This window comes from Haliotis cracherodii, unplaced genomic scaffold (assembly GCF_022045235.1).
Source record: "Haliotis cracherodii isolate W230 unplaced genomic scaffold, xgHalCrac1.p SCAF_1, whole genome shotgun sequence".
Classification (NCBI taxonomy): domain Eukaryota; kingdom Metazoa; phylum Mollusca; class Gastropoda; order Lepetellida; family Haliotidae; genus Haliotis; species Haliotis cracherodii.
In genome coordinates this window covers 85,567,045-85,639,133 of record NW_027266264.1, presented here as the reverse complement: position 1 = coordinate 85,639,133, position 72,089 = coordinate 85,567,045, and the positions used below count along the sequence as shown (strand labels likewise).

The following is a 72,089-nucleotide window of genomic DNA, read 5'->3' as shown; positions in this document are numbered from 1 at the left end:
ACGAATAGCTTCTGTAATGATGCATGCATGTGTCACACAGAGTAAGCTGCAAGGATCAGGCGAACAGAGTCTTTAGTCTCTCCTCTGTATATCTCCCAACATTTGTCGGTCTTCTGCAGCTGTATATCTTCCTACATTTGTCGGTCTTCTGCAGCTGTATGTCTCCCAACATTTGTCGGTCTTCTGCAGCTGTATATCTCCCTACATTTGTCGGTCTTCTGCAGCTGTATGTCTCCCAACATTTGTCGGTCTTCTGCAGCTGTATATCTCCCTACATTTGTCGGTCTTCTGCAGCTGTATATCTCCCTATATTTGTCGGTCTTCTGCAGCTGTATATCTCCCAACATTTGTCGGTCTTCTGCAGCTGTATATCTCCCTATACTTGTCGGTCTTCTGCAGCTGTATATCTCCCTATATTTGTCGGTCTTCTGCAGCTGTATATCTCCCTATATTTGTCGGTCTTCTGCAGCTGTATATCTCCCAACATTTGTCGGTCTTCTGCAGCTGTATATCTCCCTATACTTGTCGGTCTTCTGCAGCTGTATATCTCCCTATATTTGTCGGTCTTCTGCAGCTGTATATCTCCCAACATTTGTCGGTCTTCTGCAGCTGTATGTCTCCCAACATTTGTCGGTCTTCTGCAGCTGTATGTCTCCCAACATTTGTCGGTCTTCTGCAGCTGTATATCTCCCTACATTTGTCGGTCTTCTGCAGCTGGGTTCTTGTCATTGGCGGGAATAGAGTTCATCAGTTTGCCAAATCACATCTTTGATTGCGCTATTATTTTGATTATACTAAGGTTACGGCTATCTATTGGAAACAACAGTCAGTTCCAAACGCATCATGTTTTTGTCAGAATTCTTTCAACGATTAAAACTATCATACATTCAGGATTGACATGGGACGTTAACTCGTAGCACAAAACCATATGGTTACTCATTGTACAACGCAGTGTAGTAATGCTTAAGCTGGGAACATGCTTACTCACTTCAGGTCGCGTAATGTTTCCGGGAAAGGACACAACCGTTGTTGTACAACAATGTTCTTCAAGCAACTGGCACTGTATTGTAGCTTCGTTGCCTGACGTCATGACGTCAGAATGACTTCAGTGGAATGTCGCTGATACGGTGCTTAATGCCCACGCATTGCATTGGGTATACTATTAATATTCCTTGGGACAATCAACTTCCAAAATATACTGCATTCTATTTGGTAAAGTATAAGCTTCTGTATTCGCAACGGTATTTCATTCTCTCCATTGAGACAAACATCATCCATATCAACAGCTGTCATCCCCACCCCGCTCCCTCTACCCCCACATACAGAAATACAAACACACTTGCCCACCCACAGGCATCCCTTGGCCGCTCTCACAACCAATTACAGGGCTCAAAAACACCACCCTCACCCTCACCCCCTACATACTTTCCGGTACCAGCCCCCTGCTGGTTATTACTATTCCAGGTTTATACACCACGAGGATTTGGTCAATGCGAGGCTGCTCGTGTCTGCAGTAGACCTCTATCTTATTACTGAACAGAAGTCTAAGTAGATCTCCCGTGAACATTTCTTCTCTGAAGTGACCAACATCACTGTGTTCTTGTGCTTCGCTGTCAGAACCGTGATCATGCACATGTCAAGAGCATGGAGGATAAAAGAGAGCAATTACAAGCATTGCCGAAGCCCAGCCACAGATCGCATAATTGAAGTAAAATATAAAAGAGCACAAGTGACGTCATGAACAAACAGCTGTTACATACTGCACGCATTAAAAACGCACCACAGGCTAAAAGTGAAATGACGTAAAGCCAAATGATATGTGGTGTAAGATTTCCTACAATCTCACTCGGATAACTTAGCTAAACATTAGTAATGACAAATATCATTGGAAAGTAGACAATTTTATTGTATCGTGAAGGAAACAAAAAGGGGTCAAAAGGCAAAGTCAATATTTGGTGACCGCCTCTGGTTGCAATACATGCCACACATCGCCTCCTCATGGACACGATCAGACTCTGGATAAAACCCTGTGGTATCTTAAGCCACGTTGCAGGGCAAGTCGAGTCCTCTTTTATGATGTCGATTTGAGTAGTCCCACTCGTGTTCGATGGACGATAGATCGGGAAATAATGCAGGCCATGGCACAACAGGTGCTCTGTACCGTGAAGTCCATAGAAGCATGTGTTGGGTGTGCTCTGGCCTTGTCCTGTTGCAGTATATGCATAATGACCGAAAAAGGGAAAGATGTCTCATAATGGACCTCTCTGTCGGAATTTTCAGTCTGTCGTCACAGGTTGTTGTCCTGGAAGTTGTTCTTTGGTGCGTTTTGGTGACGACTCTTGAAGGACGTCTACTCTTAAAACCTTTCATCGTGTCTTCAAATCCAAACCATGACGGATTTCTATGTTCTTTTAGAATATTGCGATATGTTGATTAATTCATGTTGGTGAGTTTTCAAATTGGGTCAGTATTCATAGCTCCGACACAGGAAGCAATGGATTGATTATCTCTGGTTTTACGTAAAATCTATATTACTCGAGGGTAAAGTCAAATAGCATCAATCGACATTTATATTAAACCTCCTCTTATGTTCAAAGGTGTCACTTTACAGTTTGAGTTTAGAACATAATTAGTTTTATTATTGACTTTCTCCGAGGTATTACAAGGTGCTGTATGCATGCACGTCTCGGTTAAAATATGGCACAAGACTGTGTGGGAGAGTAAAGCTTGGGCTAGTGGAACTTCTAAAGCTTTAAATCCTGGGATTGGGGACGGAATACATCAATTACAATCTTTTTTTTGAAATGAGGTTTCTCTGTGATAATGTGTTCTGTGAGTATTACACTGTCGCCACTTGGAAATCACCGGATTATATGAGTCGTTTCCTGGAAACTGTTGATGGGGCTGTAGTAACAGCAGATCGTAGTAGTAATTGTTTGGTACGTGGCACCAGCAGAAGTACGATCAGAACCATGACGCACCAACTGCACCAACTGGTCATGGTTGACACTACTAACTTCAGTTACATCAGAGATGGTCAGACAAAGGGAGACACACAGAGTCAAACAGACACACACAGAGACAGACAGACAGACAGACAGACACACACACACACACACACACACACACACACACACACACACACACACACACACACACACACACACACACACTCTGACCGAGAGTCATCTTGGTGGTGAGACACAAATACGATCGGAACCATGATGAAGCAATTGCAACTACTGGTCATAGGTGACATTACTAACTACAGTAACAGCAGTGGCGGCAGAGGATCTGTTTCGGCAGTAGATTAGGCAGTAATGTCAGGTCACATTACTGACTCCGTAGCATCTTTCTCAGCAGTAGTTAATAAGTAATCGTAGGTCACATTACTGACTCCGTAGCATCTTTCTCAGCAGTAGTTAATAAGTAATCGTAGGTCACATTACTGACTCAAGGAGCAGCTATCTCGGCAGTCGATTAAGAAGTAATCGTAGGTCACATTACTTACTTAAGTAGCAGCTATCTCGGCAGTCGATTTAGAAGTAATCGTAGGTCACATTACTGACTCAAGGAGCAGCTATCTCGGCAGTAGATTAAGAAGTAATCGTAGGTCACATTACTAACTCAGGTTGCAGCTATCTCAGCAGAAGATTAAGAAGTAACCTTAGGTCACATTACTGACTCAAGTAGAAGCTATCTCGGCAGTAGATTAATAAGTAATCTTAGGTCACATTACTGACTCACGTAGAAGCTATCTCGGCAGTAGATTAAGAGGTAATCGTAGGTCACGTTACCAACTCACACAGAAGCCATCTCGGCAGTCGATTAAGAAGTAATCGTAGGTCACATTACTAACTCAGGTTGCAGCTATCTCGGCAGTAGATTGAGATGTGATCTTAGGTCACATTACTAATTCAAGGAGCAGCTATCTCGACAGTCGATTGAGAAGTAATCTTAGGTCACATTACTAACTCAAGTAGCATCTATCTCGGCAGTAGATTAACAAGTCATCGTAGGTCACATTACTTATTAAGTAGCAGCTAACTCAGGAGTAGATTAAGCAGTAATCGAAGGTAACGTTACGTACTCAAGTAGGAACTTTTCCGGAAGTAGATTAAGAAGTAATCTTAAGTCACATAACTAACTCAAGGAGCAGCTATCTCGGCAGTAGATTAATCAGTAATCTTAGGTCACATTACTGACTCAAGTAGAAGCTATCTCGGCAGTCGATTAAGAGGTAATCGTAGGTCACATTATTGACTCAAGTAGAGGCTGTCTCAGCAGTAGATTAAGAAGTAATCGTAGGTCACATTACTAACTCAAGTAGCAGCTGTCTCGGCAGTAGAGTAAGAAGTAATATTAGGTCACATTACTAACTCAAGTAGCATCTATCTTGGCAGTCGGTTAAGAAGTTGTCGTAGGTCACATTACTTACTTAAGTAGCAGCTATCTCGGCAGTAGATGAAGCAGTAATCTTAGGTCACATTACTGACTCACGTAGAAGCTATCTCGGCAGTAGATGAAGCAGTAATCGTAGGCCACATTACTAACTCAAGGAGCAGCTATCTCGGCAGTAGATTAAGAAGTAATCTTAGGTCACATTACTAACTCAAATAGCAGCTATCTTGGCGGTAGATTAAGAAGTAATCTTAAGTCACATTACTAACTGAAGGAGCAGCTATCTCGGCAGTAGATTAAGAAGTAACCGTAGGTCACATTACTTATTATGTAGCAGCTATCTCGGCAGTAGATTAAGCAGTAATCGTAGGTCACATTACTTACTTAAGTAGCAGCTGTCTCGGCAGTAGATTAAGCAGTAATCTTAGGTCACATTACTAACTCAGGTTGCAGCTATCTCGCCAAGCAGTAATCGTAGGTACAAACTCAGATATCATATCAAATACCCGACCTCACCATCACACTAATATCTTCAGATTCATCAACGCAGAAAAAGACGGGTGTACAGCAAGAGCGAGAATCCATTTTGCCAGGAGCAACTGATGAAGGAAAATAAAACCGATGCATCCAGCAGGCCATCTACTTGGGTAGACTCTGTCACGTTCAAGGAAGAAATAATAATTGTTGCTATTATTGTGTTTGTTTGTATGTCACTATTTTCAGCAACAGGTTATCAAGAAAGTATCAATCATCTTTTCATCTCTTGTGTTGACGTCTTTTTGGGGACTCAATCAGACTAACCCCTTATCAAGGTAAGCACTTTTGAGGTCATTAAGTTTATCAAATGTACGTCTTGAGATACGTCACTGACCTGAACAAAACCATATTTAGGTCTCCAATCACCCCAATTACCACAAATATTTCAGACAACATAAAGTATGCCTGTGAAGAGTGATGAAAATATCCTTACCCGTTAAATTCTGCGTACTTATAACACTAGCGGTCATATCATTATGCGATGTATGAATAGATATCGGTGGACTGTTCCAGTGACTTTAGCAGCTGCTGTGTTCAATCTGACCGGCATCAACATCTGATCATCCTTATCAAGTATTTGAAACACTATAAAAGTAAAAAGTGTCAAATTAAAGTGTGGACGAGTGGGTGAGTAATGTTTTACGCCGTGTTTAGCAATATTCCAGCAATATCACGCGAGGAGGGGGCATCAGGATTGGGCCTCACGCGTTGTACCCATGTGGGGAATCGAACCCGGGTCTTAGGCGTGACGAGCGAACACTTTAACCACTAGGCTACCCCACCGCCCCCTAAGTGCGTATGAAAATACCGCATGGTACACAGCGAAAATATGACGGCTGACGAGGACACATGAGGAGTATAGAACACAGGTCTCGGGTAACTGACAACCGTCAGCCCCCTGTCAATATAGAGGCAACCAGAAGGGTTTAAATTAATTTTCGCCATAACAGTAACTAAACATTATATTTAATTTCAAGATATTATGCACATGCGTCTGTACCTATATGTGCATTTGCATTTGAGCAACCTCCCTTGCGTGAGCATGGGAGGGTGAATAGAATGCATATATTTGGCAGTATCTGAAGGTCGGATGTCGAAGCTATGAGGTTGTTGACAGCTATATATACAGCTTATACAAGCTATTGACACCGGTAATATGTTGATATTCGCATTCTGGGCGACTATGATATCAACACAAGCCCATGACATGGACTTGTAAGAAAACAGTGCCCGTGAGGCGCTGGAGCTCTTTGTGTAGATTGAGTGTAGGCGTGTGGCGAGGGGCCGCGACATGATATAGACGTTCTGCAGACCATGTGACCAGAGAACAGCGTTCTGATAATAAACACCAGGATTCCAATGATACGCGAAGCCTTAATTTATGACTAAAGCAAATAATCAATAAGGGCATTTTGGACATTGTGCATTCGGTTATTCTTAGCACAAACATTATCTCTGGATTATCAACAGGATTCGATGGATCTGCTGAGATAGGTCATAACATGTATGCAGTTCCGCGCAAGTCTGGGTGTAAGGTTTTTACTGTTAAGAGAGAGAGAGAGAGAGAGAGAGAGAGAGAGAGAGAGAGAGAGAGAGAGAGAGAGAGAGAGGGGGGAGAGACACACACAGAGAGAGCACTACATCAATTACAACCTTTTTTAGAATGAGGTTTCTCTGTGTTAATGTGCTCTGTGTGTATTACACTGTCGTCTCTAGGAAATCACCAGCTCATATGACTCGCTTGCTTGAAACTGTGGACGAGGCTGTAGTAGCAGCAGATCGTAGTTGTAATTGTTTGGTACGGGGCACCAGCAGAAGTACGATCAGAACCATGACGCACAAACTGGTCATGGTTGACACTACTAACTTCAGTTACATCAGAGATGGTCAGACAAAGAGAGACAGACAGAGTCAAACAGACACACACAGAGACAGACAGACAGACGAACACACACACACACACACACACACACACACACACACACACACACACACACACACACACACACACACACACACACACACACACACACACACACACACACACACTGACCGAGAGTCATCTTGGTGGTGAGACAGAAATACCTGTAGTGTCCTGTATGTCCCACTACGTTACTCTGTCTGATGCAGCACTCATGTAGCAGATTACCCTCGTGTGGGGAACCATCAGAGTTAATATCCACAACGGGTTATGATAACAATGGTATCTTGCAGAATAATTGTTCCTCAAGCGTCCCTTTCATCTCCGTCACTTCTCTCCATTGAACGCCACCACCATGTATGTTTTGCAGCTTAAAACCAAACCGTTCATATGAACCCTGTTTTTATAATAATAAACCTGTCCATTTCTGTCACGTTTTCTTCCATCCGATCATTTTTTATGCTTATAAATATCAAATATTTATAGAACACACAAGTGCCCTCAATCACATTTCGAATACACTTTCTATTAATATAGGTACACTTGTAGAAATGCCTGACCTATAAAGACGTTACACAAGTGACTTAATTAAACTCTATTCCATCTGAATCAATAGCGGTTAGTTGATTGGGACCATACGATCCGCAGCAGTAGTGAAACTACTGCCCACATAGAAATGTTTATTTGCAATATTTGTTATTATTTCTCACTGGATGCAACTGGATTTTTAAACATGCACAGAGTTGGTTATAGAAGTAGAGTTCCAACGGTTTTTCTCTTGGTTTGTCGTGGATTTCCACGAATTTGTAGCGTCTTAATCTGCTTTCCTACACTGTTAAATTGACACGCCGTTATATTACTGACATACTGTTCTGTAGCGTTAAACCGACCTTACTCACCAACTCACAACTCAGCTTACCTCTTGAGTGATTGACAGAGGAGGCTTCAGGAAGGTACCCAAGCTGGGTATCTGACGAGGGTCTTCGGCTTGCCTCACTGCCATTCACCCTGCCATTTCCCTCATTTTATTCAATACTGTGCAAGCAGTATCTTGCACATAAAACATTGCGTCCCAGCAAAAATCCTAAAAATCAAATATATTGCAGTATTTGTTGAGGTATTTTGTTCCTAATCCATGAAACGTATCCTTTCATTCCAAGACATTGAGCTTTGGAACATGATAAAGATATCGTTTACCTTTCATATCATTATTTTTGTATTTCATTCAATAACCGCGATCTAATCCTTGGGTCATATATACGGCACGTTAATTCATTTCCACACTGCCATTCACTTGCGTAGTCCGTACACTCTCGATTCCATTAGCTAGGTCTCCGTAGGTCAAGCTCTGTGCACGTTGTTTAAGCTAAGAGCTCGTTGAAGGCGGAAGGTTTATCCCGCGTCAAAAAGCAACCAGTCACCTGGAAGACGAAGGCTGGAACAGCTTCGCCTTGTGTTGAGGAAGCAGTGAAGAAACACCTGAGTTGTGAGGAGTGGATGGCATTCACGGTGCTCAGTCGGGCGACATCCCCTGTCAATCTACATACGACTCAATAGTCACAACGGTCAACATGATTCCACGATAGGAAATATCTCCAGTCCACCTTTAGAACACAGCTCGCTGATCATTATGAAATAGTTCAAGCGAACATGTGATATGTGACGGGAATGGATTCATGGGTTATACGTGTGGGGCTATTTGAAGAGCGTTTCGTCATATGAATATGAGCTTTATTAATGTTCTGAAGAAAATGAAAGCGAAATATACCATTTCCGTAAACATACGAAATCTCTGCTAAAGGCAGGGTCCATTGTACTCTTGCGACTTTTTCAATGGTAGTGTTTGTGAACTATTATCAAATTGTGATGATACCAGATTTCGCAAAAGAGGTGAGCGTCTCCTGTCCAAAAAAGCACCCCTCACGAACACATGCAAAGGCAAGTCAATAATTTTTGAAAAATTCTGAAAAAAAAGAAAACAAGGGAACATATGGTACAAGTCTAAATAGGGAATTGCATCAGACATCATTTGTGTCCCTGAAGCGTCAAATGTAGAGAAAAACAACTTGTGTTGAAGTGCATTATCAATATGTTTCGGTAAAAAGGGGAAAATAAGGCTCATACATGTATTTGTAAGTTTCGGATCCATGTTCAGACCACATGGGGTGTATGATATGATTCCTTTGTATGATAGATCTTGGCCACGAACATAATGTATAGGCAGGTTAACTCTGATAAGATAACTACCCTGAGCGTTATTAACGGTAACCAAGGGCTGGAATGTGAAGGAGGAAACATCAACCGTTATAGACATATTTGAACTGTTTACCTACCGTGGGGACTTCGGGGCAGGTGCAAAGTATCCAATGAGTGTCGTAATAGCCGAATGATAATGATCATATGTATCCTAACTTTTTGTGTGTCATCGTACGTACCCCGACGAGGTGAATCGTTGCTCATGCTATCAACCACTGGTTTTCCTGACCTGGGATATAGAATTCATTGTGTAGCTGGTATATTGCTGACTGTGGCGTGAAACAGCATTTACTTACTCACTTTGACATTTTACACAAAGGGGTCACGGGTGGCCCAGTCGTCTAAGGCGCCGTCATTCGCTGTGCAGAGTTACATCCCTTGGGCACGCCAGAAACCTATGATTGTATTTGTTTGTTTGTTTGTTTTTGTACGCCGCACCCAACAGTATTCGGGCTATATCGGGTTTTGACCAAACAATACAGTGATTGACATCATGAGCATCGACTTAAGCAATTGGGACAAGCACCAACCAACCAGTGAGCCTGACCACCCCGTTAGTCGCAACAAGCATAGTCGCCTGTTACGACAAGCATGGGTTGCTGAAGACCTTTTCTAAACCCCGATCGTGGGTTCAATCATATTTCAAGGTTTGTCAGCACCATACCCGTGCTCGTGGGTTTCAAAAAGTGGTAAACGTCTTAGACCTGCACAAATGGATAATACAAATGGATAGAATTCGGGCTTTCATCCCACATTTTTCATCCCACAAATGGATAGAATTATCATCAAACCACCCGCATGTGATAAAAAATGAGCGTGCCACTGTAACTTGATAATGCCCTCATATTGCCTGACGACGGGCCATCATTACGCCCTTTGTTAGGTGACGTCATAGGATAGGGATAGGTGACGTCATGTTCAATAGTGACGTCATCTGGCTTGTTCTATGGCGTTTCCATATTTCTAAAAGTGGGTCAGTGACATCGTCAATGTTTCAAAACCGATATTGTTGTTTCTTATTTGTCGGGCAGTTAATCGAAGACTTCGGGCTTCTACAAATGATAATGCCCTGAAAAATAGCGCTACCCTTATATTAAGCGGACACTTCTTGATGTCACTGATTATCAAAATTACCGTCCTGTGTGACGCCATGACTGACGCACAACGACAACGGTATTTATCGGAATTTCTAACTATTTCCGTTGGTTTCAATGAAAATTATAACACCAAATAACAGTACATAGATTATAGAGTGTCAGAATGTTTCTGATTACTTACATGTCACATTTATGTATATACGATCCCTGAATCAACGAAAGTCCCCTCGTAAAATCCCGCGTACTGATGACAGTGAAGACGCCATTTTGTAAAAGTCGGTCACCGGTAGTGATGTCATACGTCGACATTGTTGAACATATTAGGTAATTTCTTTGAGGTGAAGGTCCTTGAATGAGAGTGCACACGATCATTGTACCATGTTGTTTACAGTTTCAGTTATGATGTAAATTTTGCATATCTTTTATACATTTTTTCACACAAATAATTTCCCTTTGGATATTTGTCGGTGTTCAAAATGATATCAGACGTAAATTTAGGCAACAACATGTATGAACGAACCTTTGATAATCTCCTGTTTGTTTCAACATTGTTTACATAAGAATTAATAAATTTATCGTGTCAAATACGATATTTCTTTCCTTTGGGCAAGTGTTACAAGATGAAGTGTAAATGTAACTGCAGCATGTACGTATTTCTTGGGATGTGTAATAGTCAATATCATAAGTTCATATAACCAATATCCATGAATAGCCGTTTAATTCTATTTTATAACTAAGACTGAATATATTACTTTAACAAAATGGATAATATTTTTCGTTAAAATGTATGCACACATCTCTGAAAGAATTGTCTTGGTCTTGGAATCGATTATTATGACGTATGATACACAGAACAGTGATATCTAACGATTCGCCAGATGTGCGTTAGTCACAAATAATTTACGAATCATTCCTCTCGTTTTGCATTATATAATCAATGGGTTCATTTTGTTTTTCAATATTGCTCTCACAGGATATTAAATTGTTCACTTTATTTCTCCAGGAATTGTAAAAAGTATAAAAACAAAACCCATGTCAGGTACCCCGGCCGTTGGTTCAACCTTATACGATTATCCTGATAATTCTATACCAATAGAGCTTTCTTCGCATCTTTTATTGTATAATTCTGAGACGAGATCAAGAGAAATAATAACATAATTATGAACAAATATATGTCCAATATTGAATATGATTTTGTTTGTTTTGAAATATTCTTTTGGGTATTTCATTACGTAAATTGATGCCAAACAGGTGCGTGTCTTGTCAAATTAAGATACACGATAAACTATCTAATTGTTTACATATTCAAGACATTACTTACTTGGTGAAAGCAGTCATTTTATGTTGTTTCGAAAAAGCGCCAAATTCCATTTTACACATCGAGATTTTCCATGCCATGAACGAAACTTATGGGAGATATATATTAATGAAAATACCAGTGTCCTCTTTCTCCGACGTTATCAAAGACATAAAACCAGCCATGACGTCAAAAGGAATGGTGTTATTTTGGGGGTAGTTCATTACATTTGATGATAAGGCTTGTGCTCCATTAATAATGGTGCAACATTAGTCACATTACACTTACACAATCAGGAGAATATTGAAACGTATACAGTTTCAATATGGATTTTTATGTTGGAATAGTTTGGTTCCTCGTGAACAAAACACCACGAAAATATATTGCCCTTACCCACAGCTAATTCTCACCAATTGACCTGAGTTACAATAAACTAGTGCTAAGCATAGCGGAGTTATGCCCCCTTTTCTTTGTACGTGTGTAACCTCTCTGTCGCCTTTTGACGTCATAGAGAAAAATCAGTTTTCGTCATTTAGGCATGCTATTTTTGGCATTGAATGTATGTCGTTATACATACGCATATAACTCCATTTGATATGTGGTTATGTCATTCAGATATTAGGCAGTATTTTGTTCGCTGATAGTTTCCGTAAATGAAAAAAAAACATCGTCGCACAGTACTTTTATCAGTGTACTGTTTTTCAACGCAGAATAAATTCTCGGACAACACTTACAAGTGTCTTTTTTAAAACCTGTTTAATATTTTCAGTTACATTTACACCATCAAATAGTTTGGTTGGTTTGTTGTTTAACGCCGCACACAACAATATTCCAGCTATATGACGGCGGTCTGTAAATAATCGAGTCTGGACAAGACATTCCAGTGATTGTTCATCAAACAGGAAATTCAATATTCTCCACCTCTGCGTAATTTTATAGCCAAAGGTTGATCCAGTGAATTCTCGCACAACCTTCACTTTTCCGATCTTAGGAAATAAGAAAATAAAACCCGGCATCCAGAAGGTTAAACCAAACTCTCTCACTCATCTTTTAGACACGCCATGGTAAACAAAGAAACTCTTCCCTCAATTTTCAAATTGCAGTGCAAGAATGAAAAAAACCCAGATATTTCATCATACATGTAAAGAGAACACAAAACATGAAATTAGTTTCAATTTGCTAGTTAATAAATTGAATCTTTGTAGAACTACAGGATCCATCTTAAGCCCCAACACAAATCAGTACTCGAAATTGTCAACAGGAGGGTGGGGATGTTTATGTGTTTCTACAATGTCTCACTGAGATAAATAACAACTCACTTATAGTCACACTGCCTATGAGTATGTTAAGTGTGACTGGGGACTTGTCGCTATGCGACCAATGTTGAATTATTGTTTATCATCTGTTATTGTCTCGGATGCGTCTGGACAACCACTTGGGAAGCTATACACTACAGAAAGTTAACCTTATCAACAGCTACCGCGGAGGTGAGGGCTCAGAATAGTATTAATTGAATATTAACTCAACGGTGTCTTTTTCAAAGCTATGTACTCATAAGTAAACTCATATCTGCAAACGTTGATGTTATTGCTAACATTAATGAAGAATACGAAAACATCCACAAATGTGAAAAGTGAACAATACTTTTGATTTGAAGTTATTTTGATTTTTTTTCGTATGTAATATTCATATAGTGCGATAAATCGGATATGTTCAAATGTTTAATATGTCAGAAACGAGCTTTTAAGGACTGTTATTCTGATATCATTAACACTCAAAGTTTACATTAATAACTGATGACACATAACTTTACAAATCCCGACACATCAGTGATGACATAGCATGCAAATGGGTAAGATATAGGGAGACTTCAAATTTAACTTAAGCTCATAAAGGCACTGGTCAGACAGCTGCAGTGGTCAGGCAGTGATCAGACAGTGGTCAATGAAAACAAGGAAATACCTATTTCATGTGAGGTGACTTCATGGACCGGATTCAGAGATCAGTATTTCATTTTAGCTGATGAATTGTGCAAAAAGATACACAGCCAATGAATTCCTATGAACACGTTCATGTTGACAAAGCGAAGCCTCCTAAACACAAAATATATTGTTCACGAAGCTGTGACAGTTTTATCCCAGAATCCTTATTGACAGTGGATCTCATGTCGATACTTCTCTGTGGGTACTCTGCATTGACTCGATGTTCCCGTGATCTCGATTCAGTGAGGTTTTACCAACAAAGATTACGTTCATCCAAGCTGTAAATACGTAGTTGATGTGGGAAATATGAAACGTCACCATCAATCTCGCTTTTCTGCCGAGACAAATTTCACGAGGCGTATAAGAGCTCAAGAAAACAGTGGTAAACACGTAGTGTGATATTGTGGATTAACCCATAGAGACATGCATGTGGTAAGACAGTCTAGGGGTTACGAGGAACGCACAGCTTGATTCCGACATGTCTACAATGTGGGAAGTCCATTTTCCGGCATACTTTACCATAATATAACTGGAAGTATGCTGAATGCGACATTTGCGCGTGTCATTTCCCAGTATCGTTGACATACGTTCAGTGGAGATCCACGTGTGCATGTTTCCGTCGCGTCCTATTCACATATCACCAGAAGAAATCAGAGAGGAGTTTTGTCTCCTACCTGGGAAGTGGCACCAGTAGAGAAATGGTAGATGTCCTCAAGAAAGAAGATCACGACATGTTTGTTGATTGACATTTGTAAAATTGAGAAATAAAGGTATTGCATCCTTGAGATGGCGTCAACCAGTCAAGTTCTGCAACAACTGTGGAACTATCAACTGAAGGCCAATGAGATAATGTAAAGATACCTAAAGCCAGAGCCTGATTCATTGGGAGATGAGCTGGCTTTAGGTTTGATAGTGATCTCGAGAATCCTCCATGTCAGTTTCACAAGGCAAAGGTGACAGACTATATTTAGAACGCTACTGTGGGGTAGTTGTCTGATAAACATTGTATGGATAGTTACATACACTATTTTTTGTTCAAACCAGAATTGCTTAATGTATATCTTTAGCGCGTGATGAATACACGGCGATTGCAGACATCACAAATTCATACATTGTATACATTTGGAACGAACCACTGTTATATAATAAGATCAAGTAAGTGTATTTGAGCATACGCCGTCATAAGCAATATCTAAGCTAGATCACGACGGGGCCACGGAAAATGGGCTTCAAACGTTGCACCCCTGTAGGGATTCGAACTCGGGTTTTGGTTCTCGTGACGAACCATAGCTTGACACATTAGCCTACCCCTTCTCCCCTGCGCCTGAAAAGACATCGGGTAAACTACATAAAAATGTGCATTAGAATTAAAACAGACATGAAAAAAGAGAAAAACAACAAGCAGACAAGAAATAAATAGTGTCTATTACATGATGTGGCGTGTTCACTCTGTATTCTCTTAACACACTTACAATGAACCAACATAGTGAACTTATTGCTCTCAGGCTAAATGAGATTACGAAATCCTAGACCGAACAGTGAAGGATGCATCAAATTAACCTAAACAAAAGATGCATTATCTGTGTCTTTTCCGGAGAGAAAACCTTGAACCGAGAACAGAGGACCTTAATTATAAGAAAATGATCAGCGTAATAAAGAAACACACTCCTTAGCAAAGACAACGTACTTTTAAATGTTCGTTCTATGCTACCATAATTAATGTGAAGAAAAACTTCGGTTCCGTTATTTCTGATCGACTGTTCGACCAAATGTTCAAAATATTGGCACTAAATGGCGTGTCCTGCTGATGGTCATCAGGAACAAACAAAAAACACTTAAATTTTATGCAAATTGGTTGAGTGGCGGGTGCCACTGACAGGGTAGGTAAGCTTACCCTTTTAGTGAAAACACGATATCAGTGAGATCCAGTGATCCATTCATATATATCACTCAAATGAAGTTAAAGAACCCCCAATTATGTCATATTAAAGTTAATCAGTCATGGCATGATTCTTACATATTACTATAGTTAATCTATCATCGCATACTATGGTAATGCTCTTTAACTTCTTTGAGTCGTTTCAGCACCATTTTGGCTTTTTTCGCCCAATGGAATCTGTATCGGTGGATTATCTATGGCGTCGACGTTTTTTATGTATACATATTCCAGTATCCAGCGAGTCAGGTTATAGCAAGAGAAAAAAGAAACAGTGATGCAAGTCATAGCCATTTTACAATCTGAGTAAACCCACGAGCACGGGTATGGTGATGCGAAACCAGGAATCATTATCGACGAAAATTTGAGATTTGAATTCCACGATCAACGGATCATTGCAAATAATAGACACGACTATATACAGCGACAGGTCTAAAACTCCCGGTCACCGTGACACAGTTGTCCATGATTCATCATCATCAGATGACATGGGAGTGACCATCTAACGCAATACATATTCAAAGCAAATATTAGCTATTAACAACACAGGGATGCATATCAAATTTCCATCTCTTTTCCTGCGCAATTCGACCTTGATCCCCCACACCCCTGCCAGCTGCGAGAACTGGAAATGAACAGAGTCATTTACCCTGGCGTTTCAGATGCCCATATATGGGTAATTAGACCAACAAGAAAGATACTGGTCATAGTAAATTCCTTCTGTTCATGATATTGTCCATGCCTAAACATGTGTTGTTTCGAGATCGTGACTGTGACGCTGCCGGTGTAAATGTCACGCAGATGTCAGTGGCACGTTGTTGTTCCACAGATAGACAACAGTGTATATTGTTTGTGGTGAGAAGGAGCATGTCTTGACATGATCAGTATGAGACGTTTGGAGCTGCATACGATGTGGACTGAAAAGGGAATAGTGAGAAAAGCTTTCTCGTGGGACACAATCCTCTGATTCCGCGGACTCCGTGATTGGGGTTTTATGTCGCTCTTAGTATTCCTTCACATCATAACAGGTTATGGTACTGGCAAACGAACTATTTTAATCTGGGATAAGGATAGGATCAGCGAATCCTGGCACAACCATGGGCCGCAACTACTTGCAGCGGTTGTGGCGCCTTACCCATCTCATGTTCCCTGGTCGAAGACTGAGGAGTATTCATATCCCCTTTTGACCAAACGCAATAGAAAATTCACCACAGTAATGACCACCTTGGACGCTTAGGGTAGCAGGCAACAATAAAATATCGTCATGGGCAATGTAACTTTGACCATTTCATATCGTTCCATCTGCAGTGCACCCTTATTGGTATATGCGGTATAGAATGAAGCCAGTCAAGAAGAAGATCTGGATTGATCAAGATCCCCAATGCCTATCTGATTACGCTGAAGACGAAAACTAACCATTCGAAAACGAAAACAACCATTCACAAATTCCCATAACGTGTTTTTGGAAATAACTTTTTACTTATGAATTAACAAGATGTGTTAAATAATCGCAACAAATTGCCACAGAAAAAAACTGACTCTTGTGGCATGGGTGGAATTCAAGTGTAAGACATTCTTTGTCGGCTCATTTAAGTACACACATTTTGTAAAGAAATAATGGAAAAGTTACATTAAAGATTCTTAAAACTATCTGCAGGTATGAGACGGTCTACGCCAAACTTCATGGTACATTTGAAAATAGAGAATTCGGGCGGGCGAGAACCGCCCAATATCAGTATTGCAAGAAGAATCGTAGGTTATTGATGTAAACTGCGTCAGCATTCACAACATAAACGTAATATCGCGTCTTGTATGTTAAAATATATATAAAAAAACTCACAATATATACCTCCTGTCTTTTGAATAATCATATCAAAAGTCCCTTCGAAAATTGCGGTCATACCTATATGTTTATATAATTGGTTACGTGAAGTAGGCTCATTCATGTACAACAGATTGTACAGCTCGCTGTATTTTGTATTAGTGGCTTTGTGTGTAGTATGCTTTATTTTGTATTATTGTCTATGTGCAATAGGCTAAATTGTGTACAACTAATTATAAATCGAAGTGTGCTATATTTTGTACAATTGGCTATGTGTGCAGAAGGCCATATTGGGTATAATTAGCGTAGTGTGCCGTATGTTATATATTGTATGATGGTCTATGTGCAATAGGCTTAATTGTACAGCCGACTGTGCTATAGCTATGGGCTAGAATTATGGCTACAGTATAACATCTATTTTATATGTATTGCAGTGTTAGTGTTATGAATTTAGTGTCTCATCGGCCTGAAAGGCGGACATTGCGTGTACATTATTGCACTTATATAGCGACATGTGGGTGCGAGGTGTCTGTGTCTGAGGCTGTTTGTACTAATGCTGATCTTATCGTGCTAGTACACTGCGATACCATGTCGCAGTTTAACATAAACACCCCATATAGACACAGTATACTGACTCCAAGCCCACATGTCCTTGTTTAAGCCCCTTAATGCCGGGCGTCAAGCATGGTGAGAACAAGTACCATATTTTAACGTCTTTTGGTATGACGCAGTCGGTGATAAACCCCGACCTTCTGGTCTCCGGCTCTCCGCTCTACCACTAGACGAGCGAGGAGGGCATAGAAACTACAGAAGAGTGAAAGATAACCTACCGCCTATTTTGGCTAGATGTGCTTACCTCTCTTGGTTTCTGTCGATCTAAACGGTTTCCCCTTGGATATGATTGAAAACACGAAAGATACATCATTCATTGATCTTCATGGGCTGTCGGGTGGCACAGTGGTTAAAGCGTTCGCTCGTCACGCCGACGGCCCGGGTTCGATTCCCGACATGGGTACAATGTGTGAAGCCCATTTCTGGTTTCCCCCGCCGTGATATTGCGGGAATATTGCTAAAAGCGGCGTTAAACCATACTCACCCACCTACTCATTTATCTTCGGCATCGCATGAAAACAAATAGCGGATTAGGGGAAGTGTGAAGTATAGTTGCTCTCGACAAGTTAGTCAGCAGAGCAGTTTGCTATGATAGTTATCACCCAATACAACACATCGAGGCGTAGACATTCGGATCTACGCAGGTGCACCAAGGACCTATACGGTACCGATTGGTACCACATGCTATTGTGGCTGTCTGTTAAAATGCTCAGTTTGCTGAGTTGATAGTTCATCTGCTAGAAGGGTGAGCTTGTCATGTTCATTGCTCATACTAAGAATACGTACCACTTTATGGATAACAACTTCTAGTTTATTGCATATTGCAACTACAGTAAACTACGGTTATAACGAACACACTATAACAAACTGACGGATATAACGAACTTACTTTTTTGGTCCCGACTATTTGCTGTAGTTATGCTGTATATATGCTTATAACGAACTACGGTTATAACGATTTAAAATTAGTAGTCCATTTGAGTTCGTTATAACCGTACTCTACTGTATAAGTAGACTATTTAGACTAATTAGGATACAATCAGCTTGCTACAACTGTTTTATCCTTTTCCTTACTGAACATCTAGCTTCATTACCGGAACAGAGCGGAACAGACGGTTTATTCACAAAAATCACACAAAGTGATATAGTGAACATACAGCTATTTACATTTTCTATATACATATAAACTTTTTGCCCGTGTGCTTCATTACCCGTGTGCTATTTGTTATTCTTACTGTACATCTAGCTTCATTACCTGTGTGCTATTTGTTATCCTTACTGTACATCTAGCTTCATTACCCGTGTGCTATTTGTTATTCTTACTGTACATCTAGCTTCATTACCCGTGTGCTATTTGTTATCCTTACTGTACATCTAGCTTCATTACCCGTGTGCTATTTGTTATTCTTACTGTACATCTAGCTTCATTACCCGTGTGCTATTTGTTATTCTTACTGTACATCTAGCTTCATTACCCGTGTGCTATTTGTTATTCTTACTGTACACCTAGCTTCATTACCTGTGTGCTATTTGTTATTCTTACTGTACATCTAGCTTCATTACCTGTGTGCTATTTGTTATTCTTACTGTACATCTAGCTTCATTACCTGTGTGCTATTTGTTATTCTTACTGTACATCTAGCTTCACCCAATTATCTGTATGCTACTTGTTATCTATTACCTGTTGTTGTCAATATTACTCTACTGCTTACTACAACACGCCATGCACATAAACCTCTCATCACTTGGTTGGCACTTCAGCTTGACAACGGTGTAAGAATCTTCATCGAAACGCCGCTATATGGAACAAACCAGAATTTGTTCTTCATAAAGTTGTACGTTTTACTAACTGACTCACAAACTTCTAAAATGCGAATCAGACAGGCATTGCTCATACTAATACAGCGTTAAACTCATCTATGTACACAACATGGAGTGTGAGTTGAATTCAGTTGCATAAATATTTTGTGGACGTACTCCTCTTCATCCTCTCAAACTGTTTTCTTTCATGAAACAGCCATACAAGCTAAGCCAACGTCCAGCATCCTGTACATAAAACTACATCCAAAAGGAGTTTGTGTGTTTTTATAGGTTTAGTAGTTAAGGGTTTATTGGCAGCTTGTTTTTTGTACTTATATTTTTAAATGCGGTCAGGTAAGCCTGTTTTAATTAGATATATGCCTGGTACTTTAAAGGTTTGTAAGTCATTTAGGGTGTTTAGTACCGTTGCTAACGTAATTTGATTGATGCAATTTAGTGTGGATTGGAGTGTTGTTCTGTGTTGCTGGTAATGTGTGCAATATAAACTGACGTCCAAAAGAAACTTTACCAGAGTTTGAAATCACTTGCTCAAAAACGACAAAACATACATGCATGAAGTAAAGTGTATTGAGAAGATCAATATATCAACATAATCAACACTGAAAATGACAATCATACCGAGACCGAGAATGACGTCAGAGCCCCCCCCCCCCCCCCCCCCCCCCCCAAAGTTGGGTGTGGTACAAAACTCGAGCTTTCAGAATCATGGACAATAGGCAGAGAACATAAACAATCGCTCACGTTCAATAACAAGTCATTAGTAGCGTGTGTGACTACCAAATGCCTCAATACACGCAAAAACTCTTCGACGCACAGAAAAAGTCAGTCGTCTGATGAGGTCCTGTGGGATTTGACGCCATTCTTCTTGGAGGGCCAAGATCAGTTCTTGCCGGTTGGCTGGAGATTGTGGTCATTGTCGAACACGACGATCCATCAAGTCTCAGAGGTGTTCTATGGGGGACATGTCGGGTGAACGTGCAGGCCACAGCAGGACGTTGACGTTGTTGGCTGCGAGGAAGTTAGTGACGATTCTGGCTGTATTGGCCCTAGCGTTGTCATGCTTCATAAATGACACCACGTGGCTGCTGTTAGAGAAATGGTAGGACAACTGGACGAAGAATGTTATCCATGTAACGCTGAGCTGTCAAGTTTCCGTCAACGATGACCAGCGGTGTCCTCTCCTGCCCACAGATCCCTCCCCACACCATGACACTCCCTCAACCATATGGTACAACCTCCTGCACGCAACACGCCGCCGTTCGTTCACCCCTTCGGCGGTAAACACGTTGTCTTCCATCAGCCCTAAACATACAGAATATACTTTCGTCAGTGAAGACAACCCTCTGCCAGTCACGTCGTTGCCAACGTCGTACAGTCCGGGCCCATCTCAATCGCAGACGACGATGTTGCGCTGTCAATAGCTGTCCTCTGTATGGTCTAAAAACCCTGATTCCATGAGCCCTGACCTGAGTCTCCTGGCCACTGTCTGTCGACTAACCCTGTGACCTCGCCGATGAAGTCACTGTCAGGAAGCGATTTCGGAGGTGCAAGGTACGCAAGTACCGGTCATCATGGGGCGCGGTCACCCTGGGTCTGCCTGTTCTTGGCCTGTCAGCGGTTCGCCCTGTCTGTCTGTAACGTTGCATCAAGTTGGTAACGGTAACACGGGAGCAACCGAAGGTTCGTGCAATATGGGCGTGAGTGGCTCCAATCTGTACCATACCCAAGGCTCGTTCACGTTGTTCGACTGTGAATCGTGGCATTTCTTTTGTGTGTTTTTTATCACTGTGGATGTCTGACTTGCCGTTGCAATCGTTTTATACCCTTACCCGCACGTGCATTTGCAGTTGTCCGTGGTGCACGTGTTTTTCACTTTTTCGCGTGTTATCTCGCAAACATGTAACAGACGATTAACATTTTCTGCATACACTATTGTTGTTTTTAGGTTACGTGTTTTAGATAGACTTCATCGGAAAAAAAATTATACTTTGTCTGAAATTTATATTTTCAGTTGGTAAAGTTTCTTTTGGACGTCAGTTTAGTATTACGTGTTCAGGCGTTTCTTTTAAGTTGCAGAGGGGGCATTTACCGGTTTTTGTGTTTTTTTTTAATTTGGTGTAGGTGGGACTTTAACTTAGTTTGGCCTGTTTGTAGTTTAGTTATTACTCTGTCAATGGTTTTGGCTTTATGATGGATGTTTGGTTTTTTGAGTGGCTTTTGTAGCAGGTGCTTTAGTTTGCAATCAGATTTGAATTTCTCCTTAGTGATACTTTTATTTTTGGTTTATGATATTGGTAGTTTTGATGCTTACTTCTTCTAATTTTAGCGCCGATGTGGCTGCTTTGTCTGCGTTTTCGTTGCCAAACACTCCAATGTGGGCAGGGATCCAAACTATTTATATGTCTTTACCTAGTTTACGTAGATTAGTGGCGCTTTTAATTATCTGTTGTATTAGTTTTGGGCGTTTTTTTTGTGTTTTTGTTTTTTATGGCATGGAGCCCAATTAATGAGTCTGAAAGGATTAGGGATTTTTGGTGTCTATTTATTTGATCGCTGTGCAGGGCTGTTACAATCCCCATTAATTCGGCTGTGAAAATTGATTGATTATTTGGGAGCCTATATGATTGTGTTTCTTTTTTGGGTTTGTTGATATGGATGCGGAATCCTGCGCGTTTTGAGCCCGGGTCAAAGGACCCGTCTGTGTAAATGTGACACCAATTTGGCCATTTTTCGTGAATGTATGCTAGGGTGATGGATTTAGTGGTATTTGGATCAGTTTCTTTATTTTGTCCGGTGGAGATTCATTCGTTGATTCATTTGAGACATAATATAACATGATTCCAAGTGATGGCAATAAGTGTTTTTTTTTAACAGCCTGGCAATTGAACTGTTTAAAGTGCACAAGTGCACAGGTGTCACAACTGGAACGTTTGCTGGGCCTTGAGGGGTCCCCCAAGGGGGGGATATATATGACGCCTTTTATCCCAGAATAACGCTGGTGGGTTTAATCTTCAAGATTGGAATGTGCCATTCAAAAATGTGGAAGACGTATTGTTTCGAAATCTCGGCCTTGTGAATTTGAGAATTCTTTGTGCGTTAATTGCTTGATAACCCGGGAGGCAATCCATCAATTAAGCAATGGTGCTAATGAATGAATATGTTGCATTATAACAAGCAGTCGTGGCACTTTTCAAAAGCCAATTAAACCTTTTCATCCTAAAAAAGAAAGAGCGGCTTTACTTTGGGCGGCTTTTCCGTTAATGTTTGACAGTTTCATAATTAAATTGGAAAGGGTGTGTCATATATCCGTTTCTTTTGTTTATTGTCGACAGCACGTCACACACAAACACATCCTTCGTTGTTGTTTTCTCTTAACATCAACAACGTTACCACGACGTGCAATTTAACATATTTATTTCGACAAATTGACACCATATTATTTTCTGCATACATTGCACCATGGTGAACTGCAATTTCATCTGTGGTATAAACCCAAATGACATCCATAGGTATTGGTTTGTTGGCCAAACATGCTGAAACGGTCCCCCACCCGTCCTCCAACTTCTGAAAACACCCATAACAAACAATGAACTTATATATACATTGATAAGACCAACAAAAAGTAGGATGCTGACTTCGAGTGGCGATAGTCCTTTGTACCACATCAATATCAATATATACAGGTGGTCACAATTGCGAAAGACGGTGACATTATTTTTGTAATTAGATGTAAGAAAACTCCAGCTTAGTGTTAATTTATCATACCAGCTGCAGTGGCTGTGCCGTAACAATCCCTTTGGACAACTGTGGTATATATAATATAACTGCAGAATTATTGTCAAAATCCCAAACACATTATTGTTGAAAGACACACAGAGAAGTTAATATTGTCACACAAACACTCCATACTTTGATTCACATTACAAAGGGCAACTGTGGTCTCTGCTCTCATGCATTGTTCTGCTAATTACCCGAGGCCAGTGCGACCACACGGGTCCCAACAATAGAATAACGTCCCCCGGGTAGACACAGCAATTATTGGCTGAAGATCGTAACTTGCATGTATCTGCGCGAGCCAGACTTACATTGCTGTTTGAGGCAGGGACTGACCACATGCGTCAGCAAATACCATCTTTCTACGGGCATGTACGAGGGATATTTATACGATGACAAATTGTACTTCCCAGGTAAGACTTTATATATCAGATGAATTTAGAATTTCGTGGTTTAGTGGTCAACGAATTTCGTTAATGTTTATTTTGATGTGCCCCCTGTTTACTGATTGTTGAGATTATGTAGTAGAAGTCCGTAAATCTTCATTAAAACTGCATTGTATTAAAAAATGACATTCATCTTCCACCATATCACAATTGCAAAATTTACATAACCTCTTCGATAGTGGTAGAGGAGGCTTGGAATATCTGCCTCTCTCAACAAACAAAGGTAAAATTCCACATTTAAACTTGGCTAAAATACGGCGGTGGTCTCTATGCAAAATATTCTTAACATAGAAATCAACAGAAGGTGTATACGTATATTTTCTGTAAGTACGTAACTTATTTCTATTCACATTACTCGTATCATTCCAAAGCGAAGTGTGCCAATTAATTGTGTCATCTTGAAATAAAACGTTTTTAATATACCAAGCGTTTAACACCCCATCTGATTTCCTGTAAGTGAGTACAATTATACTGGTTCAAAAGGTTCATTATTTTCTATCCAGAGATGTGGAAAACATCCAGACAATCGGTGAATATTATTAAGCAGGCGCTCTTGCTGCATAGATTTAAGTCTGAAAAGATATCTGAAACATTCTATTTTCTGAGTAACCAAAACTGAGCACCACCCCATCTCCCCTCTACTTGCAGGAACAGGAGCTGATTTATTTAAACCAAGAAACATCCTGGCAGCTTTATTTTGCACAGCTTCAACTTCTTTAAAACCATGTAAGCCCCATATACTGGCACCATAAAACAAAACTGGTTCAAAGTAGTGATGACGTTTTGATGCCTCTCGAGTGATGTCAGTGTCACTGATGTGTGATAGATCACCTAATCCATTCCAGTTCATAAATAAAGTGGTCCTGAAAAGACCCAGATTAGTACGGATGTTTATTTTGAAAAGGGCTAGACGCACAGTCTTTGTTTTAAACATACTTTATTGATATTTAAATGTCCAATGGATTGGGCAAAATTTGTCCAACCTAGAACGCCGTTCCATTAACATTTAAGCAGACAGTTGACAATAGCATTGAAATAAATAACGTGCATATAAATTATGACACTTCCATGGAGATAGTAACAGTAATAATTTGTGGAACTACATGGACTAAATTTGTATACCTGTCACCTGGTGGAGGTTAGAAATGCTAAAACAAGAAATGTACAAGACTTGGTGTATATGAGTAAAGTTGTAGAGAACATAATGTCAATCAAATCTCTTCATTGACAAACTGTATCGTCTGGATCGAGAACTGACGGCATTATTATTAGGATATTCGAGAAAGAAGTGATAGACGTTTTCCACACAGACATGTTCGGATAAACTGACTTTAAATGCATCTGTATTGAGGGAACTACAGGAATATCTTTTACGGGTTTGTAGTATTTTTGCTCAAGGAGGTGAATGCAGTTCTGGTTTAACACTATATCTAAAAACATGACAAAAAGAATCTTCAAAAACAATTCACATACGTTTTTCCTATGTTTACTCTGACGTGATGTTTTAATTAGTTTTACATACTTAATCACCACATACTGCTTATTACTACCTCAGGGGTAAAACATATCGGTGCACATATTTCTTGTATTTGCACAGTATGCAAAATACTCCACATTGTGCACGTTACATGACATAGCCGAGTGTTGAGTGCAAGTCGGTAAGCAAGCGACTTATACTCTTTTTTAAACAAATCACCAACGGCATGTAGTTGAAGTGCATGTGATTGTTTTGTCTTAAGAATGTCTATAAACTTGTAGAGGTAGGGATGGTTGTTGGTTTGTCGACCAAAGTGATTCCACATAGCACGTACGTTAACCACCTTTCACTCCGATGAGTTATTGACAACTATGAAACGTCTGAAAAGCGGAAAGTCGCATGGTCCCGATGGCATAGTCAATGAAAATATCAAATCCTCATATTCATTACCTTATTACATTCTAAAATGAAATTGTTTCTCATGAGTATGTACGAAAAATGTTTAATGTTGGAAAGATTTTTCCTATCCATAAAGGTAATGGTAAATGTGAAGATAATTATAGAGGTATTACCCTACACTCCTGTCTTAAGTGAACTGTTAGAAAGACTCCTGATAAATAGAATTGAATAGTGGGCAATCAAATCTAAAGGCTTCTTCCGTCCCTTTCAATTTGGATTTATGAGAGGGGCTGGAAAAGATAGCTTATTATAACAAAAAAGCTTAGTGTACCCTTTACTTCTTTTGATCGAAGTTTTGGGACGACGGGTTTTCTATAGCTTCTGAGAGTTTTCTTTTGGTGAAGTCCTGATGTTTGGTTGAGAGGATTTGGACTTTGTCATAACGAATTTGATGGCTGGGAATATTTTTCTGGTGCAGAGATTAAGGGTATTACATCTCGTCGATGAAGATCTAATTAAGCGATAGACTATTTTAATCAGGATCCAACCAGCTTTTCACAACTGTTTAATCCTTTTAATCCTCATCCTTACTGTACATCTGACTTCATTACCTGTGTGCTTCATTACCCGTGTGCTTCATTAACCGTGTGCTTCATTACCTGGGTGCTATTCTTACTGTACATTTGGCTTCATCCAATGAGCTGAATGCTACTTTCATCTATTACCTGGTGTTACCAATGTTAATCTGCTGCTTAATGCACGACATGACATGCATACCTGGTTTTTGTCAGCTTCATATTGGTGTAAGAATCTACATCGAAACGTCGCTATATGCAATAAACCAGAACTTGTCATCCATGAAGTTGTACGTTTTCTTAATCACTCAACAACTTCTAGAATGCCAATCAAACAATTGGTATGAATTATAATACAAGTATTTTGAAGCATAAACTATCGTTGAGTCCCTATTATATTACTGCAATCTGACATCATTCACTCAACAACTTCTAAAATGCCAATCAAACAATTGGTATGAATTATAATACAAGTATTTTGAAGCATAAACTATAGTTGAGTCCCTTTTATATTTCTGCAATCTGACATCATTCACTGTCACATATGCGGATAATATATGTGTTGTAATTCATTGAATTGTGATTAGGATATGAATTAAGTTTAATTGTTCATGTTATGTGAACACAGCTCGGTTGTCGTCTGATTGCAGACACAATTTATGAATAACAACTTCTTTATTTACTGTGTAGGCGACGTTTCGGTAGAGATCCTTATACCGTTGTCAAGTAAGACTGAATAATGAACATGAAGATTAACAACAATTGCATACATGAGGGAGATTAGCATGAGTAGGTAAAATAATGGGCTTGCCCTCATTTCGCCTACAATAATTCAAATGCTTAATTGCCTCCCCCCTATTATATGAATGGGCATTGTCCATCTCAGGCTGTTAAGTAATCCAAGCTCTAATCTAATCCAAGCGGCATAGAGGTTCAAAGTGAAGGTTTTACAACCTATGACAACTTCTCACAACTCTTGTTTGACTTGGTCATTCTGTTAATCCTTAGTTGTTTTGAATGTGCACGAACAATCCAGCAATTCAGTACCATGTTTGACGTGCCGCAGCCCTGCCACTTCTCCCACTTGACCAGGTACTGAATGCATGGGTTGAGGTGATGGAGCAAGGACCTGATGATCAACAGATTGGTGATTTTAACGACTATGTCACGAGCACATGGGTAGATGACGACGCTAGATTCCCCTGCCATATTTGGAACCAGCACGACAACACTGGTCCCCGATCAACCATCTGGAAGGGTTCCACTGTGGACTGAAAAAGAAAAAGAGAATGCCCCGATCTCACCATAACATCTATCAATTCTTAGAGGAGATCAAGAAGATTGAAAAGGCAGGCAGACGCTCCAGGAAACAAATTGATCTTAGAGGATCATGCAGACCCCGAGCTCGTGTTGACAGACAAAGGGACGAAAGAATTGAAAGACTAAAGACACTGCTTCTTAGTGGAAGAAAAACTGTAATGCCATTTCTTAATGCCGTTGGATAAGCTACAGTAATCATGAGTCATTATTATTATTACTGCATTATGTAAATATCGAGGTAACACAGCACTTGACTTATGTGCATTCAACTGTAAATTTGTTTTGTAGGCGAAATGAGGACAGGCCACATAATGAAAATAAAAGGATAAAATAATGTCCAACCTGGTTGCACATGTTAATCAGGTAATTAACCCCTATCATGAAAATGGACTTGTCTTATTATAGACAAAAGAAATGATTCAAGATGCTTGATACCCTCTTTTAGTATAGTTCATTCAACATTTTAATTCATCCATCCCTTAAATCCATTATTTAACATATTCGCCACTTAGAGTCCAGTTAAAGTTAATATCACAGTTCACATCACAGTTCACATCGAGGTTGGCACACTGGCACAACCTTAATCCATCTTCAGAAGTTTGCCAACAGCATCCAATAACTGGAGTGGTGTCTTGACACCCTGGGATAGCTGATCCTTCAGTCTGGAAAGTCGATTGTCAATCTCCTTGTAAACACGCTTTCTTGCTGGTGGAGCTGCACCTAGGTCTAACTGAAATAGCTTGGTCTTCTCAGATTTCTCAATCTTCTTGATGATCTCGAAGAACCTGTAGAGATTAGGATGGTGATTCAGTGATGCATTGAGGCGACTGTGGAGACCCTCAAGGTTGTTGTTGGTCCTTGGGCGGAATGTTTGGTGATGGTTCCACAGCGAAAGAGGGGATCTGGCTTCATAATCCAGTTTGTGACTATGTATTCGTTGAATTCGCCATCATTCCGTACATCGGGAGTCAATCCATGCATCCTGAACCTGTTGTAGAGGCAGCTGAGGCAAGGCAGGATCCACTGTTCCACAAGGGGGTTATCTCTGTATCCAACAGCAAGACCAAGCTCCTGTGTCTTCCGCCAAATCGCCTGGGTAAAGTGGAAGAAACACCCCTTGGTGTCTAAACCTTGAAACTCTGTCGGGAGGGCTCTAATGGCAGCATCTTCAAAATCCACCTGGAATGTCTCTGGGTTGAATGGTTGGTTCAGTAGTTGTTGGATGAGAACCTTCAACTGAGCAAAGAGGCGTCCGACGATCAGGCATCAATGTGTAGACTAGGGGTTCTTTTCCTGCTCTCTTCCTTAAGCTGCCAAGAAACTGGATTCTGCTGGTGTCTTCTGGTGGGTGGTTGTGTACAGTGAAATTTCTAACAAAATTTCCAACTGTTGTACATTTGCCAATGCAGGCCTTAACGGTACATCCCTGAAAGAGGACCTTGAGAGTACCTAAACCTGCTGCAAACCTGCAATGATTGTGCATGAAATGTTCATACTTACTTACTTACTTTGGAGATTTAACGTGCGCTTTCCGACTGATGCGTATTTCGCACACGGGCCCGGCCAGGTCATTTAATGTGTTTCCGAAAGGGGCGAAGGTGGCCTGTGCAACCCTAAGAGGGGGCTTTAGGGGTTGCTTATATGTAATTGGGAATTTTGAGATTTGGAATAGATGTCGATGGGGTTGGGGAGGAGAACTAAGGGAGCTGGGTATGGTGGATGTTTGTTTGTTTATGTGATTTTGATTTGGTAGGTTATTATGTTTTTAGATGCGTTTTATTAGTTCCGTTTTGATTAAGAATACGGCTAAGGCCTTGAAGTTTTTTAGTTTATTTTGTGGGTTTAGTATTGCTTCTAGAGTGAGAGCCTTGTTTAGATTGAGGGTGGTTTGAAATGCGGTTCGATGTGTGAGGTAGTGTGTGCAGTGGATGAGTGCGTGTTCTGGGGTTTCTAGTTGTTTGCAATGTGGGCAGTTACCTGTAGTGTGTTTTTTTATTTTTTTTAGGTGGTTATTTAGGTTGGTGTGTCCTGTTTGGAGTTTAGTGATTACTCTGTCGATTTTTTTTTTATGGATGGAGAATTTTTGGTTTGGTTAGTGGTTTGCTGAGCACTTTTTTGATTTGGCTATTTGAGTTTAGATAAAGGTTATGCCATTTTTTGGTGATTTTTTGCTTGTTTACACTTTTAATTTCTGATTTTGAGATGGGTAAGTTTAAGCTTATTTCTGGGATTTTGAGGGATAGTTTGGCTGCTTTATCGGCGTTTTCATTACCGTATATTCCTACGTGGGCGGGGATCCACAAGAAGGTTATTTGTTTGCCTGCGTTAGTTAGGTCGTTGGAGTTTTTAAGTATTTGATTTATTAATTTAGGTCGGTTTTTGGTATTTTTGTTTTGGAGGGCTTGCAGTCCACTTAGGGAGTCGGTAAGTATTAGGATTTTTTTTGTGGTTTTTGGATTCTTGATTATGGAGGGCTGAGGCCATTAGTTCTGCCGTGAATATTGATTGGTTATTTGGGAGTCGGAAGGATTGTGTGGTTTTAGTTGGTTGTGTGGTATGGACTCCGAAACCTGTGTGTTTGGAGGTCGGATCTGAGGATCCGTCCGTGTAAATGTGACACCAATTTGGCCAATTTTCGTGTATGTATGCTAGTGTGGTAGTTTTAGCTATGTTTGGGTCGGTTTGTTTATTTATTTGGCTAGCTAGTGTTGTGTCTATTTTGGGTATTTTAAGTTTAGGGGTGAAGATATTTGATTGTTTGCAGTTTTGTTTAAGATTTTTAATTTGGTGTTCATTTAGGTAGTTTGTTATTCTTTGGGATATTGGGGTAAGTAAGGGGTGTTTACGAGCTAGAGCTTGGTTTTTAGGGCTGATGTTTTGGTTTATTAAGTTTTGGATGAGAGGGTTTGATTGGGACGCGGCCCAATGAAATGTTCACAGACTAGGGGGAATTTATATGTGTTAAGTAAGTTTTAACAAAACATGCATCTCAACTTTTTGAGTAAGCTCCTACTAGCTCCTAACTCATTTATTTCCTGAGAATATTCAAACAGAATTACTGGCCTACTCTTATTAATTAATCCGCTAATCATGAGCTGTGACCATTGTTAAGTCGGTAGACTGGCTGTGTTTGTTTAATTAGTCCCACCTACTCCACTGTCTTACAATGGGTGTCTCACTAATGGGATGTCTTACTAATGGGATGTAATCCAATACTGTAACAACATGATCTACAGAGAACACATGGTGATGATTGTAACAACATGATGGACAGAGAACACATCATAAGGAAGCCAATTAAACAGGATAAGTATACATAGGTCGGGTGATTATTGCTGGACAATGAATAGTATTCAGTTAAAACAGACTATAGCCAACGGACTATTGTGCCGTAATGACTAATCCTTTCAGTCGACTGGCAAAGTGGGAATCAACGTTCTCAAATGGATATGTGTGATCTGATAGGAAAAGAATTAATTAAGTCTTTGATATGCATTTAAAGGTTGGAAGAACATGGATACATGACACTTGTTATGGACAGCAACTTATTTTATTCTTTGTCTCGACGTTTCAGAGCTGCTCATTCACCTTCTTGAAGGAACAAAAAGTGTCAACTATTCATAAAGTTTAAAACAATTAATAGTTGAGCTGTTTCTGTATGGCCCTTTGCTTTACATGGCAGATCACAGAAAATTATCACACCACATCGAAACAGCACTGCGCAGCACGTCGACATAAAAACATGTTTCAGTGATGTTTCCAATAGCAACCCAGAAAAAGCAGCCCGTTGACTTCCTTAAAAAAGCGACATTTGCTGCTTGCTGTTACTTTTATTTTTAAATCTCGTCTCCGATAAAACTCATGAATGTTAATGCTTTCTTCATGCGAATTTTCCTAGCCACCGTAAAGTACAACTCACTGTTATTCAACACATACGATAAGCATTCAATAAAACGAATGTGAATTAGAAACACAACGCTATGACGTGCTGCGATGTAGAAACTCCCGCTTCGGTCTTGATAACGGGAATAACAAACGCCATTGTTCTAATATTGGCTCGCGAGAAGAAGGTAGTGCACTTAGCACCACGATGGTCAGGTGGTCCGGTTACATGGTTACTGGCACAAGTTAAACGTCAACAGACAGAGCTGCGTTCACACAAGTTTCGTACCACATTTGGGGATAAAGTGGCACTAAGAACTGTTTACACATTTCGTCAGAGGCAACACACAGACACATGATGTATCACTAGACATCAGCTGGGGATATATAAATATGCAATCGTTTTGTATGATAGAGGAGCCATGAAACTATAGTTTGCGTGTAACGATGAATATATATTGAATATATCATCTGCTTTGGTTATGAACGAGGAAATCACTCACCAAAGAAATAGTGTCTGCATCGTACCAATCAAAAATGCAATCCCAGCATGTCAACTCAAGTGTCTAGTGTAATTCAACATTTATATATTTATACCTACCAGTCATTGTCACCTCGCAGATCATTGATGAAATAGTTTATATTTAATTATCTATTTTTATATGTGTGTAATCTTCCACAATTCTTTTACTATAAGGAAAAAAATAATTCCTTCACCAATGGGGCATGTGCCACTAAACGCTGTGACCATATCTATCTTCAAATGTTCAAGACAAAAATGAAATAAAATATTATCAGAACTTTAATAAGAAAATTGAAAAGCTGAGTTCCTAACAGAAAAACTATATTTAAAATTTGGGGATATGATATTTAGGCAAGAAGTAGGCATCCCCAAGGGCACCAGTTTTTCTCTCCTTCTTGCTGATTTGTGTCTTTATAAATACGTCAGAACTTCTCGGATTGGCAAAAGCAAAGAGTGAGTCTTCCTCAAGCCTCATGTATATGAGTTAAACATATTTTTATTCAATCGTTATTCAAAAGGCTGAATAAGTATTCCTTTGTCGCTTTTATACAGCTTCTAGATAGTCTTATCCGTTTTATTATTGTTATTGTTAAATGAACTATGTTTTCCAGTTTACCGACACAACAGAAAGCAATTTCGTATGTTTATAACTCGTGTTCGAAGTATACACATAGTGGGCCGCGACGCATATCTCAAGTATTATATATCAATTCGAAGAGCTCATGTATCCTTGCCACTCACAGCTGTTCTAAGTGAGCTCAATCATAATCATTTAGATATATGCAAGTACATCGACTGAAAAAGCTTCGAAGCGAATTCCCTTCTTGTGAATATCTGAAATTAAACAGCCGGATTCTTGCGAGAACATCGAAACAGTTGGCATACGTCCAGATCTCTACTATCTTAATCGATTTCATCGTCAAACTGAACTGAGTAAACTAATTGTTTCAATTTGGAAACAGACACGTAACACAGTTTATGATTTCACCTCTTGTTATAGAAGCATTAAGTATTGTGCTTTCTTCAATCTTTACATCATGTCTCAAAGTAATTATTTCCCGAAATTTGATTTAAAGTTTTCAAAAGGCTGAATAAGTATTCACTATTCGGGAGGTTTTCATCGCCAGATCGTCTTTGCTTAAGACGTTTCCAAACTGAACGAAACGTTTATATGATTTGTCTTGAAGTTTTTAAGTGCAGTTTAAAACAATGTGAATACAGGTTTTATTACTTTTACTTGCCTTAACCAATGGAATGTTAGGCTACTTTCAAAATATCTTTTGGACTCAAAGTATTTTCCATGGGCAATATCATACTGTTTATATGTGACGCTGTCTTCAATTGAGTCAAATCTTTATCCAAATGAAGTGAATTTCTTCGAGCATATTCTAGTTGTTCAAACTCGATGTTGGTAATATTCTTGTAGATTGTGGCGGGCTCTCGTCGTTCTGTTGCATGTTGTCTGTCAGTATTACTTTTCTCCTGGCGGCGAGGTAATTTCCAGTGATCAGACCTCTAGGCTCCAGCCTGTGTGGTCGGTGACGACATGACAGTGATTAACCAAACACCTCTATTTATATCCATAATCAACCAAGTTCCTATTATTATAGCCCTCAACAAACACGTTTATCAATAGCTAAAATGAAGCAGTACTGTGTTCAAGAGTAGTATGTGATGCATACGTTTATTTAAGCTTATTTTATTAAGCTGTAATTACCGCTCCCTGCTACATAATTACATTGGCATGGACATCAAAAAGTTAAGGTCAAGCAGAAACAATACAAATTATCTAGTAAGATCACTCACTTAACCCAAACTACAGTTATATTCAAAGACTATTATATATTTACACCTAATTTACAATTCTGCCACTATCTAAATTGAATTCACAGATAGATATAAGCATGTTGCGATACATCTGGTTAATCCTGTTACCATACAAAACCGTTCTCAAATAAAAACTCTTTGTTTAATAGTACATAGAGCTTCTAATGTTGTAATAAATACGACAGATAAAGAAAAACCGACCTAAATTAATAAATCAAATACTTAAAAGCTCCAACGACCTAACTAAGGCAGGCAAACAAATAACCTTCTTGTGGATACCCGCCCACGTAGGAATATACGGTAATGAAAACGCCGATAAAGCAGCTAAACTATCCCTCAAAATCCCAGAAATAAGCTTAAACTTACCCATCTCAAAATCAGAAATTAAAAGTGTAAACAAGCAAAAAATCACCAAAAAATGGCATAACCTTTATCTTAACTCAAATAGCCAAATCAAAAAAGTGCTCAGCAAACCACTAACCAAACCAAAAATTCTCCATCCATCAAAAAAAAATCGACAGAGTAATCACTAAACTCCAAACAGGACACACCAACCTAAATAACCACCTACAAAAATTAAAAAAACACACTACAGGTAACTGCCCACATTGCAAACAACTAGAAACCCCAGAACACGCACTCATCCACTGCACACACTACCTCACACATCGAACCGCATTTCAAACCACCCTCAATCTAAACAAGGCTCTCACTCTAGAAGCAATACTAAACCCACAAAATAAACTAGAAAACTTCAAGGCCTTAGGCGTATTCTTAATCAAAACGGAACTAATAAAACGCATCTAAAAACACAAAAACCTACCAAATCAAAACCAAATAAACAAACAAACATCCACCATATCCAGCTCCCTTAGTTCTCCTCCCCAACCCCATCGACATCTATTCCAAATTTCCAAATTCCCAAATTCTATATAAGCAGCCCCTAAACCCCCCTCTTAGGTTGCACAGACCACTTTCGCCCCTTTCGGAAACACATTAAATGGCCTGGCCGGGCCCGTGTGCGAAATACGCATCAGTCGGAAAGCGCACGTTTAGGTCAAATAGGTATGCAATTTTCAGATGGCTTTAAAAATGGACATTACCTGTATTCAATATCGTATGGAAATCCTGAAACATTGCTCCTATATAATCTGTTCATTTCTTTATTTAAAGCCTAAAAGATTTGAAATGTATATATTTATCTTCTTTACAATTGCATCAGTCCAATAGTTTTATGTAAGTGTGATATGGTGGTACATAGAGGCGTCTAGTGGGACTGCAAGTACTTACTTACTTATCTTGGGGATTTAACGTGCGCTTTCCGACTGCAAGCGTATGTCGCACACGGGCCCGGCCAGGCCACTTAATGTGTTTCCGAAAAGGGGAAAAGTGAGTTTGTGCAACCAAGGAGGGGGGCTTTAGGGGTTGCTTATATAGTAATTTTGAAATTTTGAGATTTGGAATGAATGCCAAGAGTGGGTGGAGGACGAACTAAGGGTGCTGTGTGTGTTGGGTTGTTGTTAGATTCAGTATTTTTTGTTTTAATATTTTATTTGGGTTTAAATGCGACTAATTAGTCCTGTTTTAATTAGGTATATGTCTAAGTCTTTGATTTTCTGTAAGTTACTTACTTACTTACTTACTTTGGAGATTTAACGTGCGCTTTCCGACTGATGCGTATTTCGCACACGGGCCCGGCCAGGCCATTTAATGTGTTTCCGAAAGGGGCGAGGGTGGTCTGTGCAACCCAAGAGGGGGCTTTAGGGGTTGCTTATATAGAATTTGGGAATTTTGAGATTTGGAATAGATGCTGATGGGGTTGGAGAGGAGAACTAAGGGAGCTGGGTATGGTGGATGATTGTTTGTTTATGTGATTTTGATTTGGTAGGTTATTATGGTTTTAGATGCGTTTTATTAGTTCCGTTTTTATTAAGAATACGCCTAAGGCCTTGAAGTTTTCTAGTTTATTTTGTGGGTTTAGTATTGCTTCTAGAGTGAGAGCCTTGTTTAGATTGAGGGTGGTTTGTAATGCGGTTCGATGTGTTAGGTAGTGTGTGCAGTGGATGAGTGCGTGTTCTGGGGTTTCTGGTTGTTTGCAGTGTGGGCAGTTACCTGTAGTGTGTTTTTTAAATTTTTTTAGGTGGTTATTTAGGTTGGTGTGTCCTGTTTGGAGTTTAGTGATTACTCTGTCGATTTTTTTTTGATGGATGGAGAATTTTTGGTTTGGTTAGTGGTTTGCTGAGCACTCTTTTGATTTGGCTATTTGAGTTTAGATATAGGTTATGCCATTTTTTTGTGATTTTTTGTTTGTTTACACTTTTAATTTCTGATTTTGAGATGGGTAAGTTTAAGCTTATTTCTGGGATTTTAAGGGATAGTTTAGCTGCTTTATCGGCGTTTTCATTACCGTATATTCCTACGTGGGCGGGTATCCACAAGAAGGTTATTTGTTTGCCTGCTTTTGTTAGGTCGTTGGAGCTTTTAAGTATTTGATTTATTAATTTAGGTCGGTTTTTGGTATTTTTGTTTTGGAGGGCTTGTAGTCTACTTAGGGAGTCAGTAAGTATTAGGATTTTTTGGTTGTTTTTGGATTCTTGATTGTGGAGGGCTGAGGCCATGCCCATTAGTTCGGCCGTGAATATTGATTGGTTATTTGGGAGTCGGAAGGATTGTGTGGTTTTAGTTGGTTGTGTGGTATGGACTCCGAAACCCGTGTGTTTGGAGGTCGGATCTGAGGATCCGTCCGTGTAAATGTGACACCAATTTGGCCAATTTTTGTGTATGTATGCTAGTGTGGTAGTTTTAGCTATGTTTGGGTCGGTTTGTTTATTTATTTGGCTAGCTAGTGTTGTGTCTATTTTGGGTAGTTTAAGTTTAGGGGTGAAGATATTTGATTGTTTGCAGTTTTGTTTAAGATTTTTAATTTGGTGTTCATTTAGGTAGTTTGTTATTCTTTGGGATATTGGGGTAAGTAAGGGGTGTTTACGAGCTAGAGCTTGGTTTTTAGGGCTGATGTTTTGGTTTATTAAGTTTTGGATGAGAGGGTTTGATTGGGACGCGGCCCAGAAATTTAAGCTTAGCTGTTCCCTGCGTAGACTTAGTGGCATTTCTCCTGTTAAGGCCTGAAGTGAGGTGTAGGAGGTGCCATGTTGGGTGCGTGTAATGAGTTTGAGAGCCTGATATTGTATTGAGTCAAGTTTTTTGGATAGAGAGTTGTTTAGGGTGTTGTATATGGCGCAGCCGTAGTCTAGTTTTGATCTAATTAGGGATATGTAGAGAGAGAGGAGAGTATCTTTGGAGGCTCCCCAGTTAGAGCCAGTTAGGCATCTTAGGGTGTTTAGGTCTTTACTGCATTTAGTTGTTAGGTTTTGGATGTGAGCATCCCAGGTGAGATGTTCATCGAAAATAAGTCCTAAGAATTTGGTTTGTTTTTGAAATTTGATTGTTTGGTTGTTTAGCTGGAGGATTGGGGAGGCGGGTTTCATGTTTTTATGTTTGAATACTATTCCTGTTGTTTTTTCTGAGTTAAGGGAGAAGCCCCATTTGTCAGCCCATTGTTGTATTTTATTAAGAGATTTTTGGAGTAGATTTTTGGCCATTTTCATGCTTTTAGTGCGGATCCAGATGGCTCCATCATCCGCGAATTTCGATGTGTTTACTTCAGGGGATAGACCCTCGAATAGATCGTTTATCATTATATTGAAGAGGGTGGGGCTGAGGATACTGCCCTGTGGAGTGCCATTTTCTAGGGGACATTGGTCCGATAGAGTTTGGTCTATACACACGGTTATTTTACGATTGTTTAGGAAGTCCTGGATGTAGTTTATTATCTGACCTTTGAGTCCTATTTTTTTAAGTTTTTGTATTAGCCCATCGTGCCATACCATGTCGAAAGCTTTAGAGAAGTCTAAGAAGATGCCTGTGGTATATTGTTTATTTAGTTGTCCTGTCTTAATATCTTGTTCTAGTCGGGCGAGGTTATCTAGGGTTGAGCGGCCAGGAGTGAAACCGCTTTGATCTGGGTTTATGGTGTTATTTTGGGTTAAGTAATGTTGTAATCTATTTTTAGCCATTGATTCCATTACTTTACATAAGTTTGAAGTTAGGGATATTGGTCTATATGAGTTAGCTTGATTAGCTGGTTTATTAGGTTTAGGGATTGGTATGACTAGGGCCTGTTTCCAGGGTGTAGGAACCTGTCCGTTTAGGTAGATGAGATTGTATAGTTTGAGTAGTGCCTGGAGCAGTTTTAGGGGGAGTTTTTTAATTATTTGGTAAGAGGTTAGGTCTAATCCTTGGGCTGTGCCCTTTTTCCTGTTTTGGATTACGTAGAGGAGCTCCTCCATTGTGTAGGGTTGATTTATTTCTAGATTGTTATTGTTTGGTTCTTTTGTGGGTTTGTTTTCTGTTTTAAGTTTATCTTGGAATTTTTGGCTGAAGTTGCTGTTACTGCTAACGGCCGAAAAGTGGTTGGCGAGATTATTTGCTTTTTGGGCGGGGTTGGTTGAGTTGTTAATGTTAGGGGGTTTTTTATGTCGTTTTAAGCCTCTAATGGCGTGGATTTTGCGCCAGACCGTTCTGGCATCTGTACGGTTATTTATACCTTCGCAGAATTTTTTCCAGTTTCTACTTTTGGCTATTTGGACTAGTTTTTGAACCTGGTGGTTTAGTTCGTGGGCTATGTTTAAATATTTGTAGTCGCGTTTTGCTTTATTGAAGGCTGATTTACGTTTTCGTCTAGTCTGTTCTATTTCCTCATTCCACCATGGTACCGTCGGTTTGCCTGTCTTAGATACTTTGAAGGGGATGGAGGTTTTGGCTGCGTTTATTATATAGTCTGTTAGGTTTTTACAATAAGTTTCTGGATCATTATTTTCTATTTCGTTTAAGTTAGCTTCGTTGCAGATATCTTGGAATTGGTCCCAGTTAGCTTTGTTGTAATGGAATTTTGGTTCTTGGTTTTCTGTTTGGATTGGTACGTTTGTATTTCCTATGGTTATGTTTATGGGGAAGTGGTCGCTACCTAGCGGGACGTCGTGCACTTCCCATTGAGTGCTTTGGGCTAGATCTGCGGTGCATATGGTTAGGTCGATAGCCGACATTTTTTGGTTTATCTTATCGTACCTCGTGGGTTGGTTGCTATGAAGGAGTACTAGGTCGTTTGTTTCTATCCATTCGGAGATTAATTTGCCATGAGTATCTATTTTATCATCTATGCTCCATGTAGGATGGTGAGCGTTAAAGTCTCCTAGGAATATAGTAGATTTATCGCTTATTTTGAGTAGTTTGTTTAGATCCTCAGGTTGGACTTTTTGTTCCGCCCAGTGGTAAATATTTATGATGTTTATGTTTCGGTTATTTAATGTGATTTTAATGCCGTTGGCTTCTAGGTTTGGCGTGTCTATTTTTATTTCTTCGTAATTTATATCTTCCCTGATAAATACGATTAGTCCTCCTGCGGCTCTTCTTGTTTTCGGTTTAGCTCTGTCAGTTCTAACTGAGTTGTAGTTAGGTAGTGTGAATTTCGATTTTTTTGAGAATTTGGTTTCCTGTATACAAGCAATGTGAGGGCCTTTATTTAGTTTAAATTTAGTTTTTAGTTCATGGCCGTGGGAGGTGAGTCCGTTGGCGTTCCACTGAAAAATATTTAGTCCTTCGAATATTGGGTTCGGGTGATTGGTGATTTAGTTTTTAGTTTTTATTTTATTCGGTGAGTTCTTTTAGATGGAGGTTAAAGAGGAAGAAGGGAAGATCGGTTAATTTTAGATTGAAAGCTACTTTGTGGAAGGATTCCATACTAGCTTTTGGTGAGTTTTGACTATGCATATATGCTAGGAGTAAGGTGAGGTTATTTAGGTTTGGGGTGTTGGCTGGTTGGGAAGTTTGGTTTGTTTTAGTTGGAGTAGTGTCTATTGTTTCCTCAGTAGTGGAGAAATCTTCGTCATGGGTTGGATTAGGTTTAGCTGGTTGAGTTTCCATGGGGGAGGCATGTGATGTGGAGGGTTGTGAAGGTGTTGGCGGGATGGGTGTAGCTGATGTTTTCTTAGTGTTTGTGTTTTGTTGTTGTGCTTGCTTGTGGGAGAGCGTTGTTGCCATATGGGCTGTAGGGTGCTTGGATGAGGGTCGTGTTGTGGTGGTCATTTTGAGGTTTGTTTTGCATGCGGGGGTTGATGTTTTGGGAGGGTTCGTGGTTGGTTGAGTGGCTGCTTGTGTGTGTGAGGTGGGTGCGGTTTCTCGGTAGGGGTCCCAGACAGAGCTGTCGGTTATGGGTGTGGTGTTTGTTTGTGGGATGGTGTTTGGGTGTGGTGTAGGGAGGAGTGGTTTAGATGCAGGTGTAGCAAATTTTCGTGTTTGGATTTTAGCCGTTTCTATGTTTATGTGTTTGTTGGCCTGCTGGGTGAGTGTGTGTCTGTGTGGGCATTGGTTTGAAAGTGAAGTGTGTTGGGTGGATTTGCAGTGGATGCACCAGGGTGTGCATGTGCCTGGGCATTTCTGTAAGACCATCCATTGCCATTTATATTACTGTGACCTATCAGTGCAAATTACCACAATTACCATACGTTAGGCCATTGTCCATTGGCTATTACCAATTAGTCATAATGTAAGCCCTGGCTTCCAGTTGTCCATTGGTTTCACCTATCAGCGTAACTGTTGGCTTCCCTTGTTAAGTTTCCAACTTTGTTATCTCCTTGCTTTTGTTGTTCTTACAGGTACATTCATATGTTCTTTGTTTCGTGAAAATTACGAGTATTCATCTGATGAAGGAGTAAGTATATACCCCGAAACGTTCTGATCCTCATAATATAGAAGTTGATATCCATAATTGCTCTTTCTTCCTTCCATTATTTCTGTTTTTGTATTGATATGATTTCTATTTTCGTATATTGATATAATTTCATTTTTATCCTTGGCTGCTCTGTTTATATTCGTTCGAGTAGCTGTCCAGTAGCTGTTAGTTTGGCCTTCGCAATTGCATCTCTTGGCTTTAGGAGATCTATGACAGATAGCGGGTCTAACTGCAATTCTTGTTAACCTAGCCCGGGCTGGGGCATGGTCCTGACATTCTAGTAACACGTAAGCAATGGTTTCAGTCTGCAAGATGAACAAACCTTGTCATAATGGTTTTTGTGACCGAGTCTGTGTGAGATGGCAATTTCAATTTTTCTTTCATTTGAGTATGAGTATGGCTTTTGTCGGATCTTGGGTTGAATTTTGTATAGCCATCTGCCGATCATACTTCCGTCCCATTGGGCTTGCAATCTTTATGCTATAGAGGCTTTGAGTTTGCTTCTTATCTCTAGTTTACTAAAGGGAATAGGCTGTATATCCACTTTGTGTAGAGCTTGCTTCGCCAGTGAGTCTGGATTTTTTTCATTTCCATGATTATCTATCTAGAGCGGATCCAACATAGCTCCACCTGTTGCCCTTGGTCTGATACTTTTGTATATTCGTATAGAATATTGTTGACTGTGTTTGGCCTGGAGTTTGAGATTTTGCCACTGATGGCTTGAAGTGCACTTAGCAAGTCTGATGGGACGACTGCCTTTGCTTCCGGAAGTTCCGGTATGAGTGCATGATGAATTGCCTCCAATTCAGCCGTGAATATTGACTGACCATCAGGCAGGCGAACCGAATGTGCCTGGGGTTTGGAGCTGTGGGTATGGACCCGGTAACCAGATTGTCGTTGATAGGATTCTTGTATCCATCAGTGTATATATGGGCCCAGCTGTCCCAGGTAGTTTGAATTTTAGTGATAGCTACTGATCGTAGTAGGGCTGGGTTTCCTTTTTTAGTGACTTCTGATGCTAAGGCAGTGTCAACTTTGGGAGTTTTTTAAAGTCCAGGGAGGGTGTAACCCTTTGTAGTGAATTTCTGGAGGCTAAATATCATCACAATCGTGACGTCGATAGCGGATCTAACTGCAGTTCTTGTTTGCGGTGTTGGTTTAACATTTTATCGTCAGAGAGAAGAGAAGTCTCATGATCAGTATGAAAGCACCGGTTTACTTATAAAGCCCCCTGTCTAATTCAGTGACCTGTTTTTATGAGGAACTGTGGTCCAGTGATCACAGGAAGTAGGTGATTTATATTTGATTAACCTTACAAACGTTCTAATTTCGTTGATTTTTAATGACCCATTCATAACATTTTCATCGGAGTCTGTTTTGGCGGGTAAGATAACTTTCTGATTTAAACGTTTTGAATTTGAATTCAATATGTCCTCCTTCCAACAAAATGAAATAATGCTTGTTTTGATTTTTATCAATTACAGTTCCTCACGCAAGGATTGCGGACACTATTGAGCATGAGAAGAGACCATCTTACAAGTAACAAAAACGATATCAATTTGGACCTGTATAACAATTACTTAGTATCAAATGTTATTTTGTCATAAAAGTCACGCGTGTTCTTGAAGAGAAACATCCTTCTTACAACATCAATCATATCTTTAAAACATCCGGAGCTTGTATCCTGGTAACGTCTCACGTATCGTGTTGTTGTAAGACCCCACAACAATACTGGCGCTGGATCACAAGGCACTAGTTCTAACTACAGCACTTGGATCGGCCTGCCTATATATAAACCTCGGCGACGGCTCGGATGCCACAACATCTTGGTGAGAGCTGGGGAGAGGCCGCATATTCCGGGCCGCTCACGCTTCGATCAAGCGCTAGAACGACTACTACTACACACATACGTCGTCCGTGATGAAGGACTGTCGCATCATCTTCCTTGGATCAGAAAAGGTTGGCAAGTCCTCACTCATTCACCAATTCATGGAGGGTTCCTTCACAGATGACTATCGCCCTACCGTGGAGGAAAGCTATAGAAGAATGGTTCGACTCCCAGGTGAGTGGAAAAAATAACATTTCTACCCTCGAGCTCGGGACGTTTCTTTGGACACCTAAATATTGTTGTTTGTAATTATGCTTCTGTGGATATTATGCTGAATGTGATCAAATGAAAGAAATGTCATACTTGGGATTACACTCTCTTTGTAAACTTCAACTAACTCTTGGTTCCTATCCGGGACTTTCAGAGTAAGGCACCAAATCGTCAGCAACCTTACCCACTCAGCCACCGAGGTATCCACAAAAATGATAGATCACGTACTTTGTGTACCCTTCTGAGAAATATATATTAGCACGGCTTCTATGGCCGAAAGCCATGAATACACTTTCACCTCTGTGAATCTGTGTTTGGCAAAATAGTCAGACCATTTGTATATTGATATCCATGGTGTTCATTTGTAGATACCCTGTTGGATGTCGTTAATAACAATTAAATGATAACATGAATCAAACTTGACACAGTCAAAGGATCAAGACATTACTCTCATTTTAAAAAAAACTTTAATAGCGCTATTATTCCAGGCGAATATACACTGCGTGTGGGATTTTGATGTCCATTGTATTCAAGGTACTGTGAGAAATACAAATAGATGAACTTTGCAAACTAACACAAACCTAAAAACGTCAACTTGAAAACTTGTGTTAACATACATGTGTTTTTATTGTAGTCCTCGCAAATCTGTACTTTTTCATTTAAATAATACAGTATCATTTACTCTGTTTTTCGGTTTATGCTCACTTTGCTACAACATAACAGGAGATTAACACAGTTGCCGTGTTTACATAAGGGTAATCACAAAAGCACTCACAGAATTTAGTGAGTGAACTCAATTCAGGTTTCTGAGTATCCATTAGCATGTGAATTGTGCTCACTATATGTGTTAAATCTATGAAATTCAGCATGTGATTCTAAATTTATGTATGTTAATATTAAGACACTTGCAACTGAGTCAACAAGCACTCAATGTGATAGTATTTGAATACTGGGAACGCCAGTTGCCAAATGACATATGTACCATGTTGAGATCGTCCCCGACAGTTGTGGTGGCCGTAGCCTTGTACACCATGGCTGTAAGAACTGAGTGCAACGAACGCAAATATTGACATCATTATATGACATTATCCAGTACATATGATAGTCATATGTGATATGATAGTTCTGTTCTGTTCTTCTCCCAAGCAGGATGCCTGACTGGTTTGATAGTTGATGACAAAATGAGGAGATCCCTTTGTCAGAGAACAAAACCTTACTGAGCAAGCGTAATGTACAGTTGTCATGTATGTCGTACTAAAAATGTAGTTATCCAAAGAACTTTCTGTATGTATATAGTGGTATTAGGGTATGAATGACAACTGTGGGTGTACTGAATGGTGACATCATTCTTGCCTATTGTCCAGTGTTCTAACTCAGAGTTGAATGAACATCATTAAATATTGATATTGATGTATGTCATGAATGTCGATAAAAAGAATTCACGATAGTGTGTAACATAAATCTGATGTGTTTTTTTTCAGATGGTAACTATGCCAATATAGAGATTCTTGACACGGCGGGGCAATCCGACTTCCCAGCAATGAGAAGGTTGAGAATCGAGCACGGGAATGCGTTCGTTGTCGTCTATGCTGTGAATGACGAACTCTCCTTCCAATCTGCAATCAGCCTCTGCAGGCTCATCTTCTCCATCAAAGGTGGGCGTAGCTTGCAACATTACGATGATACACTGTGCGTACTTTGTTGTTTTTGAAGAATATCAGTACAAATACAAAATTAATTTGGCGTACAATCCAGTTGTTATTCATTGTACTATAAAAGCATTTACTATTAGCATATTATATATATTATGTAAGCAAAGATGTATAAATAAACTGTATATAATGCATTATATTATATGCTAACAGTAAATGCTAATTAGCATGTATCTATATATGGTATTTGGATCAATGGTTAATGTATCATCCAAGCGACTGAATGTGAATCAGGTTGTTTACAACATATTAATTGCTAAACCTAGTTAACTGTTACAAGTACATGTATTGATAGGTTGCCATCTGACAGTAACCATAGATCGGTCTTATAGAAAAACTTTTTTCTATAATTATATTCAACATAACCCAAAATTCAAAGCTTATTAACGCTGCACGATGGGGTTGCCTAGCAGTAAAAGGACGACTAAGGACCAATGCCCTAAGAACAATGAAGCCCACTTAATTAAATACAAATTAATTCTTTGATTGTCAAATACTTATGGTTCTGGTTTGTGATGCAGGTCCAGTGAATGTCCCTGTCGTCCTAGTTGGCAACAAGTTGGATTGCGACACGACGAGGAAGGTGTCTACCGAGACCGCCACTAAACTGGCCTTGGATGAAATGGGGTGTTCCTATGTGGAGTCTAGTGCCAAGTGTAACCTCAACGTTGACTGTTTGTTTGACGTACTGCTTCTCAAGAAGGTCCAACAAGAAGAGGTTCAGGAAGGTCAACCGAGGAAAACAAGGAGGAGTCATAGTTCAAGGTCATTGTGTTCCCAGGGTAGCACGCGTCAACAGCTGCAGAGGAATTACAGCGTCTGCAGCTGTGTCATGGCAACGTCAGACAAGAAGAAGAAGCATGTGCATGGGTGCAAAATCATGTGACAATCGGTACACTGAGATTTACCCTTACCCCAGGGGTGCAAGATACATTTTATCCAATATGAGCCAGTTCGGTTCGGATAGCTGCTGACGAGACTATGTAAAGTGCTGCAAGGTAAAGACGCCGTGATGTTATGATTGATCTTCTTGATACTCCGAGATGGCTTTGAGGAAAACTGTGACATTTGTAGGAGTGGATCGATAAAGCTTGATGACATTTGATGGCTGATAGTAACGCGACACTCAACTGAATAAAGACATTGTGCTTTTAATGTCAGATTTCAGCCTGAAGTGCTGCACTATTTAAGTGGTCCCCCCTGGAATGAGTCAACTCCTGCTAACGAGAAACCTGGTTTATATACCGCTAACATTGAAGATTTTGTTGACACATACAGCGAAACCCCATCATTCCAGCATTGATAGTGACACAGTCCAGATTAACTGAATGTGTGAACGGAAAATATGTTGACGTTCACAACAGGGGAGATTTCCGGACGTAAGGACCCCGGAAAGCTGGGTAAGGGGTCTCACTGTATTCCAATAACAATAGCAGATATCATCTGGAAATACACCGATGTACGCTGATGGTATCGATTGGAACCTGCAAACCTTGAAGAAAGCAAGCCCCGTATTAAGCCAATCCCATGTGATATTAAGACTTACATTACTAGAGACACAGCATTGAACATATCATTTTTTATACATTTTCAGTGTATTTCTACGTTATCCTTTGGGAGTATAGCCCATATCATGAAGACACAGTCAGCTGATGACATTCATCATGACACATGTCTCACCGTTCAAAATGTAAATAATAAATTATTATGCAAAGATATTTTCTTAGTTGTTACAACAATATAGAAATTGTTGCGCTGTCGAGTGTCGAATTTACATGTATACACAATGTATGCACACTGAGATACCATGCCGCAGTTTAACGTGAATACCCCACTTAGACACAGTATACTGACTCCGAGCCGACCAGTCCTTGCTTTAGCCCTTAATGCCGAGCGCCAGGGTAACACCAAGTACCATCGTTTAACGTCTTTCGGTATGATCGAACTCACGGAGGCGGTTTATTTGGCACAGTTATTGTTGTATTAGTGTTGAGTAGTTACGTCGACTTCAGATCTGAAATAGTAACACTACATCACTTATACTGACATGACGTTGCAAGACTTTGTACAGTGCATATGAAATGACCTAACACCCCATCACATCCTGACATGAGGGCGATGCAATAGTTTGCACACTCGATACGAAATGTCCCAACACTGCATCACTTGTACTGACGTGATTCAATACTTTGTAGGTCACTTCTGGGTATTGTGTCACTTAATCAACTGAACAAAAATACTTAATACTCAACAATAAATGTCCCTGTGACATTGATATTTTAGTGTATTTTTCAAACACGTAAAGTTTGGTTTTCAATACAGTAGTACATGTATGGAATTAAAAGTCACAAAAACGCAACTGCTACAGAAAAGCATATATTCCATGCAAAAGTTGACTTTTATGCAAGCCCTATGCATTTCACTACCCAAGAATGTGTATAAAAACATGTGCGTTAACGGGATTCCATATGCATTATTTAGCATCGTGCTGAAAACAACCACACAGAAAAACAACAAAATTACGCAATTATTATTATTATCAACATTACGAAATGCCACGCCTGTCCGAAAATGAGCGTCTGTGAGCCATTGGTATGCTTGTAGCAGGATCGAGTCAACGTGATGTTGCAAGACAATTTAACGTCCACAGAGACACCATTTGGTGTTTATGGCCATGTTGGCAACATACGAATGCAGTCAGAGACCATCCTCGGAATGGCAAGCCACGCGTAACCAATAATGGACAAGGCAACTGGATTCGAACAACACGCCTACGAAATTGATTCCAGCTAGCAACAGTGACTGCAGTTAGCATCCCTGGCCTTCCACGAATATCTTCACAAACCGTATGCCGTCGCCTCAGACGTGCAGTGATTGTCGCCAGAAGACCCACCAGACGTCCCATTTTGAAAGGAAACCACCGCCAAGCACGTCTACAGTGGTGCAGACGGCGTCTACGCTGGACGGCTATTCACCGACGAGTCTCATTTTCACCTCAGCCACAGCGATGGACGGATTCGAGTGTACCGACGTCGAGGTGAACGTTACGTCAATCATTGTGTCATGGAAGAAGATCGGTTCGGGGGCGGCAGCGTTATGGTATGGGGTGGGATTACAGCAAGACAGAGGACCCGTTTGATAGTGGTAGAGGGAAATCTCAATGGACTGCGTTACCGCGACGAGATCATCGGCCCTGTTGTTTTACCATCATGGCCCAGGTATAACCTTTCCAACATGACAACGCCCGGCCTCATATTGCTCGACTTGTTCAGTGTTCTTTTCAACAAAACAACGTGAATGTCATCCTCTGGCCGGCTCGCTCCTCTGATCTCTCACCAATCGAGCACATGTAAGATGAGATGGATCGGCGCCTTCGACGTGTTCCACAGACACTCCAGGAACTTCGAAACATGCTCCAGCAGATATGGACAGATATCCCACAGGACTTTGTGCGACGCCTGGTCCATTCCATGAGACGAAGATGTGTTGCTTGCATCGCAACCAGAGGTGGAAACACACGCCATTGATTTGTAAATTGACATTTTGGCATGTTCATGTTTTTTTTTATATGAAATCACGCCTTTTTTAAAGTCAGTATGGCAAGTTAAACCATTTGAACACTTTTATTTTTTGGTAACCGAAATTGTTTCAGATTTGGTAAAAACAAAACTTTGCATTAAATCTTATTCAATGTCACATGAACTTTTGTTGTTCAGTATAGACCTACATACGTTGCATAGGTGACATTTTACATTTTCGGTCGATAGTAAATTATCAAGTTAGTGTGTGGTGATAGGCATATATCTCGACGATGCCAGACATCCCCAGATAGGTTGAGCTAAAAACGACTCCGCAGAACCTACTTCATCTGCAGTGTGTAACATTCAAGCAAAAATATCAAGGGAACCCCTGTGTTGGTATCAGTTTACAAAAAACAGCTGCAGCGTCGGTTTAACGAGATTCCTGTATATTCAGACGGCAGGAAGACACTCAAGATCTGGGATGGATTACGATACATGATCACTTTCATTTTAATGTAGATAATTTGGTATTCGATATGTGAGCCTAAGAAACGAGTCACACATGCATCTAATGTCCCTAAGCCATACTTATAATACGTTGTTGTTGTTGTTGTTACATCTTGGACTGATTGCTTGATCAAAGGATACGCCCACCTTTTCACGAACGTCTGGTACGATCGGAATAGTACAATTGACTCAGCAAAACTGATTATTCACTGAAATGGACCAGTAAACATACTGCACAGCTGATATTGCAAAGACAAGGACTCGAAATCATACTGCCAAACTGATGATGCACAGAAGAGGACCAGCACACATACTGTCGAAACCCAATTTCACAGACTAGGTCAAGTGAACATACTGCACAACTGATAATGCACAGACAAGGACCAGTAGACACACTGTCAAGGCCCTATTTCACAGACTAGGTCAAGTGAACATACTGCACAACTGATAATGCACAGACAAGGACCAGTAGACACACTGTCAAGGCCCTATTTCACACACTAGGTCAAGTAAACATACTGCACAACTGATAATGCACAGACAAGGACCAGTAGACACACTGTCAAGACCCTATTTCACATACTAGGTCAAGTAAACATACTGCACAACTGATAATGCACAGACAAGGACCAGTAGACACACTGTCAAGACCCTATTTCACAGACTTGGTCAAGTAAACATACTGCACAACTGATAATGCACAGACAAGGACCAGTAGACACACTGTCAAGACCCTATTTCACATACTAGGTCAAGTGAACATACTGCACAACTGATAATGCACAGACAAGGACCAGTAGACACACTGTCAAGACCCTATTTCACAGACTAGGTCAAGTGAACATACTGCACAACTGATAATGCACAGACAAGGACCAGTAGACACACTGTCAAGATCCTATTTCACAGACTAGGTCAAGTAAACATACTGCACAGCTGATAATGCACACACAAGAATCAGGAGACAAACCGCCAAACTGATAATGAACTGAATAGGACCAGTAAACATACAACCTTGCTGCCTTTGCACAGGCTAAGAGGAGTAAACTGCCACAGTGTCCTTTGACCATGACTAGCATAACAACTGTTCAGCCGAGACACTACAACTAGTATACGTACTGCCAAGCTGTTGTTACACATTATATCCTTAAAGCCGGATTGAAAGACACAATCTAGTTGTAAACGTGTTCTCAATATCAGTTTTTTTATGTTTGATGCAATCAAATTACCGTTAGTGAAAAACATAAAAATATTTCTATCTCACCACATGGCCACTTTTAATCAGTAATTTATCTTTTTCAGTTGTGCTTGGGATTTAATTAAAAATTGCTTTGAACTTTACAATCGTTGTCGTTGTTTAAGGCCACGCTCAGCAATATCCCAGCTATATGACGGCGGTCTGTAAATACTCGAGTCTGGACAAGACAATCCAGTGATTGACATCATGAGCATCAATCTACGTAATTGGGATACGATGACATGCATCAACAAGCATAAGTTCCAATCTATTCTAATCTGGAACTTTACGGGTATCGATAAAAAGCATCAGTCTAAATTAAACCATTTCGAATAACGTCGTTTGAAACTTAAGCTATAAATAATTTCTATGTCGTCATAACTTTTTGTACGAGTAAAACATCAAGTTAATGTATAATTGCCAATGACGTGCTGTTTTAACCTTTCAGATAGAAATCTAATTAACAGTTAGTGAGTATGGTTTTACACCGCTTTCAGAAATATTTCAGCAATTATACGGACACCAGAAATGTACCTACATCGGGAATCGAACCCGGATCTTCGGCATGAGCAAACGCTTTAACCACTAGGCTACCCTACCGCCCCCTAATTAACAGCCTCAGCCTCATGGTATTCATTCACTTGATGAAGGAGTAACCATATACTCCGAAACGTTGTGTTCCTCATAATAAAGATGTTGACATCCGTATATTCTCTTCCTCATGCGTATCACTTCTAAATGCCTTTTAAAGACAAATTAGATTCAGGTTGACAATCAAGGCAACACAATAGGTCGAATATGTGACAGCAGCAATAAGTATAGCAGACCCTATTACATAGTTAAAAAAGAGTCACAAAACCCTTTCCATAATCATGATATACATAAATTGCCAATGCAAGAGACTGACCGAAACAGATGCCATTCGGCGTAAAGGGCAAACTAGCTGAAAATCAGATGACATCAGTTGTTCGCCAATAGGATCAGCCTGTCCTACCTATCGACATCACATGCCATTCACACATTTAAACAAAAGTAAGTATTAATTGCTCACGCAGCATAGCAGTACACGTGCCATGCGACGGCTGCCTGAAAACAAACCAGACTATCAAGTAATCGATGAAACAGTAAATCCAGTCTCACGATCCTGCATTTACTGATGTTATTTAAAAACGTCTGCTGTGTTCCAGTGCAGAGATTCTGCTGCTTACAAGTAAAGAAAAAACAGAGTTGATTGTACGATTTCGACCATAACGTGAGCATGTGTTTATGAATCACTAAAAAAAGTAGTTGGCGAAAAGGTGTGATTATCCTGTCTCACCGGTGGCACCCGTCACAAACACACACCCAAGGCAAGTCAAATGTTCACCTGAAAAAACATGGAAACATACGGTACAAGTCAAAATATAGAATTGAATCGGAGATCATATGTGTCTCTAATGGGTCAAAATTTGAAAATGTCTTCAACATTTCTACCATAACACTTTTTGAAAGATTTACTGAGCTTTTGAATGTTGTGAATTCTTGGTAAAACATGGCAAATGTCACGCGTGCATCCCAAGTACCAAGTTGTTCGACTCCCCATTGTTCTCGGTGCCTTAGGTTTGGCATTTGGAGAGTGCCCGACTTTGCTGCTTCTGACAATCTGAATAAAGCAGAAGGCTGCATTGTGTTGGGGAGTCTTCATATTCTCTAGAATATTCTTGGCGGTTTCGCCGAGGCGGGGCAACCTGAGAACAATCCCATTCGCTGTCTAGGCTGCAAGATGGCTAGAAAATTGTACTGAGATCTTGAATGTTGTGACCTTGATGAAACACCTGATGTTTTTAGTGACGACTATTAGTTGCAGCAATAATGAAACGCTCGTAAAATTTCAAGTACCAATATAACGCGAATTTGTGGTATGCGACAACCAAATAAATATCAGAGTTGTCAACTTGGAAACCACCAAACAACCCTGCACAAACAACAGTCTGGAGGATGGCACAGGAGGCTGAAAACACAAACAACCCTGCACAAACAACAGTCTGGAGGATGGCACAGGAGGCTGAAAACACAAACAACTCCGTACAAACAACAGTCTGGAGGATGGCACAGGGGACTGAAGACACAAACAACCCCGCACAAACAACAGTCTGGAGGAATGGCACAGGGGACTGAAGACACAAACAACCCTGCACAAACAACAGTCTGGAGGATGGCACAGGAGACTGAAGACACAAACAACCCCGCACAAACAACAGTCTGGAGGAATGGCACAGGGGACTGAAGACACAAACAACTCCGTACAAACAACAGTCTGGAGGATGGCACAGGAGGCTGAAGAAAGTATCACTTAGCTAGGAGAATACATAACCATGATAAAGAAGAGTTCAATAGAGCGCGCATGTCAACTTTGGCTAAAGAATAAGGTAAACACGCTAAACAAATTCGAAAGCAAATCAAAAGAATTTTTGTGAGCATCTAACACACGTGAAATAAAAACAACCAAAATATATTTGGAAAATTATGAATTCTCTGTCTGAGGAATATAAAGTTGAATACACAATTCTCGACATGTTGTTTGCCTACTTCAAGGATGTCAACGACTGCCCCGATGAGGATGTGGACGTCGACGGCGTCCCTACTGAAGCTACTAATGAAGCCGTCAATGCACTTGTGTTAGAAGATGAAATCGTGAAGGCGATCGAGGGACCCAAAACAAACAAGGCCTGTGGTATCGATTATGTGTTAAAATCGCCAAAAGCATTTAGTTCTACCTGTGTATGAAAACTATATAACCATGTGTGGTATCAAGCCTATTTATTAAAACAAATGTGAACGAAATAACCCTGCAAATTACCATCCAATAACACTGTTAAGCTGTGTTAGTAAACTGTTTACATCTATAATCAATAACAGGTCAAGTGAGTACGTAGAATCATCCTGTTAGACAACCAAGCTGGTTTTAGGAAGATGGCTTCGACTATAGATCATATATTTACGTTTTATACACTTTCTGAAGTACCACGAACAAGAAAACGAAAAGTTGTTTGTGCTTTCATAGATTCCAGTAAGGATTTCCATAATGTTTGGAGAACTAGAGAAAACTATTGAGCTACAACATAAACGGTAACCTATTAAATAACAATCTGACAATTAATCTGGAGAAAGCGGCAATTGTTATTTTTGGCAGTAGAAAATATGAAAGTTAATACAACTTTAAAGTTGGTAATGAACCTGAATCAATATAAATACCTTGGTGTGGTCTTCAGCAGTAACCCCTCGTGTGCCACCGCCAGACAATGTATAGTTAACCAAGCCAATAAAGCTATGCATCTGTTACACAAACGTTTGAGAAATATTGCTATCTCGATTGAACGTAAACTTTATTTATTTGAACATACAGTATGTCCTATTATGTTATACAGATGTAAAATATGGGATTTCGAAATAGTTAGTGCCGTCGAAAAGATACAAACCGATTTCCTAAGACATATAGTTAATCTAAGACGTAGTACTTTTTCATACATGTAGTACGGAGAAACAGGTCGGTCACCCCTAAAAGACAAAATTAAATCCCATACGCTCTGCTACCGGTCTACAAAACAGTATCAGCAAGATGTAACTCTCTACCTTACCAACATTATACCATATAGCATATTTCTCACTAAAATGCGACTACCATTATAAATTTATTTATGGATAACCTTGGACTGTCCAATATCTTGCAACCCCAAAATATGATTTCATCCACACGCTTTAAACTGGTACCTGAAAAAACTTAAATTTCCATAAAATGTCAATTCTGTTTCAATCAGAAAATGTGGCAGTTCTACGAAACAGGAGCAAATACTTATCTATAACTATGTCACATTCTAATGATATATATTTTTATCATCCAAAACTGTCTCAACTGGCAAAACTGGCTCCCACAAGAGATATCGCTTGGATGAAATTTCATCACAATGCTTTGCAGACCATTGAGACGACATTGTTACCATGACGTCACAAATATATGACATCACTAATGGTTCTGCTACTGAAGCCGTTAGCAGTACTTTTTACACTTAGACACTGCTAATTACTGTCTACAAACTGAAAAAGTTGGAAGAATGACTTTGGGTGATCAATAAAATCTCACCCTTGTGTGGTTTGATATCAAATATATAAAGACGCGTTGATATATTTTATATGAAAAGCCATTCGGATGTGATTCTCTATATATTGTGAGTGAGTAAGGTTTTACGCCGCTTTCAGCAACATTCCCGCAATATCACGGCTGGGGTCAACAGAAATGGGCTTCACACATTGTACCCATGTCGGGAATCGAACCCGGGTCTTCAGCGTGACGAGCGAACGCTTTAACCACTGGGCTACCCGACCGCCCCTTCTCTATATATAGGCTGAATTGTAACAGTAACTGCCCACGCATCTCTACTCCTTAATCTCTGTCTCCATAATGCTTTACATATATAAGTAAACTAACGTATGATAAAGCTGATTGATTAGAATACACTCAGCGGCTCGCAGCAAGACCTTTTCAGTGGATGACTGGAGTGTTATATTACCATGATAGGGCACAATCGTATTAAGTTTGCTTGAAGAATGGTTGTTACCAATGTTTATGTACTGTATTGAATATAAAGGACTGGATAAAATATTGGCAGTTTAAAGCTTCCGATTCAGCATTTAAATTTGTATGTATTGAAAAGTTATGCTTAGTACTAAAATGTATTACCAGCTGTGGTCTTTCTTGTTGTATTGCCAATCCAGGTTGTATGAAATATACCCCAATATCACCCTATGGTTATTCTTCACATTGGCTGCCCAACGTTTGCGATCACCAGACCTTGAACACATTGCCCAGCTGTCCAGCCACTTGGTTTTTACATCCATTACCAGGTCTTCGTGGAACTAACCAAGACGAAATCTGTTTTACATGAAATATCTCTCAACGGTAAAATATGAATTCTACCAAGAAGCCAGTCAGTGATGCAGTTGGCATGACATCTATCAAGATGAGTAGGATGACAAGATTCATGTACTTATTGTAACAATACACATGCTGTATATAACGGCTAATCTGAAGCGGTTTAGGGGGCAAGGATGGCCCAGTCGTCTAAGGCGCCGCGATTCGCTGTGCAGAGTTGCGTCCCTTGGGCACGCCAGAAACCTATGATTGTGGGTTCGAATCCCGATTCGCCCCGATTATGTTTCTAGGTTTGTCAGCACCATACCCGTGCTCGTGGGTTTCCCCGAAGTGGTAAACGTCTGAGACCTGAATCTTTTCGGGCTTTCCTCCCACATTTAGCTGACACGCCGTGATATAACTGGAATAATGTTAAAAGCGGCGTTAAACCAAACTCACTCACTCACACACTGAAGCGGTTTATAACACTACATGCTCTGTGTATGGATGGATGAAACTATGGTTTCTTGAGACATCAGTGGCTTCGTTTAGTTTCAGTAATTGATGGCGTGGATATTTGCACTGCCACAAGTCGCGTGACATTAATGAGGACAATTCACGGATTTTTTAAACCATCCTAAAATATGGAAAATCCATGAATATACAGTCTCGATTATCTGACGAGACAAACTAGTCTTTAAAATTATATGATTGGATCAATATACATATATAAAGTTTACTTTTTATTTGATAAAATCACAATCGTGAATCATGATCGATTCGTTATTTTGTACCTGTTAATATATTTCAGACTTTAATTCTGGTTCAGATTTCATTAACCTTACAAATACTCTGCTTTCACTGATTTTAAATGATCCATTCATAATATATCAATCACTGGTAGCCTTTTGTGACCAGTGGATTCTGGTTCGGTGGGTAGTTGAGACTGAGTATGTTTTCATCTTGACGTATAATTATGTTCACTTTCGAACAAAAATGACCGAAATACCATCAGGTTGGATGTTTGCGATAACGGGATATTACTGAGCATGAAAAGAAAGCATCCTACAAGAATAAAAAACGACCCGTATTCAAACCTGTGTAACAAGTACTTAGCACTAAATGTTAGTTTATCATAGAAGCATAAATCATACATTGTATAACGTGTATATTCTTCCGGAACCTACCTACTGGAAACATCTCACGTGTTTAGTTGTTGCCAAATGCTATATTACATACTGGCGCTGGATCACAAGGCGCTAGTTCTAACTACAGCACTTGGTTCGGCCTGCCTATATATAAACCTCGGCGACGGCTCGGATGCCACAACATCTTGGTGAGCACAGGGGAGAGGCCGCATATTCCGGGCCGCTCACGCTTCGATCAAGCGCTAGAACGACTACTACTACACATACGTCGTCCGTGATGAAGGACTGTCGCATCATCTTCCTTGGATCAGAAAAGGTTGGCAAGTCCTCACTCATTCACCAGTTCATGGAGGGTTCCTTCACAGATGACTATCGCCCTACCGTGGAGGAAAGCTATAGAAGAATGGTTCGACTCCCAGGTGAGTTGAAAAAAACATTTCTACCCTCGAGCTCGGGACGTTTCTTTGGACACCTAAATATTGTTGTTTGTAATTATGCTTCTGTGGTCTATGACTACACAATGTCATTTAGAATGTGATCAAATGAAAGAAATGTATGGTTATACACAAATGTTGTTCCAAATTATACTAAAAGAATCAGACCATTTATACATCTTATTTGTGGGTATGATGTCGGATGGTTGTAGGTCTTAACAATACAATGACACAGCAAGTACAGTTTATCTGTGCATTGTATAAATAACAGTTAAGTAAAACAGTTGTGTCTTGACACAGTGAGATTTAAAGTGAAACAACCAACACATAATTCTCGTCTTTTAGTAAGGTTAACAGCACAATTGCAGGCAAACATACTCTGTTAGTGCGCTTTTTGTTGAATGTATACCAACCACCGTGAGAAAAAAACGGCTATTGTAAAACCAAAGCGTCAACATTTCGGGAAAGTTTTGAAACCTTCATGTTTTTAATGTAATCTTCATATATCTACACTTTTAAACACAAGGAATACACTATTCTTTTACATTCTAAAATGATGTATAAGTTCCATGTACCTCCTACAAAAAGCCGTGGTAATCAAAATAACGTTCTTACACGCAACCTACATGTATATTAAATGTTTTTTATGTACATATGTCAACTGTGAGTGTAAAGAATGACTTGATACTGAGCTGAAGGAACAAAATCAAGTATTGATATTGATGACATATGTCCCGAGAAAAGAAATATACGGTAGTGTGTAACATAAATCTGGTGTTTTTCAGATGGTAACTATGCCAATATAGAGATTCTTGACACGGCGGGGCAATCCGACTTCCCAGCAATGAGAAGGTTGAGAATCGAGCACGGGAATGCATTCGTTGTCGTCTATGCTGTGAATGACGAACTCTCCTTCCAATCTGCAATCAGCCTCTGCAGGCTCATCTTCTCCATCAAAGGTGGGCGTAGCTTGCAACATTACAATGATACACTGTGCAAATAAGTTTTGTTGCATTCCCCAGATGTCAGTACAAATGCAAAATTATTTTGATGTACAACCCATGATATTGAATTCAATGTATTGTTAAAACACACACACACACACACACACACACACACACACACACACACACACACACACACACACACACACACACACACACACACACACACACACACACACACACACACACACACACACACACGTTGTGGAATGTGAATCTGTACATACAAGTACATATTATTGCTTTTAGCTGCCAAATACTTATGGTTCTGGTTTGTGTTGCAGGTCGAGTGAATGTCCCTGTCGTCCTAGTTGGCAACAAGTTGGATTGCGACACGACGAGGAAGGTGTCTACCGAGACCGCCACTAAACTGGCCTTGGATGAAATGGGGTGTTCCTATGTGGAGTCTAGTGCCAAGTGTAACCTCAACGTTGACTGTTTGTTTGACGTACTGCTTCTCAAGAAGGTCCAACAAGAAGAGGTTCAGGAAGGTCAACCGAGGAAAACAAGGAGGAGTCATAGTTCAAGGTCATTGTGTTCCCAGGGCAGCACGCGTCAACAGCTGCAAAGGAATTACAGCGTCTGCAGCTGTGTCATGGCAACGTCAGACAAGAAGAAGAAGCATGTGCATGGGTGCAAAATCATGTGACAATCGGTACACTGAGATTTACCCTTACCCCAGGGGTGCAAGATACATTTTATCCAATATGAGCCAGTTCGGTTCGGATAGCTGCTGACGAGACTATGTAAAGTGCTGCAAGGTAAAGACGCCGTGATGTTATGATTGATCTTCTTGATACTCCGAGATGGCTTTGAGGAAAACTGTGACATTTGTAGGAGTGGATCGATAAAGCTTGATGACATTTGATGGCTGATGGTAACGCGACTCTCAACTGTATAAAGACATTGTGCTTTACATGTCAAAATTCAGTCTGATGTGCTGCACTATGTAAGTGATACCTCTGGAAAGAGTCAACTCCTGCTAACGAGAAACCTGGTTGATATACCGCTAACGTCGAAGCTTTTGGTGGCACATACAGCGAAACCCCATCATTCCAGACTGTTGCAGTGAAAGTGACATAGTCCAGATTAACTGAATGTGTGAACGGAACAATGTCCCTTTGCATATATGATGACGTTCACAACAGGGGGAGTTCCGGACGTAAGGACCACCGGAAAGCTGGGTAAGGGATTTCACTGTATTGCAAATAACAACAGCAGATATCATCTGGAAATACTTCACCAAAATACCGTCATGATATCCATTGGAACCTGCAAACCTTGAAGAAAGCAAGCCCCGTATTTGTCAATCCCGTGTGATATTAAGATAATACTGTTTTAAAGAGACACTATATTGAACATGTTATTTTTTATACATTTTCAGTGTATTTCTACGTTATCCTCTGGGAGTATAGCCCATGTTATGTACACACAGAGTCAGCTGATGGCATTCACAATGACACCTGTCTCACCGTTCAATATGGAAATAATAAAATGTTATGCAAGATAATTTCTCAATTGTTTTATTATTTACCACAGCCTTATACATTGTCGCTAGTCATCGTTGTCCTGTGAATGCGTCGACTTGTTTTTACGTGAATACACAATGTATTCACAACGAACAACATATGTAAGACACTTATTATTGCTTGAGAATGACAGACAAGTTAGTTTTGTTTCCTGTTTAACCGAGCAATATTCAGCAATATGCAGTCTTTAAAAAATGGGTCAGATAATTCAGTGATTGATATTATGAGCAACGATGCACGCCGTCGGGTTACGGTTACACACAATGAAGTTAAAGTCACCGAGCCTGCCCACCCGATTATCCAGTCGTCTCTTTACGAGCAACATAGCTTGCTGATTTCCAGTAACCTACTTGAAACCGGCATATAGTAGCAACTATCCCTGTACGTCAACGGTACATGAGTCAACTACTGGCCCGAGGCGCCGCAGTGCGTCATGTAGAGTTGTGTCCCTTATCGGGGTTCAAATCCCAGATTATATCCGATTACCATCCCTGACTGTTTGGTACCATGGCGGGTTTCGACATATTATTACGTATATATTAGACTTTATTACGTCGTACAATTAGGGTGCTAATATATGTATATATAGAAATTGAATGGGTCAACGGGTATAATGAAAATAAAACCAATTGCATAACTGGTATATATTGGTGATCTATTTTCAAAACAATCACACGATGATTCAACGCGAATTACCTAATTACAAAATGCACGCTGTATCCGTAATGATTGGACACACACATACTGTCATCTTTACTGAACCGCAAAAGAAACGTCACCTTAAGTAACATTGCATGAAAAGTTGTCATGGGTAATTTTTGTCAAAGTTTTTTAAAATTTAACATTACCCTGTCCGGAAAAATGAAATTTGATGATAAAACACCAAAGCAGATGGCAATAAAACCGATCGCCCAAACTCATCACGGCATCGGCCATGGTAACTCGATGCACGTGAGTTCCTTGCAAATTGAAATGCAAATGCGTTACCCCATTTCTGGCTCTATAAAAATTCACCCAGATCGCATAACATTCATTCGTTATTGAATTGCTACCACATGCCAAGATTGAGAAGACATCAGCGACACCAAGCCCTTGGACGATTGCAAGCTGGACATACCGCCCGGCAAGTAGCACGTAAGGACCATATATAAAGGCTCCAGCAACGTTACCAGACCACCAACACAACAGATGACCGACCACGTGGTGGAAGACCAAGGATCACCACCCGACGTCAGGATCGTCAGATTGTGCGACAGCATCTTAAAGATCGTTTTGTTATTGCTGCGGAAACTACTCGACATACCATGGGGACACACCAGCGATGCATTAGTGCGGACACAGTGCATCGACGATTGACGAGCAGACACCTCCACTGTCCGAGAACCCATTCTGACACCACGTCATCGCCGGGACCGTTTTAAGTGGGCAACACAGCACCAGCATTGGTGTCACCAGCAGTGGAGAAGAGTCCTCTTTTCAGACGAGAGCCGTTACAGTATCTCAACAGCAGATGACAGAGAGAGTGTCTAACGACACCGTGGGGAACGTTATTCGGATGCGTGTGTTGTTGAGAGAGACTCGTGGGGTGGTCCGAGCATCATGGTGTGGGGTGGGATTGGTCTTGCACAGAGGGTCGGCCCTGTTGTCTTCCAGAACATCGGTCCAGGGAGAGACAATGATGTTACAGCAGCTCGGTACATTAATCAAGTCTTGAGACCACACGTCGTACCTCATTTGGCACGTCGCCGCAACCACGAGTTTCAGCCCACGCTGCGAGAGCCACGAGATACTTCCTCCAGCAGAATGGCATCAGAACCATGCAGTGGCCTGCCCTCAGTCCCGATTTAAATACCCTGAGCACTAGTGGGACGAGATTCAAAGACGGCTGAATGACGTCCGACCAAGGCCGACAACTGCAGCTGAACTGCGTCAGGCGTTCCTCAGAGTGTGGGCTCAAGTGCCTATTGCCTTCATCAACCGCCTCATTCATTCCCTGTATCGACGTTCCACGACAGTCATAAATGCACATGGCTGACACACGAGAAACTGACTTGTGATGGCATTTTCTCAGAGACTAGTGTTGTGTTTCACTTTAAGAACATTTGACACTTTAATTTCAACCTTGATGATCAGTTTTGCCAAGTTTCATCTTTTTAATATCTCTCAAAGTATGTTTACAGTGTTTGGACAAATAAGGTTTGAGGAATTCTCATATATCTATCCATGGTGACGTTTCTTTTGTGGTTCAGTATATATCATCATGAGCACAGCGACACAACGATAAGTACCAGAAATAGAGAATCACTGAGATCAAATGCCAGAAATGAAGGAAAGCTAGTTGTGAACAGCGTTCCGAATAGTAGGCCCATTCTCTTCGCTGTTGTCACTCATGCCATTTGGTGTTAGCGTGTCAATAACAACATTCAGCTGTAATTGGCTAAGCGAAATTATATTAGACGCTAACTCTGGCTAATTGACATTGTTATTACTTATTACTTATACGCCTTGCTTATACTGACATGCCAACGATGCAATACTATATGGAATAGCACTTGGAACTTACGTGTGGGCGATGCAATACTTTCCACACTAGATACAAAATGTCCTAACTCTACATCACTAATACTAATACATCACTAATACCGACATGCGGACGCTACGATCCCCTGCACAAGAGATCAGAAAAAGTAACACTGCATAACTAAAACAGAGGTGTGGAGGATGCGCTACCTTGTTAAACAGCAGATCAGATCATAAATGGCTTACATATGCACCATATATACAGTGGTGTTTACGACGCAATACTTTGTACAATAGTTCAAAAATGAATAACACGGTATGACTAATACTGACGCGAGGGCGATACAACAGTTCTTAAGTTAGCATGCTACTTCATCACTGATACTGACAAGAAGTCAATGCAATGCATTGTCAAAACAACGCACTTATAATGCAGCAGTTTGCGCAATAGGTCAATGCTAGGTATAAACCGCACAGGAGATATTTATACTGAGCTATACACATAGCATAGGTACTGTGTTCAAGTTTACATTTTCGATCTACTGTAACTTATCAAGTATTGTGTGTTTGCTACATTCGAACTGAAATTAATTCCACAATTTTGGCGATAGGCATATATCAAGAGACGATGCAAGACATCCCCTGATGGTATAAGATAACTGGATCTCGCAGGACCTATTTCATCTGCATTGTGTTGCCTTGGACCAGAAATATCAAGGGACTTTTCGTGTTAGGATCCATTTACAAACACACCAACTACAGCGTAGGATTAACAAGATTCACTTATATGCAGACGGTATAAAGGCCCTGAAGATCTGAGATACATGATCACTTTCATTTTAACGTTGATGATACTTTGGTATATGATCTGTGATCATAAAAACGAGTTTACTTTGTAACGATACGCATCTAATGATGTTACATATCTTCTGAACTCGTTCCGTTAGCTTTTTACATAATGGAAACATCATTGGAAACAGTACTTTCAGCTTCTAAATGTAGCATGAAACCACTCAGAATTGTTTATCAATATATAATGTTCATCTATGTTGAAACCCGTGGAGATTCCAGGTTAGAATTGATCCCCTGTCACCTATGATTATAGTACAGGGTCTCCTAATGGATCGAGTTTGCAGGATCGGTAACTTGGTTGATTGTCATCTACCCGATGGCGTTATTGATTGTCTGCCACCTACCCGATGACATTGTTGATTGTCTGTCGTCTACCCGATGATGTTGTTGATTGTCTGTCGTCTACCCGATGATGTCGTTAATTCTCCGTCGTCTACCCGATGATGCTGTTAATTCTCCGTCGTCTACCCGATGATGCTGTTAATTCTCCGTCGTCTACCCGATGATGCTGTTAATTCTCCGCCGTCTACCAGATGACATTATTGATTGTGTGTCATCTACCCGATGACGTTGTTGATTGCCTGTCATCTACCTGATGGCGTTGTTGATTGTGTGTCATCTTCCCGATGACGTTGTTGATTGTCTGTAATCTACCCGATGCCGTTGTTTAATGTGTCACCTACCCGATGGCGTTGTGTATTGTCTTTCATCTACTCGATGATGTTATTGATTGTGTGTCATCTACCTGATGACGTTGTTGATTGTCTGTCAGCTACCCGATGGCGTTTTTGATTATCTGCCTTCTACCCGATGACGTTGTTGATTGTCTGTCATCTACCCGATGGCGTTCTTCATTGTCTGTCATCTACCCGATGACGTCGTTGATTATGTGTCATCAACCCGATGACGTTGTTGATTGTCCGTCATCTACCCGATGGCGTTCTTCATGGTCTGTCATCTACCCGATGACGTTGTCGATTGTCTGTCATCTACCCGATGGCGTTCTTCATTGCCTGTCATCTACGCGATGACGTTGTTGATTGTCCGTCATCTACCCGATGGCGTTCTTCATGGTCTGTCATCTACCCGATGACGTTGTTGATTGTCTGTCATCTACCCGATGACGTTGTTGATTGTCTGTCATCTACCCGATGGCGTTCTTCATGGTCTGTCATCTACCCGATGACGTTGTTGATTGTCTGTCATCTACCCGATGATGTTATTGATTGTCTATAATCTACCCGATGACGTTGTTGATTGTCCGTCATCTACCCGATGCCGTTGTTGATTGTCTGTAATCTACCCGATGCTGTTGTGTATTGTCTGTCATCTACCCGATGACGTTGTTGATTGTGTGTCATCTACCCGATGGCGTTCTTCATGGTCTGTCATCTACCCGATGGCGTTCTTCATTGTCTGTCATCTACCCGATGGCGTTGTTGATTGTCCGTCATCTACCCGATGCCGTTGTTGATTGTCTGTAATCTACCCGATGCTGTTGTTGATTGTCTGTAATCTACCCGATGCCGTTGTTTAATGTGTCACCTACCCGATGGCGTTCTTCATTGTCTGTCATCTACCCGATGGCGTTCTTCATTGTCTGTCAGCTACCCGATGACGTTGTTGATTATGTGTCATCTACCTGATGATGTTTTTTATTGTCTGTCGTCTACCCGATGACCTTGTTGATTGTCTGTCGTCCACCCGATGACGATGTTCATTGTCTTTCATCTACCCGATGGTGTTGTTGATTGTCTGTAACCTACCCAATGACGTTGGTGATTACCCGTCATCTACCCGTAGTAGACATACTGCCAAGCCTCTGTTGTAGACTCTACGCCTTGAACACATACTGCCAAGCCTCTGTTGTAGACTCTACGACTAGCAGACATACTAACAAGCCTCTGTTATAGACACGACTAATAGACATACTACAAAGCCTCTGTTGTAGACTCTACGGCTAGCAGACATACTAACAAGCCTCTGTTATAGACACGACTACTAGACATACCACAAAGCCTCTGTTGTAGACACGACTAATACACATACTACCCAGCCTCTGTTGTAGCCTCTACGACTAGCAGACATACTAACAAGCCTCTGTTATAGACACGACTAATAGACATACTACAAAGCCTCTGTTGTAGACACGACTAATACACATACTACCCAGCCTCTGTTGTAGCCTCTACGACTAGCAGACATACTGCCAAGCCTCTGTTATAGACACGACTAATAGACATACTACAAAGCCTATGTTGTAGACACGACTAATACACATACTACCCAGCCTCTGTTGTAGCCTCTACGACTAGCAGACATACTAACAAGCCTCTGTTATAGACACGACTAATACACATACTGCCAAGCCTCTGTTGTAGACTCTACGACTAGCAGACATACTAACAAGCCTCTGTTATAGACACGACTTATAGACATACTACCAAGCCTCTGTTGTAGACTCTACGACTAGCAGACATACTAACAAGCCTCTGTTATTGTCACGACTAATAGACATACTACAAAGCCTCTGTTGTAGACACGACTAATACACATACTACCCAGCCTCTGTTGTAGCCTCTACGACTAGCAGACATACTAACAAGCCTCTGTTATAGACACGACTAATAGACATACTACAAAGCCTATGTTGTAGACACGACTAATACACATACTACCCAGCCTCTGTTGTAGCCTCTACGACTAGCAGACATACTGCCAAGCCTCTGTTATAGACACGACTAATAGACATACTACAAAGCCTCTGTTGTAGACACGACTAATACACATACTACTCAGCCTCTGTTGTAGCCTCTACGACTAGCAGACATACTAACAAGCCTCTGTTATAGACACGACTAATACACATACTGCCAAGCCTCTGTTGTAGACTCTACGACTAGCAGACATACTAACAAGCCTCTGTTATAGACACGACTAATAGACATACTACAAAGCCTCTGTTGTAGACTCTACGACTAGCAGACATACTAACAAGCCTCTGTTATTGTCACGACTAATAGACATACTACAAAGCCTCTGTTGTAGACACGACTAATACACATACTACCCAGCCTCTGTTGTAGCCTCTACGACTAGCAGACATACTAACAAGCCTCTGTTATAGACACGACTAGTAGACATACTGCCAAGCCTCTGTTGTAGACTCTACGACTAGCAGACATACTAACAAGCCTCTGTTATAGACACGACTAATAGACATACTACAAAGCCTCTGTTGTAGACACGACTAATACACATACTACCCAGCCTCTGTTGTAGCCTCTACGACTAGTAGACATACTGCCAAGCCTCTGTTGTAGACACTACAACTACTACACACACTGCAAAGCCTCTGTTGTAGACACTACGACTGCTATACACACTGCCAAACCTCTGTTGTACATTCTACCATGCCGTTGTTCCACTTTCAACCATTACAACTTTTCACGCTGATTCCAATGGAAGGACACAGTAACGTTTTAAACATATTCTGAATATCAATGTCTCACCTAATCCATGCCTGATAGAACGAACTTACTGTTACTATAAAAAAATAAACCAAGATTTACTTAACATGGAGTTTGTTCATAATTGAAAACTCAGCATTCAAAACAGCTTTAATCGAAACAGTCTTTATGTTTAAAGTAATTATTATTGCTTACCCACCACATGGCCATTCTCCAACAGTAATTGATCTATTTTAGCTGCGCTTGGGATTTAATGAAACATTGCTTTGAGCTTGTAATCGATATAAACTGTCTTAAAATATTAGTTCCAAATAAATCACCTGGAATAGATTTCGTCTGAAAACAAAGCTGTAAATACGTTCAATGTCGTCATAAGATTTTGTCAGACATCAATGAAGAACAGTTATCTGATGTATAATTGACAATGACGTGATGTTTGTAACATTCAGAAAGTGATCTTAATAACAGTAGTTCTATAAGGGTACACATAAATTATATTATAATGGCTCAAATAGTTTCGTTATTTGACATGTATCAGAAGGAACATTTAAAGACCTGACGCACACTTCCATATTTTATATTTATATATTTATATTATATGTCTTCAAGGTTATACGTCAGTAGATGTCTGCTCTCGCAGTTCTTTGTGAAACTACTCAATCCTTCAGAAGGTGTCTTCTCTCTCACTGAGTTCAATGTGAAACTACTCAATCCTTCAGTAGGTGTCTGCTCTCTCACTGAGTTCATTGTGAAACTACTCAATCCTTCAGTAGGTGTCTGCTCTCTCACTGAGTTCATTGTGAAACTACTCAATCCTTCAGTAGGTGTCTGCTCTCTCACTCAGTTCAATGTGAAACTACTCAATCCTTCAGAAGGTGTCTTCTCTCTCACTCAGTTCAATGTGAAACTATGCAATCCTTCAGTAGGTGTCTGCTCTTGCAGTTCTTTATGAAACATTGGTGTCAACTTCGCAGCGGACGTCATGAAACGCTACGACAAACTCGTGTTTGTCCTTCGTGATACTATGTCCTCCTTCACAATGGCATGCCTGATTGAGAGTGAGAAACGTTGGGATCTACGTAATTTCATCCTTTTGCTTTGTGTCGACATAAGACATCTTGAGGATAGTGGCACCACAATCAGGGTTGACCCTGTACCAGGGTTTATTTCCGTCGACACGGATCAACTACTGAAGAAGTATGGAATTGAACTTGACATTGGTTCGTCAAAGAATGTTAATAAAAACCCAGTCGCAGATCAAGCCATTGAAGAACTTGTTGAAGCACAGAATGCTCACACCTATGCCCTGAGGGTGGCCCGTTGTTTGGGGTTAACCTGGCAATAGCCACAGCCAATATGCATTCAAGACTTCGTTTTGGTTGTCAGTCTGCCCATGAAGTATTTACCCAACGTGATTAATTGACTGGAGAACAACTACCAATTACCGACAAGCAACTCATTCTTGAACAAAATATTGTCAGAACATTTAACCATCCACATACCATAGAGCTCATGTTAGCGCTTTCATGGCTGAAACTAAGCTACAAGTTGGTGATCTTGTATTTCTCAAAAGAGAGAAAGAAAAGACACATGCAAGTATACGGTCACTGGAGTATCGGAGGATCAGTGTCAGCTTAGAAAGTTAACCAAATCACAGTTCGGTCCAAGTTGTAAACTGTTCGACCCTCAGATTGTTACCATGAACCTACCATGCTTAACTTATCATCCTCAGGGCCAATATTCAGCCTTTTCCTAGCCCAGCAGGGGAATCTGTGCCAGAACCCGTTAGTAACTCAGTTGACAATGACCAACAATTTCAAAATAATGGACATGAAACCATGATTGATGATAATAAACCACAACTTGTTAAAACATGAAGCTACAGAGCCATGCAATGATACCACACCTGTCACTGAAGTTCCTCTAAAGGATGCCATCCCGACCTCGCAGAGCACTTGCTTGGCAGACATCTGGAGATTGGAATTTGGACTGACTGGGTTCACAAAACTCACCTATACCATTAGTGCCTTTAATAACTGGCAACAGTTTATCTTTAATCATACTCATTATTCATTATTTGCATCTGATTTGTAGGGCACACTGCTTTTCAAGTTCACATGTATCCCTAATTGGCTCACAGTCATCCCTATTAGATAGGGTTATGTCTTTGCTAAAGTTCATAGTTTGTATCGTCATGTATCACGATACAGGTCCGTATAGATCGTGTATCTTAAGATGTGACACCAGACCACCCCTTCCGCTCCCTAACATACACACCACAGGCCCACATTCAAGCATACCCACACCCGCCCCTGAATGCGTAGCTATCTTTATCGAAGAATCTACTTCAGCAAATTATATTCTTTGGAAAAAAATTCAAGACAAGGAAAATTTTCTCTGTGGCAGATAGATACATGTCTTTATCTATAAAGCTGTTGTTGAAAGACTGTGTGACTGTTCGTTGGAGCTGCTTTCGATGTAGCAATATGAGTCACTTCACAATGTCACCGAACAGCGACAGCCTGAAACTACACATCCTTAGAGCCAATTACCAAGCAATGATCTTCCGTAGCTGTTTAGAACAAAATCTGCCTGTCCAATCTTCAGAAGGTCAGTGCATCAACTGTAGATGCCGCAACAGCTCTTGTAAATCTACAAAATGCTCACGTAAGAAGGCAGGCATTGGATGCTCTGGAATGCGATAACCGCATAATTTCCAGAGGCTGACGATCTTCACGTGGTCAGTGATGGAGGTGTCAGTGAGTGGTGATTGTTACCCAGGAAAAAGGACTGGATACTGACTTCTCATATAAGTGACAAGGCATCTTAAGTTATTCAGGAAAACTGATTAATGTGCCACCCCTTCACAAGGGAACACAAGTTATAGTTCTTGTGTTCACCCGGATGTTGAAGCACTTTTATATTTTGAGGGCCTTTCATGGATCTCGGCGCGTGACCTTTGTGAGATGGTTCAGCAGCTGCTTACCCAGTTTGCCAATGATCTCTGGTGGTTACAGATTGAACTTTCATATTCACAGCGATGCTATTTCCAACTGATCTTTAATATCAGTATGCTTTCCTTGATAGCAAACTGTACTTAGCATTAAGAAGGTGTTAAAACAAGTGAGTATGTCAGTATCACGTCAGATGCATGTTAGAGTAGAGCTGAAAGTGATACAGATCATATACGTTACGACTTCAATTAAACGATTTAGTTCTGACAAATCTCGAAACATCTGCAAGAAAATGGGCAGCGAGCCTTCGTCCATAGGTTTCTGGCAAGCATTAGGGACACACTTCTGCATAGCGAATTGCGAAGACTACGGCACCCGTGCACATCCCCCCATGCATAGAAACGAGATCAACAAGACAATATATAATCACAATGTATGTATGATATAATGTATCATATATATTCCGATGTTTGCTGTGATAACTATTACAGGCAACCCACGATGCCAATAAAACAATCTATCAATTCTTTTCATTTTTGGTGTAACTAATCACCATCCAAGCAAATCAAACTATGATTAAAACATTATTATGACGTCATGCTATTGTTGCTGCAGTTGATTCAGAGCCTGGAATGACCTTGTCATTCTCAACATATATCTTTAAAAGAAAAGATTATACTACTGATGCAAAATAATAGAACTTATTAAAACTGATTTTAAAATAATTCTGATCATCATTTGTGTTTTCAAATGTTTTGTTTTTGTTTGTTGTTGTGGCATTTATATACATATATGCACTTGAGTATATTTTACATGCAAAGTGCAAAACTAATACATTTTTTAATTAGGCATTCAGAAGTGATAAACATAAGGAAGAGAATTTATGGATGTCAACTTCTTTATTATGAGGAACACAACGCCGCCGATGAATTCACCTGATGAAGGAGTAAGCATATACTCCGAAACATTGTGTTCCTCATAATAAAGAAGTTGACATCCATAAATTATCTTCCATATGACATTAGACAGTAAACAGATTATGACATAATGCCAGACATTATTTAAGATGTCATTTCTGAAACTCATGATGGCTGAACATTTTGTAAGATAATTTGTAGAGTTCCAGCTGCAAGAACCGGAACGGGTGTTTTGTAAATTGCCTTTTGCATGATTAGTGGAAATTTCAGTCATTTTTACACATTGACTAGCTATGGGGGGTACACACTCACACACACACATTTATACTTGAATTTGATAGATTTGAAACGAATTAGAATTACGTTCATTGGATCATTATTTCTGTGACAAATAACAAGAAGAATCTGTTGCCTTGAAAAATGAAATCTTATTTCAATTTGAAGCCAACTTTATACGTTCTTGGCAGACAGGTGTTACCTTGCTACGTGCCAAAAATAGATGTTAATCAGAACTACAAGTGTCGTTTTAAATTGTCTACAGTTTCTATATCGATAACATTGAAGGTTAATGTCTTTTGAACATCGAAATGGTGAATGGTTATTTAGTTACCATGTGTGTAAGCATGTGTCATTTTCGAGTATCTGTTGCTGTTTTCTGCAGTGCTGATTGTTAATAGTGTTTGTATTACTTAAAAATCTATTGGAAAAGTGGCTACCCTTTGCTAGTCTTAGTAGACACTTCAAATTGTAAGGTTGGATGGACTTGTCTTGTGTTTTAAGGTTTTCTAATTTAGTATTATATCCGGAACACAAGTTATTTATTATTATCCTTCTACCTTTAAAGTATGTATATTTTACTTTAGACTTGCTTGATGGTGAAAATGGCATGATACTTGTTGCACTTCCTTCACATCACGTACTCATTTCTCATTCCATGTTGGGTAATAGAATACGTATTATCAGTCAGGATGTTTATCTTCTTATCATTGAAACTGTTTGTGCTTGCATTATTTCCTTTATTTTTCGTATATGTAAACTTCCATCTTTGACGCTACATACTTGTTGATCTTATTTCGCATAATCTGGTTTATTTCCCCAAATAACCATTGTGACAGGCCCAATAGAGATACAACTATTGTGACAGGCCCAGTAGAGATACAACTGTTGTGACAGGCCAACTAGAGATACAACTATTGTGACAGGCCCACTAGAGATACAACTGTTATGACATGCCCAATAGAGATACAACTGTTATGAAAGGCCAACTAGAGATACAACTGTTGTGACAGGCCCAGTAGAGATACAACTGTTGTGACAGGCCCAATAGAGATACAACTGTTGTGACAGGCCCAATAGAGATACAACTGTTGTGACAGGCCAACTAGAGATACAACTGTTATGAAAGGCCCACTAGAGATACAACTGTTGTGACAGGCCCAGTAGAGATACAACTATTGTGACAGGCCCAATAGAGATACAACTGTTGTGACAGGCCCACTAGAGATACAACTGTTGTGACAGGCCAACTAGAGATACAACTGTTATGAAAGACCCACTAGAGATACAACTGTTGTGACAGGCCCAGTAGAGATACAACTGTTGTGACAGGCCCAATAGAGATACAACTGTTGTGACAGGCCCAATAGAGATACAACTGTTGTGACAGGCCCAATAGAGATACAACTGTTGTTACAGGCTCAATAGAGATACACCTGTTGTGACAGGCCCAATAGAGATACAACTGTTATGACAGGCCCAATAGAGATACAACTGTTATGACAGGCCCACTAGAGATACAACTGTTATGACAGGCCCAATAGAGATACAACTGTTATGACAGGCCCACTAGAGATACAACTGTTATGACAGGCCCAATAGAGATACAACTGTTGTGACAGGCCCAATAGAGATACAACTGTTGTGACAGGCCCACTAGAGACACAACTGTTCTGACAGGCCCAATAGAGATACAACTATTGTGACAGGCCCACTAGAGACACAACTGTTGTGACAGGCCCAGTAGAGATACAACTATTGTGGCAGGCCCACTAGAGATACAACTGTTGTGACAGGCCCAATAGAGATACAACTATTGTGACAGGCCCACTAGAGACACAACTATTGTGACAGGCCCACTAGAGACACAACTGACAGGCCCAATAGAGATACAACTATTGTAACAGAACCAATCTGTATAATACCTGCAAGGGTTACCTGGTACATCCAGTTGATCCTTCCCAGACATATCGATTGGCTTTGCTGTGACGGTTAAATGGAATTAAGCTATTGTATATTTAGTTGATGTCAAATCACATCGGTGAATACATGTCTTCATATCTCACGTCAGATCCGGGCTGTAGAGGTATCTGATGGGATTGTCTCCGATCACAGACAGAAATAACTTCGCCTATCCTTTACAAAATAATATGAAAAATCCAAGATGTGTTCCCAACTGCAGTGCAAATTGTTTCGCGTCGATTCCCAAATTGAAACAATATGTAAACCCATAAATCTGCACGTAAAAGAATTTGGTGTGAAACCAACACACAACCAACAAATGGTATACAATCAACTAGTGTATTACACAATCAGCTAGGTTTACAAAT

The 72,089-nt window shown here is 40.2% G+C and overlaps 2 protein-coding genes across 2 annotated transcripts; both read left to right on the top strand.

Annotated features, from left to right (window-relative positions):
• The first annotated feature begins 42,518 nt into the window (after window positions 1-42,518).
• On the top strand, window positions 42,519-46,132 carry LOC139470183 (ras-related protein Rap-1b-like). The gene is made up of 3 exons (XM_071252496.1): window positions 42,519-42,754; window positions 44,272-44,445; window positions 45,024-46,132. The coding sequence occupies exons 1-3, from the start codon at window positions 42,613-42,615 to the stop codon at window positions 45,386-45,388; spliced, it is 681 nt and encodes a 226-aa protein (XP_071108597.1). The 5' UTR covers window positions 42,519-42,612; the 3' UTR covers window positions 45,389-46,132.
• Window positions 46,133-56,001: 9,869 nt separating this feature from the next.
• LOC139470177 (ras-related protein Rap-1b-like) lies at window positions 56,002-58,718 on the top strand. Its single transcript, XM_071252482.1, has 3 exons — window positions 56,002-56,222; window positions 57,023-57,196; window positions 57,526-58,718. The coding sequence occupies exons 1-3, from the start codon at window positions 56,081-56,083 to the stop codon at window positions 57,888-57,890; spliced, it is 681 nt and encodes a 226-aa protein (XP_071108583.1). The 5' UTR covers window positions 56,002-56,080; the 3' UTR covers window positions 57,891-58,718.
• The last annotated feature ends 13,371 nt before the right edge of the window (window positions 58,719-72,089 follow it).

What these genes read in the sequence shown, in the direction of transcription:
- LOC139470183 (XM_071252496.1), top strand. Translation starts at nt 42,613, where the DNA reads ATGAAGGACTGTCGCATCATCTTCCTTGGATCAGAAAAGGTTGGCAAG. An exon ending in AAGAATGGTTCGACTCCCAG is followed by an intron (nt 42,755 to 44,271) that starts GTGAGTGGAAAA and finishes GTTTTTTTTCAG; the next exon opens with ATGGTAACTATGCCAATATA. An exon ending in GCTCATCTTCTCCATCAAAG is followed by an intron (nt 44,446 to 45,023) that starts GTGGGCGTAGCT and finishes TTTGTGATGCAG; the next exon opens with GTCCAGTGAATGTCCCTGTC.
- LOC139470177 (XM_071252482.1), top strand. Translation starts at nt 56,081, where the DNA reads ATGAAGGACTGTCGCATCATCTTCCTTGGATCAGAAAAGGTTGGCAAG. An exon ending in AAGAATGGTTCGACTCCCAG is followed by an intron (nt 56,223 to 57,022) that starts GTGAGTTGAAAA and finishes GGTGTTTTTCAG; the next exon opens with ATGGTAACTATGCCAATATA. An exon ending in GCTCATCTTCTCCATCAAAG is followed by an intron (nt 57,197 to 57,525) that starts GTGGGCGTAGCT and finishes TTTGTGTTGCAG; the next exon opens with GTCGAGTGAATGTCCCTGTC.